The following is a 57018-nucleotide window of genomic DNA, read 5'->3' as shown; positions in this document are numbered from 1 at the left end:
GGATTTAGATATATAATTTATGACTATGATTGAACTAAATGAAGAATTCTTAGAAACAATTATACCTTCCAAGTTGGTCAAGACGGACTAGAAGTGCTGAAGGAGACACTTATTGTCAGTGTACTAAGATTTGGGTCCTTAGGACCCCAGACTTATGCACAAGCAGTGGTAACCTTCGCGACGGCAAGGCTTGCCAGGGGCAACTAAAGATAAACTCAAGACCAGATAAAAAGATATGAAGAAGGCCTCTAATCCAGAGATTAAGAGTTCAGAAGATCAAGCTTGGGATCTTGCTGGGGAGTTGGCGACGGCCCGGCAAGCCCTGAGCCTGGCAAGCTCCGAGCCCGACAAGAATTCCACTACCTTGCCACCGCTCCACCTCATCGATCAAGTTGTCACTTGTCGTATAGGTGTCGAGCGGGCAGGTAGTTAGGTGAGTCATGTCTGGGCATGTGTCAGCTCACCGGGAAGATACAACTTTAATGACACTCGTCCCACGATCGCTTCACACGGCTAGGTTCAATATTAAAATGCTTGAAACATGCCATCTAAATCATCATCAGTGTGGAAAGGGGGTCATCTTTTTCATGTAAAATACAATACTGAACTGAAGTGAGTGTGATGACCTGGGGGATTGAAGTGCCATGACCATCACGGCAGATAGTACTGTACTAGTTAAGACTTAAGACACAAGGATGATTACATCAAGATACGATCCCCATCTCTTGATTTCTGAATGCTGCCTCATTCCAAAATCTAACTACAAGGGAAACATCATTTCAGTCTCACTCTTTCCCCCTCTGGAAATTAGGTGTGAGAGTCTTGCCTGCTGTCTGAAACCTAGTGTTATCCAGCTTTAGAAATTCTTGCCCACATGTTCTGCTCCTATATATTGGTAGTAACTAGATGACACCCCGCGCATTGCGGCGGGAATTTGTAGAAAGCGACTATAATGTGAAAATCTTAAGGGGAAGTGATCTCTAAATCTAAAAGGTAATATAGTTATAGAAAAATATGTAGGTTGAGAATCACAAACACTAAGACCTCAAATGCATGTTTTATTAATTTCTACTCACAATGGCCAAAGTATTAGCGAGTAGAAACTACCAACAGCCTAAGCATAACAATATCATGCATGAACTACATAAATTAGATGCTACAGTTCTTTCATAGCAGCCGCGTTTGTTGACCAACTATGAGGATGCAAGGTAATATCACAGTGATGCTTCACGGGTATGCATGGTAATGCAAGATTGTTCAGTAATGTGAGTAACTTCTGCAATAATATTTTACTGGTCATCATTAGAACTAATGTGGTGATTTAAGAGATCTATCAAGATTCAAGAGAGGCAAAAGTATTTACATTAATCCTGTCACAATTTCTAAAGGGGTATAAAAGTGCTGAGACAGATTTTGGCCTTGAACTGATGGTGTCACTCAAACTGAAGATTACAGTTTTGAAGAAAAAATTAAAACATATATAATCCATATTACAGAAATGCAGGTGCACAAATGACTGAAGCTGCATGCTTCAGTGCAGAAACGTCTGGCAAACAGCATTGGATGGCAGAAAAAAAACAATACTGTATGAGTGTATAAAAACCGATCATATAAAAAGGGTTAGTGTATAGTTACACCATTGCAAATAAGGTGCGCCAATCTAGCACTGCTACCTCTGCCTGCAAGTCAAATAGGAAGATATAAAGATAATCCCCGTGTAAATCGTGTTAGTATTTGAATAACCCAAACTGAATTATGGCATGCTTTCCATTGCATACAAATACATGAGCAAATGAGCAAAAAGGTAAGAAAAGCTGAACCTCTTTCATTGAACAATAGGTGTTCCCGTGGAGGCCGAAGCGCGCTGCAGAAGTGCTCGACGACCACATACTGGTCCGTGAGCACCACCACCAGCGAGCCTTTCTTGGGGAGGGCACCTCCCGCGAGCTGGAAGATCTCGACCAGGGTCAGCGACTTGTCGAAGGAGTAGGTCTCATCAGAGACCTGACCGCCCACAAGGATGTTGGTCGTTGCGTTCGTGGCGCCCAAACAATCAAGTATTATGGCAGCAGTGCGCGGGTCTCCGATGGTGATGGACCCATGGCCGGCGCCGGCGGCGTAAGATGGAGAGAGAGAGAGAGAGGTAGAGATGATATTGGGAAGATGAGAAGAACCGGTCGATATTTTGTTAGGAATCGGTGGAGATTTATTCCTGAGATGAAGGAACCGCCCGAGTATTAGTCAAAGCAGTTTCCCTTTTTGACATCCCGTGTTAATAGCTAGCAAGATATATTTGCGATTCTACATTAATGTCTATCCGTGGAACCGCTGCATGGACGTAATTGATTGTGTTTGCATGCAGTCTAGTCAGGACGTTTTCTTTTGCTAATTATCTTGCACGCGAGATCTACCGAAGATTATGCTCGCGTTTTTTTAACACAGTACAGACGCAAGCGCTCATATACACGTGCATACACTTACCCCTATGAACGCACACACGCACATCCTACCCCTATGAGCTAGAAATCCTGAAATGAATCCAGGAATAAATGCGAGCACCAGGACTTGAACCCTGGTGGGCTGGGGATACCACAGTCCCTCTAACCATTCAACCTCAGGTTGGTTCGTGATTATGCTCGCGTTAGTGAATATGGATAGGCTGCATGTCTCACGTACAACGGGATGGGTGGAGAACTGATGACATGGTAGGATGATGTGGATAGCCTGCATGTTAAGAGAAATCATGTAGTGGGGTGCTCCTATTTAGATATAGTAGATGTGCTTATAACAATAAATTTGATTCCTGATAGATTGTGATAGATAAGGATTCTTATCCAGCCACCTTTTCCTTCTCTTTTATTAGAATAAATTCACAATGTTGCTCTCCATAGGCTGGTCCTAAGAAATAAACTAAAATGGTCCCTAGTGTCATAATAGTCTGTGTGCAGAGGCCTTGGTGTGTAAGTAATACTTTCTCGAGTCTGGACAGTCTCATGCATCATCCTTAACATGCATTTGCTACTTCTTTCAAGTAGAAGGTGGGCATACTCATGCATAATGCATTTGGTGTTGGTATTGGTCAATAAAATTGCTCTTCTGAACTAAAGTGTATGCAATTGGTGTTGGTCAATATATCAAGTAGCTGTCTGAACAAAATTTCCAACTTATAATGCAGATACGTCGGCTTCTACAAGGGTGTGGAGAGTGCAGGAGCAGCCGTGGCATGGCAGGTCGACACCCACAAGACGTCCCTGCTGTCGCAGCTGATCGTCAACTGGGGGCTGTGCACCGTCAGCTACCCGCTGCTGGCCGTCCTGGTGCTCCTGGCCGTGAAGGATGAGGACTACTCCGTGTCCAACGTCGACGACGTCGGCAAGGAGAAAGAGACCAAGATGGCCGCGCCGTCAAGCTTCCACTTAGGAGAGAAAATGTTTCAGTTATTCATCGGCGTGTTCGCCTGCCGCAATTTGGACTGGAGTAGGCGCATCTGGCTGCAATTTTCAGGCAGTCTTTTCTGAAGTAGGCATCAGAGAGATAAAACATATCTTCCGTCGAAAAGAAAAATAAATGCAACATCTCTCGAGCACAATGGTTTAGACCGCAGTGTAGGCGTGAGTGTTCGCTTCTCGGTCATCATGAGTGGGGTAGCGTAAGTGGTTTTTTCTTTTCTTTCAAAAGTCAAACTTTACAAATTTTGACCAAGTTTTATAGCAAAAAACATCTACATCCAGAATATCAAATACATATCATTAGATACATAAGGAGATGTATTTTCATATTATTTATACTTGATGTTATAGATATAAATAATTTTCTCCATAAACTTGGTGGAAATTTACAAAGTTTAACTTAAAATTTATATGCACTACATTATGGACAGAGAGCACGTCTCTGCATCTACAGCCAGACAGCCCTATGGTGATTTTGGTACTTTACGTGTGTTGTGTTTATTTACAATCACAAGTAATTATGGCTAAAAGTAAAAAAAAGTAGACTATCTGTACACAGATCATTGCACTGAGGAATTTTATGAAACCATACGGTCTATAGTCGTACACGTACTTAGTACTGTTTGGAAGAACTAAAATAGTATTAGTTTTAGTCGGGAGCAGATGCTTCGGGCTGCCGAGCTGTTGTGCATATTACTACCTCTGTCCTGGTTTATTGGTCCCCATTGTATTTCATGCCAAATTTTAACCATAAATTAACTAACAAAATATTTATGCATGTCACCAAAAATTATATCATTGAAAACTACGTTCAAATACGAATCAAACGATATATTTTTTGTTGACATGCATTAACATTTCATTACTTAAATCTTTGGTCAAAGTTTGTCACAGATTACAAAAGGGACCAATAAACCAGGATGGAGGTAGTACCTGATAGACGTGGATGTTGGGTGGTTCGCAATTGAATTAATGTGACTGCCCGTGCTCTCTTAAACTGATAGTAAATGAGCACCTAACTTATTCGGAGATTGATTTAGACCGCCCAAATGAATTTTTGGAACTCGATCCATTCTATATATGGAAGCCATACAGAACGGGTTGAGGAAGCATGTACCGGGAGGAGTACTTTAAGTGCTCGTGAGAAGATATGTTGATTTTTTACTTTACAAGAAAGGTACTAAAAAGAGCTTAAAATGTTCAGTTTGTTTTGTTGACATGCCATGAAAAAAGAAGACTTTTCGCAAAACTTTAAATGTGTAAATAATAGTTGCTCATCTAAATGACATACCATACAAAATAAATGTACGTACATCCGATTTTGCCTGTGGTGGTTGAAGGTTTGGCAGTTGGCAGTTCTTAAATTGAAACTAAATGTACGCCTAACTTACTCTGTAGACGGATTTCGACTGCGCAAATGTTTTTTCTAAAGACTCGGTCCTTCTATATATATAGGCCACACGGAACGAGTTCAGGAAGCATGTGCTTGCAGTTGCAGGAGTTGAAGTTCTTGTTCAGGTATGCTTGATGTGTTAACTCTTATATTATTTGTGTGATTGTGAATTCTTTGAAGTTTGTTAGTTGCATTAGATATCCAAACTATTAGTGTTGCACTAGCAAAGTACCCATACACATGCCCAGGCAACATCTTTTTTTTGCGAGGACAACATCTATAATTATTATTAACCTATTCAAAATAATAATTTGGTTAATGATCAATCAAACTTTTATCGTAAGAAGTCTTCAACTACAGTTATATTTATTTCAGGCCCGTAAGGTGGCATGTTTATTTTGACCAAAAACAAATAAAGGTGCTACCTACTTATTTCAGTCAGAGCCCACATGTATCACATCCCTTAATTTAAATAATCTACCTATGGCCCCGCTGCAGCACATAAGCTTCATGCTCGCAAGCAAGCCAGGAAGAAATTACTTACTCCGATCAAAAATATAAGTCTTCTAGGATATTGACATGGTTCTCACCATGGTGCTTTGATTTCCAGTATCTCTACAAACATGTTGCCTCACAAAAAAATAATTATACACAAAAATATTGCTAGGATTAATCTAGTAATATCATTGTCTTATTTTAGACGTTATAGTTATTTTTCTTGAGAAAGCAAACCGCTCATACGAAGCAGTGATGATATAGTTATTAATTTATAGACTGCAATATACATTTTGGATTAGAGATAGTATGGGACATTATTTGTGATAACATACCTAATGCAAATTCTTGTTGTCGTTTTTTATATCCATGAATCTCCTATCCTCGAATTGTTTTCTCCATCTCCCTTATAGCATAATGAAAAATACGACCGATTCAAAATGTTTTACCACAAAGTACTTGAATACTACTACCAAAACCATCATGCCTTGCTACTTAACCATTTCTCCATTATGCTCTTTTACATGAACCTAGGTTATTTATATACAAAAAATACATAATCCATATAAAATACAATATAGAATTGAATTGGTATGAGATACTTTGCCTAGATAGATCATTTATTGCTAAGATAAACCTAAATGCTCAACTCTACCAAAGTGAGGGCTGAATAAACACAGTTTGTGTCGCAGAAATACAAATTTTACTCACCAATCAATTCCACGCATTCCTTTGAAAATATCATTTTGGATGCCCCATGGTTCCAAGCCTGCTAGTAGTAATATACATTCATAAAGATTGTACAAGCAAATTTCACTATAACAAAGAAATTACATAAGCTTAGCACTTAGTACTATGAAACAATGATCCATATATAAAAGCACAGTCTGAACAATGCAAAAATGGCACGAGTAAAAAATGATATGAGAGAACAAATATATTGTGTTCTTATAAAGTCTAATTAGCTCCAAGTGACGTAACAGAGTACTAAATGCAATGTACAATCATGTGTATTAATTAGAAGGACATTGAAGACATAAACAATATATTTTGTGTGGTAGAAATATATTACCTGAGGTTTAATGGACTGATGTAAGGAAAAGGTTCCCGTGTGAGTACATCATTGCCCTCTCGCCTTTGCTCCATGGAGGTCCTCCTTGCATTAGGCTGCTAGGAAGATTACCTAAGCGTTAGGTTGGTAAATTCTTTCAACTTCAATGTTAATAAGTTGCTTCTTAGATCTATTGGTCCTGATTTATTGATTAATAATATCAATGGTGAGATGTTTCTGATTTTTGTGAGATTTTCTAGCCTATTTTTTTCTATTTTTGATAATAGAAGATTAGTGCTGTAACTACATCTTGCCCTATCTACACCACACTATTGCTTAGCCTCGTAGGAATTAGTATTTTGGTTCTCATGCGTACATAAATTTATCCTTTATATTTTCAAGAATTTTCCTCTTTCTCTTTGTTGTAGAGGTGAGTTTGGAAGATTTCCATGCATTAGTAGTGTACGTGTACATGCAGTACGTACTAGAAGTGCATGCACATAAGAGATGTGTTCTCGTAACGTTCGTGCTGTGATAGGTTAATTGTGACCGAGTGGTGCATGGTTTGGCTTAGTGATGTACGAGCACTAGCCAAGTTTGAGCTAGTTTCGATATGTTGGTTTTTGTATATAGCTTACCACATACGCCATGTGGTAGTTTGAGCTAGTTGGTTACGGAAGTAGGAGTTAGGTACTAGTCTGTCGAAGGGCCATTGGCCGAAATTTTATAGAGAAAAGGCAGTACAAAGGGTTAACAGTCTAGGCGTTCTAGAGCTGAAAACCTATGGAGCAAAGGCTCCGAGGAGTTAGTATACTAGTCTGATTCGGTTAGGTTGGTCAATTTTGAGTCCAAGTCGGTTTTAGCTAGCTAGCCCAGGTCAATGCATATATGCATAGCACGCTGTGCAAGTTTGTAATAGGAAATTGAGAGAGAGAAAATAGAGGGTACCATAGATGCCCTTGGCTAAGAGTTTTCATGGTATTTTTTGATGTGTCGATGGGTGGGAAAATTCAGCACACTTTGCACTCTAGTCTCAGATCTACTGCCCCTCCCCGCCTCCGCCCCCAGCAATTCGTCGCTCATCCATAGGCACCCTGTATATTATTTGCAAAAATGCATCCGGTACCTTTTCCCCGCTAAGACAGATCCTTGGTACTAATGGGCCCACATGTCAATGCTTAGCCGTCGTGCCTGTGTGGCCTAACACCATCATGAGTTACGAAGTTGGCCAACAATGCATCCTAGTGAGATAACTCATGTTCCGACAATGATAACGGAAGTAATTGTTGCAGAATCTCCCGACGGGTACCTGCGGGTTGTCTTTAGTATGTTTTCTATTAGTACATGGATTGGACCCCTAAATCTAGTGAATTGAACTACTATGTTATAGCAATATAATCTAGTTAGTCAATATTTTAATTAGCAATATTCGCCTGCCGGTAACGAATGAATACAATCACATATGTTCTTACTATGAGTGAATGTATTATTCCAGGTTTCCCATATTTAAGTCACGCAGTTTATACATAATATATTATTCAACTTTTCCTATACTTTAATGTTGATGGAAATTGCCAGGCTACGATAAGCTTTTGCACTTCCAATGATTCTGGAGTTTTTATTTTATTTCACAATGTTGAAACCCTATTGCATTAACTGAACAAAGAAAATTTGTCATTTTCGCAAATTCGGGATATTTGTGGGTTAGACATAGGCTGGAGCAGATATAGCAGTGGCCGATATCATTCACGAAATAGGCATTTGCGTAAACCAGACCTTTTCTCTATCATCACAAACCTGTTAGTTATGCATTTTACTTATTTATTATTGTGGTAATTATCATCAAGTGAAAATAGAAGTGAAAAGGAAAATGCTTAGGCAGTATGGTAAATTTAGTGCATTAGCCTTGTTTCCTGTGAGTAGATTTAGGTCCAAGGACATTTCGGTTTACCAAGATACGTCCTTTATGGAGATTAATGTGTCATATTCATAAGATTACATATCGATACAACATGCATAGTAGATATGACACTTTAGAAACTTTTAATTTCCTAACATATTTGCATTTAAGTTTTAATTAGCTTGCTTGCCTTGGTCATATTTAATTTGTAGTTTAAGAAAGCGATCTTAGCTTGTTTGGTTGGGGACGTGGAATGTACAATTCTGTTCATCACTTATGTTCAAGTCCTTGGAGGCATGGTTTTTGTTTCCTACTTAGGGTCAACCTTATAATTTTCCTTCAAACCATATTTTTGGGTTAATGGTACATACATGAAGTTATCTAGCAGTCACAAATAATTTAACTCCATACTTATGATTTTCATGTTTTCGCAGTACCAACATAATTACAAACCATAGCAGCATGGACTTGACAATTGGCACTATGTTGTTGGTCCTAGCTATTATTCTCATCACCGCAATAGTCATCAAGATTGCAAATGCAAGAGTCACCTTTGATCCAGTTTGTGCACGACCACCTCCACCTGTGGTGAATAGCATTGCTCTTCTAAAACTCTTACCTACCCTGTGTACAAAGGGCCCCGAAGTTACAATGACCTATCTGTATAACAAGTTTGGCAGTGTTTTCACAGTTAGTATTCTTTGGAAAAGGATAAGCTTCTTGGTCGGGCCAGAGGTGTCTGGTCCCTTTTTTCAAGGTTCCGAGTCAGAGGTTTCCCAAGGTAATTTCAATGAGTTCACTGTGCCCATGTTTGGCCAAGAGAATGGATTTGCCGTAGATTGCTCCACTCGAATGGATGAGATTCGCTTCTACATTGATGCTCTAAAGCCATCACAGCTGAGGAGCCATGTTGACCCCATGCTTCGTGAAGTGGAGGTAAGAATATCAGTCATCGTGCCTACTCACATAATTAGATTTCTGAACAGAACTTGCAATTGATTCAAGAAGTATACAAAGCTTGATACTTTTGTTCATTTCAAAATAGATGAAATTTTTTTACTTTTCAAATTCTCAAGACAACAACTTTGACTCTAATCTTTTGTTTTCATTCCAGTTTCTTGTTTTTTAGTCCAGTGTGCTATGCATTATTTAATTTAATCAATGAAGTTAGATTGTTTGCTCAAAAGATCACTAAATAACCTACTTGATACTTCATGTTACTCCCTAAATAGACAATGTTTCTTACTTTGCAAAGTCTCGAGAGAGAAAGAGGACCCTTAAGGTTATTGTAAAATTGTAAGTATAATTTGTTAAAATAAGTATCTAGTGGGCGAAGTCCTATCTAACAATTTTCTATTTTTTCTGCAAGTTCTGAATTGTTTATTAATGAAAAAGTAGTTAAGTTTAACCACATGCAATTTTTCTATTATGCAATTAATGTATTCTGGAATGAGATTATATATACTTCTTAAATTAATACAACTATGATAAAATCCACACTGTTTAAAGTAGTCTGTACGTGCCATAGATAAAATTAGTCTGATATCCATGCTCAGGTAGTTCTCCTTTGTAAAATGGTACAATAAACAAGTAAACAAATGTAAATAACACTATTTGTTCATTTTTTTTCTTTAGAAGTCTGTATAGTTTGTCACTTAATCTGGTTACTATGCAGAACGGTATCAAAATAAGATGGGAAACATTATCAGAAAATCATTTTTTGTAACCAAACTACTATGAAAACAGGGTCAGTATATTATTAATAACTAGGTACATCAGTCCTTCTTAAATGTAACAATTGGGCTTCCATGGTATTTGGTAGGGTAAGGTTTAGAATTTTGATACCAATATTATTTTGGACCTCTAATAAATATGAAAAAAATTATCCATTTCATATTTATTTCATTTATATTATGAATTCAGATATTTTTTTTAAAAAATATAGTCCATACTGTTGGGGTAAGTAGGATTCGGGCACCCACGAAATTACCAAAATTTTGGAAATATTGTTTAAAATTTTAAACCTCTATACAATGTACTACATGGACAATTTTTCTGTTTGAAATTATTGTACTAGAAAGATAAATATTCATTTGAAAAATGAATTATTAATTTGCATCATATTAGTGTAACATATATTTCGTTAGCTCAGACATGTTGCACAATACAAATATTATATCAATGTTTCCTAAAAGTTATAATATTTCGAGATGCTATATATGTGCACAAATTTTCCGTGCTTGTGAATTTGCTACATAGGGTTAACACAACTAATAGACGTTGTGATAATGTATTATATTCAACAGGACTACTTTGGAAAATGGGGAGATGTGGGGGTAGTCGATCTAAAATATGAGTTCAACCATATACTCATGTTGATCGCAAGTCGATGCTTGCTCGGAAAAGAGGTTCGAGAGAAGATATTTGGCGAGTTTTACACACTGTTTACTGAAATTGAAGAAGGAGTGAACTTGGTCAGTTTCATGCTCCCATATATCCCTATTCCAGTAAACAGGCGACGCGATCGAGCTCGCATTAAGCTTACGGAGATCGTTACAGAGATTTTGAGGTCACGAAAGATATGCAACCGCATCGAGGAGGATGTGCTCCAGAAGTTGATGGATTCCAGGTATAAAGACGGCCGCTGTACAACAGAAGCGGCTGTTGCGGGAATGATAATCGCGTTGATATTTGCTGGAAAACATACAAGCGCTGTCGTATCCACCTGGACTGGAGCTTGCCTATTGACCCATGAAAAGTTCTTAGATGCTGCTTTCAATGAGCAAAAGGAAATAATGAGGACATATGGGGACAAGATAGACTATAATGTCTTGCTAGAGATGGAGACACTACATAGTTGCATCAAAGAGGCTGGACGCATGAATCCAATATCGTTTGGGTTGGTTCGCCAAGCACAAAAGAACATCATAGTGAGGACAAAAGAGGGCGTTGAATACGACATTCCGAAAGGTGACACCTTAGTAAATCTTGTAATGCTAACCCACAAATTGCCACACATTTACAAGGACCCCAAGGTATATGACCCCGATCGGTTTCGTTCCGGAAGAGATGAGGACAAAGTTGGTGGTAAATTCTCTTATGGAACTTTCGGTGGTGGAAGGCATGTTTGCGCTGGGGAGGCCTATGCTTTTATGCAAATCAAAATTATATGGAGCCATTTGCTGAGAAATTTTGAACTCAAATTGACTTCTCCTTTTCCCAAGACAGATTGGAGCAAGTATGCATTAGAGCCTAAAGGGAAAGTGATGGTAAGTTATAAGCGATACCGTGTGCCTGGAATCTAGGATATGTCATCGGCCTAGCAACATGTATTTTCATGGATCTGTAGCTTTGTGTGAGTGTGGTGATACATGTTGGCTAGTTGTCTATGGTTTTATGAGTATCATAAGGCCAGGTTATGTATAATTTCATGTTTGATTACTTCCACTTAATTGTCAAAACATTTGGCTAGTCGGCCATATTCTATAAGACTATAACAATTATTGGTGTATGTTTCTACTTATCTACAACTACATTTAGTTTATTGTTCTATTTATGCAAGGATGTGTTGCGATGACCTAACTAGTGCACTTCAGAGTAATAATAGACTTAGTAGGTGTAGATAAGCTAGACACCTTTAGGCAAGAAATTTAGTATCACTACATACTCACTAGAGATCGTTTTACAATGGGAAAAGTCGGTCCATCCCACCGCCAAAGTTGCATATTTGAGTTCTTCCACTCAAACTTGCGTATTTTGGTATGTGCCACTAACACTTGCAAAGAAATTAGGTCCATGACACTCCGCGCCGTCTCCGTCGGTTGTCGTTAGTTTGCTGTCAACTTTTGTCGTTTGCATACACTGGGATCCATCGTTTGGCCATGTCAACCTTAGGGAAGAGGAGACTTAGTTGACCCTTTCGGATAATATGGGCCTCACAATTGAGGGCAAACTTTTATCATTTGCACTCCGGTGTGTGCCGACTCGGTTGATTCTTTGAGTGTTCCCGTTGATGCGGGAGGCCGTCTTTTAGGTCATAATATCTATTTTTGCTACTTCACTGCTGACTCGGTTGACTCTTTGACCGTTCCTGCCAATGTGGGGGCCTGCCATTGAAACCATAATTTCCACCTTGCTACTCCGATGTGGGCCCACAAACAATAACAAGGAGACTCTTTTTACCATTCCTGCATGTTGAAAATTGATGGTCTAGACACACATGGTAGTGTAGCACCTTCTTGTAAGTATCCCAATAGTAATCGTCCCAACGAAGAGCAGAGGAGAGTATCTATGACTAGCATTTTGGTCGCACACAAGTTGTTACTAGTCTTGTATGGGGTAACTATTTGATTATCTTGAGAAGATATTAGTGTTCCTTGAGACAAATAAACTGGAAAGGATTGATTGTAGCGGCAAGAATAGTAACAACTTAGAGGATTTAGATATATAATTTATGACTATGATTGAACTAAATGAAGAATTCTTAGAAACAATTATACCTTCCAAGTTGGTCAAGACGGACTAGAAGTGCTGAAGGAGACACTTATTGTCAGTGTACTAAGATTTGGGTCCTTAGGACCCCAGACTTATGCACAAGCAGTGGTAACCTTCGCGACGGCAAGGCTTGCCAGGGGCAACTAAAGATAAACTCAAGACCAGATAAAAAGATATGAAGAAGGCCTCTAATCCAGAGATTAAGAGTTCAGAAGATCAAGCTTGGGATCTTGCTGGGGAGTTGGCGACGGCCCGGCAAGCCCTGAGCCTGGCAAGCTCCGAGCCCGACAAGAATTCCACTACCTTGCCACCGCTCCACCTCATCGATCAAGTTGTCACTTGTCGTATAGGTGTCGAGCGGGCAGGTAGTTAGGTGAGTCATGTCTGGGCATGTGTCAGCTCACCGGGAAGATACAACTTTAATGACACTCGTCCCACGATCGCTTCACACGGCTAGGTTCAATATTAAAATGCTTGAAACATGCCATCTAAATCATCATCAGTGTGGAAAGGGGGTCATCTTTTTCATGTAAAATACAATACTGAACTGAAGTGAGTGTGATGACCTGGGGGATTGAAGTGCCATGACCATCACGGCAGATAGTACTGTACTAGTTAAGACTTAAGACACAAGGATGATTACATCAAGATACGATCCCCATCTCTTGATTTCTGAATGCTGCCTCATTCCAAAATCTAACTACAAGGGAAACATCATTTCAGTCTCACTCTTTCCCCCTCTGGAAATTAGGTGTGAGAGTCTTGCCTGCTGTCTGAAACCTAGTGTTATCCAGCTTTAGAAATTCTTGCCCACATGTTCTGCTCCTATATATTGGTAGTAACTAGATGACACCCCGCGCATTGCGGCGGGAATTTGTAGAAAGCGACTATAATGTGAAAATCTTAAGGGGAAGTGATCTCTAAATCTAAAAGGTAATATAGTTATAGAAAAATATGTAGGTTGAGAATCACAAACACTAAGACCTCAAATGCATGTTTTATTAATTTCTACTCACAATGGCCAAAGTATTAGCGAGTAGAAACTACCAACAGCCTAAGCATAACAATATCATGCATGAACTACATAAATTAGATGCTACAGTTCTTTCATAGCAGCCGCGTTTGTTGACCAACTATGAGGATGCAAGGTAATATCACAGTGATGCTTCACGGGTATGCATGGTAATGCAAGATTGTTCAGTAATGTGAGTAACTTCTGCAATAATATTTTACTGGTCATCATTAGAACTAATGTGGTGATTTAAGAGATCTATCAAGATTCAAGAGAGGCAAAAGTATTTACATTAATCCTGTCACAATTTCTAAAGGGGTATAAAAGTGCTGAGACAGATTTTGGCCTTGAACTGATGGTGTCACTCAAACTGAAGATTACAGTTTTGAAGAAAAAATTAAAACATATATAATCCATATTACAGAAATGCAGGTGCACAAATGACTGAAGCTGCATGCTTCAGTGCAGAAACGTCTGGCAAACAGCATTGGATGGCAGAAAAAAAACAATACTGTATGAGTGTATAAAAACCGATCATATAAAAAGGGTTAGTGTATAGTTACACCATTGCAAATAAGGTGCGCCAATCTAGCACTGCTACCTCTGCCTGCAAGTCAAATAGGAAGATATAAAGATAATCCCCGTGTAAATCGTGTTAGTATTTGAATAACCCAAACTGAATTATGGCATGCTTTCCATTGCATACAAATACATGAGCAAATGAGCAAAAAGGTAAGAAAAGCTGAACCTCTTTCATTGAACAATAGGTGTTCCCGTGGAGGCCGAAGCGCGCTGCAGAAGTGCTCGACGACCACATACTGGTCCGTGAGCACCACCACCAGCGAGCCTTTCTTGGGGAGGGCACCTCCCGCGAGCTGGAAGATCTCGACCAGGGTCAGCGACTTGTCGAAGGAGTAGGTCTCATCAGAGACCTGACCGCCCACAAGGATGTTGGTCGTTGCGTTCGTGGCGCCCAAACAATCAAGTATTATGGCAGCAGTGCGCGGGTCTCCGATGGTGATGGACCCATGGCCGGCGCCGGCGGCGTAAGATGGAGAGAGAGAGAGAGAGGTAGAGATGATATTGGGAAGATGAGAAGAACCGGTCGATATTTTGTTAGGAATCGGTGGAGATTTATTCCTGAGATGAAGGAACCGCCCGAGTATTAGTCAAAGCAGTTTCCCTTTTTGACATCCCGTGTTAATAGCTAGCAAGATATATTTGCGATTCTACATTAATGTCTATCCGTGGAACCGCTGCATGGACGTAATTGATTGTGTTTGCATGCAGTCTAGTCAGGACGTTTTCTTTTGCTAATTATCTTGCACGCGAGATCTACCGAAGATTATGCTCGCGTTTTTTTAACACAGTACAGACGCAAGCGCTCATATACACGTGCATACACTTACCCCTATGAACGCACACACGCACATCCTACCCCTATGAGCTAGAAATCCTGAAATGAATCCAGGAATAAATGCGAGCACCAGGACTTGAACCCTGGTGGGCTGGGGATACCACAGTCCCTCTAACCATTCAACCTCAGGTTGGTTCGTGATTATGCTCGCGTTAGTGAATATGGATAGGCTGCATGTCTCACGTACAACGGGATGGGTGGAGAACTGATGACATGGTAGGATGATGTGGATAGCCTGCATGTTAAGAGAAATCATGTAGTGGGGTGCTCCTATTTAGATATAGTAGATGTGCTTATAACAATAAATTTGATTCCTGATAGATTGTGATAGATAAGGATTCTTATCCAGCCACCTTTTCCTTCTCTTTTATTAGAATAAATTCACAATGTTGCTCTCCATAGGCTGGTCCTAAGAAATAAACTAAAATGGTCCCTAGTGTCATAATAGTCTGTGTGCAGAGGCCTTGGTGTGTAAGTAATACTTTCTCGAGTCTGGACAGTCTCATGCATCATCCTTAACATGCATTTGCTACTTCTTTCAAGTAGAAGGTGGGCATACTCATGCATAATGCATTTGGTGTTGGTATTGGTCAATAAAATTGCTCTTCTGAACTAAAGTGTATGCAATTGGTGTTGGTCAATATATCAAGTAGCTGTCTGAACAAAATTTCCAACTTATAATGCAGATACGTCGGCTTCTACAAGGGTGTGGAGAGTGCAGGAGCAGCCGTGGCATGGCAGGTCGACACCCACAAGACGTCCCTGCTGTCGCAGCTGATCGTCAACTGGGGGCTGTGCACCGTCAGCTACCCGCTGCTGGCCGTCCTGGTGCTCCTGGCCGTGAAGGATGAGGACTACTCCGTGTCCAACGTCGACGACGTCGGCAAGGAGAAAGAGACCAAGATGGCCGCGCCGTCAAGCTTCCACTTAGGAGAGAAAATGTTTCAGTCATTCATCGGCGTGTTCGCCTGCCGCAATTTGGACTGGAGTAGGCGCATCTGGCTGCAATTTTCAGGCAGTCTTTTCTGAAGTAGGCATCAGAGAGATAAAACATATCTTCCGTCGAAAAGAAAAATAAATGCAAACGATGTGTGATGCTTTCCATTTTTTATAACGACTCTTTGGCTAGCTAATAATACTCTGAACACAAGCAATCTTCTATGCTTGAAATATGTTTGAAAAAAATGAATACAGGCAATCTTCTATACCAGAAATATGTTTGAAAATTTTGGTATGTTAGCTAATAAAAATAAAAAAGATTGCCGAGCATATTTGTCATATGCTTGCATAGCTAGACGGTGGCATTTTTAATCATTAATCCTTGAGTTTTTAGGCTATATGTGCATTCCGCACATGGTACCACCACGACACGAGGCAGCTCATGGCTCTCGTGCGCTGGGTGTGCTTCCATTTGGGCACGCCTACTCAGCTCACTGCCCACTTAAGAGGTGGAATGCAGACGCTGGGGTAGCCGAGGTGGGACTAAAACAGAGGAAACTCTGGCCATTCTGCTGCTCTGTTCGTGACTGAGGACTGAAGGCCGTGGGTAGTGAGCAGCTGCTGTTGGGCTGGGCCGCATGGAAAGCACTGCAGTGATTGTGGTCACCTCACTGATGGTGTGATTTACTCTGCCCGGAACACTGCCGCTGCACTTCACCAAGAGCATCTCCAGCATCGATTTCAGCTATTCATCAGCGTGTTCGCCTGCCGCGACATCTCGCAAGTAGAGCGGCTTAGGCCGTGGTGTTCAATCTTTGTGCTATGTCTACTTGTTACTCCAGTGTGTGCGTAGTTCATGGCGGCGGTGGTATTCAGTGGGCAGTATCATCTGATATCTTTTTCTCTGTTTCTTCTTCTCTTGAGTTCAGTTTAGTTGCAGTACAGTTTCATTTCTTTTTCAAACCGCTGTGCCAATCCGGAAATGGGAACCAGTCACGGCTTCATCGTCAATTTGCGACGCGCGCTTCTCTCCTGTGCGATTTCCGGCTAGTATTTCAGCTGATGGAAACGGAATTCTGAACTGCAGATAGCTAATTCCGCGTCTTCTGAATTTTCAGGCAGTCTGAAGTAGGCATATCTGATAGGAAACAAAACACGCATTCAGTTTCAGCATATACATTTGGAATTCCATGGCGTGCCGGAAAATTTATTTTATCATGCTAGAGACAGTCTTCCAACGAAAAAGATTGTGACAACTATTTGGCTAGCTAATATACTCTGAATACAAGCAACCTTGCATGTTGTCCGGCCTTGAAGTGAACTTACAATCATGCACATGCGCATATCATCATCAAAGGATTGGTGCCATGTAGAGTTAAATTGGAAAAGTATCAAACGTTTGTAACAGATAAATAAACAGAGGAAAAAGAAAAATATTGCCCAGCATATTTGTCATATGCCTGCTCTGCCAGACGGTGGCCTCAATCATTAATCCTTGAGTTTGTATGCTGAGTGTGCATGCCGCACACGGAACCACCACAGCACGAGTCACCTCACGGCGCTCGTGTGCTTGGTGTGCCTCCATTTTGGCACGCCTAATGAGCTGACTGCTCACTTAAGAGGTGGTTCTCAGTCCACTGAGTAGCCGAGGTGGGACTAAACAACAAGCAAACTCTGGCCATTCGTGAGGAGGCTCTGGCCATTCGCGAGGAGGGGCTGAGGTCTAAGAGTAAATGGCACTGGCGGTCCGAGAACTTGCGCTGCGGGTGCACTTAAGTCACGGTACTTGTAAACTGGAAAAACCCGTCATAGAACTTGCATTGCGAGTGCAGATAGGTCACATATGCCATCTGAACCGGCCAGCTGTCCTATTTTCGAGAAAAACCCATCTTAGAACTTGTGTTGCGGGTGCAGATAGGTCACATTTCAAAATTTGCATTCCTGGACATTTTTTTAAAGTCACGAATGACAAATATTTTTAATAAATATTTTTTTATTTATCGTCCGAGAACATTTTTTAAAGTCGCGAATCACAAACATTTTTTTAAGTGTTCCACTTAAAACAAATGTTCGCAAATCACAAATATTTTTCAAATTTATCATTCGCCAACATTTTTTAAAGTCATGAACAAATATTTTTCAAATTAATCGTTCATGAACATTTTCAAATTTATTGATCGCAAACATTTTCAAAATTTTCATTCGTGGACATTTATTAAAAGTCACGAATCACAAATATTTTTAATAAATATTTTTTAATTTAACGTTCGCGAACTTTTTTTAAAGTCGCAAATCACAAACATTTTTTTTAATGTTCACAATTTAAAAAAAATGTTCGTGAATCACAAATATTTTTTCAATTTATCGTTCTCAAAAAAATTTTTAAGTCGTGGACAAATAGTTTTCAAATTAATCATTCACCACATTTTCAAATTTATCGTTCGCAAGCATTTTCAATTTTTTTTTCGTGGACATTTTTTAAAAGTTACGAATCATAAATATTTGTTCATTTATCGTTCGCGAACTTTTTTTAAAGTCGTGAATCACAATTTTTTTAATGTTCGCAACTTTAAAACAATGTTCACGAATCAAAAATATTTTTCAAATTTATCGTTCGCAACCATTTTTTTAATGCCGTGAATAAATAGTTTTCAAATTAATCCTTCACGAACATTTTTAAATTTATCATTCAAAAACATTTTCAAATTTTTCGTTCCTGGACATTTTTTTAAAGTCACTAATCACAAATATTTTTAATAAATATTTTTAAATTATCGTTCGCGAACATTTTTTTAAAGTCGCGGATCACGAATATATTTTTTGAAACGTTCGGGAACATTTTTTGAAAGTCGTGAACAAATATTTTTCAAATTTATCTCTTCACGAACATTTTTTTAAAGTCACGAATCACATATATTTTTAAAGTCGTGAACAAATTTATCGCGCTTGACCGTTAGAGGGAGAAAACCGGGCAGCTGGCCGGTTCAGATGACCTGTGTGATCTATCTGCACCCGTAATGCAAGTTCTATGACGGGTTTTTCCGGTTTGCAAGTACCGTGACTTAGGTGCACCCGCAGCGCAAGTTCTCGGACCGCCGGTGCCATTTACTCGAGGTCTAAAGGCTGTGGGCTGTGAGCAGCTGCTGCTGGGCTGGGCCGTATGGAGGAATGGTAAGCTGGGTCCGCGAGAAATTCAGTTTTCACAGCTTTTTTATTCGGATTCATACCGGAGTAAGCACTGCAGTAATTTTGATTGCCTCGCTAGCTGCTCCACATCAAGAGAGCGGTAATAGTGATGCGAAATGTAATTTAGTACTCTCTCCTGAACACTGCTGCTGCACTTCACTGTGCTGCGTTCAACAGTGGTGGATTACGACTATCTAGCTTATCCAACGAGTTTTTCTTTTACTATTTTGGTAGAGTAGTTGGCTATTTTGTTTTTTGTTTAACTAACTTATTTCTAGCTTTTAAAGTTTTGGAAGAAAAAAACATGAGCCTTGACTGGAGAAAGAAATTTGCACAAGTACGTACATAAAATGAAATTCACCAGCATGGACAAAACATTGCTTTATTGCGAAAATTATTATAAGCTTATTATAGCATCCAGGTAGCTACAGTGGAAAATGGGAGTACAAAGGTCACCCTGAAAACTGGCCCAAAATTGCAAACACAAATTCATGGGTACCCCAAATTCATGCCTACTGTCACGAAACAATTTTACATGTTGACACAATGCCACCGCCAACCTTTCTCTTGTACTATATGCTCAATGAACACAACCAGGCACTATCTTATCTTTTGGTTGTTACAGGATTTGGGTTGCACTTCTACGCGAGCTCGAGAACAAGTGCGGATGCTCCGCCTCCACCGTTGCAGACGCCAGCGACCCCGATTTTGCCACCCTTCTCCCTGAGGACCTGTGGAGCAGCAGCATGGTTAATTGGTTCATTTACATTACCAACTATGAGAAACGTGCATTGGCGATGTGATGTTGCAAAATGGTGACAATTGAGAAAAATCTGATGGAAGTGAGAGCCGCGTCGGGGCCGCAGCTGTCACCATGTGATGTTGCAAAATGTTGCAAAAAGGTGGCATCCGCAGGTGTCACCGCGTCGGGGCCGAAGCCGGTAGGGATTTCTCCCGCATTCCAAACCCCACCGCCCAACCGGGCAGAACCGACCCGCCAAACCGTCGCCCACCACCATGCACCAACGCAGTAGCACCGCCACCCACGCCGCCTCACTACGAACACCACCACGAGGCCAAGAGGACCGGAGAGAAGCGCACCACGACGGGAGCAGCAACACCGACGCCGAGCGGGAGGGAACCACATGTTGGAAATATGCCCTAGAGGCAATAATAAAATGGTTATTATTATATTTCCTTGTTCATGATAATTGTCTATTGTTCATGCTATAATTGTGTTATCCGGAAACCGTAATACATGTGTGAATACATAGACCACAACATGTCCCTAGTGAGCCTCTAGTTGACTAGCTCGTTGATCAATAGATAGTCATGGTTTCCTGACTATGGACATTGGATGTCATTGATAACGGGATCACATCATTAGGAGAATGATGTGATGGACAAGACCCAATCCTAAGCATAGCACAAAGATCGTGTAGTTCGTTTGCTAGAGCTTTTCCAATGTCAAGTATCATTTCCTTAGACCATGAGATCGTGTAACTCCCGGATGCCGTAGGAGTGCTTTGGGTGTGTAGGAGTGCTTTGGGTGTACCAAACGTCACAACGTAACTGGGTGACTATAAAGGTACACTACAGGTATCTCTGAAAGTGTCTGTTGGGTTGACACGGATCGAGACTGGGATTTGTCACTCCGTATGACGGACAGGTATCTCTAGGCCCACTCGGTAATGCATCATCATAATGAGCTCAATGTGACCAAGTGTTTGGTCACGGGATCATGCATTACGGTACGAGTAAAGTGACTTGCCGGTAACGAGATTGAACGAGGTATTGGGATACCGACGATCGAATCTCGGGCAAGTAACGTACCGATTGACAAAGGGAATTGTATACGGGATTGATTGAATCCTCGACATCGTGGTTCATCCGATGAAATCATCATGGAACATGTGGGAGCCAACATGGGTATCCAGATCCCGCTGTTGGTTATTGACCGGAGAGTCGTCTCGGTCATGTCTGCATGTCTCCCGAACCCGTAGGGTCTACACACTTAAGGTTCGGTGACGCTAGGGTTGTAGAGATATTAGTATGCGGTAACCCGAAAGTTGTTTGGAGTCCCGGATGAGATCCCGGACGTCACGAGGAGTTCCGAAATGGTCCAGAGGTAAAGAATTGTATATAGGAAGTCCAGTTTCGGCTGCCGGGAAAGTTTCGGGGGTCACCGGTATTGTACCGGGACCACCGGAAGGGTCCCGGGGGTCCACCTGGTGGGGCCACCTATCCCGGAGGGCCCCATGGGCTGAAGTGGGAGGGGAACCAGCCCCTGGTGGGCTGGTGCGCCCCCCCTTAGGCCTCCCCTGCGCCTAGGGTTGGAAACCCTAGGGGTGGGGGCGCCCCCCCCCACTTGGCTTGGGGGGGGGGGGGAGCCACCCCCTTGGCCGCCGCCCCCCTTGGAGATCAGATCTCCTAGGGCCGGCGCCCCCCCAGGGCCCCTATATATAGTGGAGGGGAGGGAGGGCAGCCGCACCACAGCCCCTGGCGCCTCCCTCTCCCTCCCGTGACACATCTCCCTCCTCCCGTAGCGCTTGGCGAAGCCCTGTCGGAATCCCGCTACTTCCACCACCACGCCGTCGTGCTGCTGGATCAAGAAGGAGGAGACGTCGCTGCTCCGTATGTGTGTTGAACGCGGAGGTGCCGTCCGTTCGGCGCTCGGTCATCGGTGATTTGGATCACGACGAGTACGACTCCATCAACCCCGTTCACTTGAACGCTTCCGCTCGCGATCTACAAGGGTATGTAGATGCACTCCTCTCTCTCTCGTTGCTAGATGACTCCATAGATTGATCTTGGTGATGCGTAGAAAATTTTAAATTTCTGCTACGATCCCCAACAGTGGCATCATGAGCTAGGTCTATGCGTAGTTTCTATGCATGAGTAGAACACGAAGCAGTTGTGGGCGTCGATATTGTCAATTTACTTGCCGTTACTAGTCTTATCTCGATTCGGCGGCATCGTGGGATGAAGCGGCCCGGACCGACCTTACACGTACGCTTACGTGAGACAGGTTCCACCGACTGGCATGCACTAGTTGCATAAGGTGGCTAGCGGGTGTCTGTCTCTCCCACTTTAGTCGGATCGGATTCGATGAAAAGGGTCCTTATGAAGGGTAAATAGAAATTGGCATATCACGTTGTGGTTTTACGTAGGTAAGAAACGTTCTTGCTGGAAACCTATAGAAGCCACGTAAAAACATGCAACAACAATTAGAGGACGTCTAACTTGTTTTTGCAGCATATGCCTTGTGATGTGATATGGCCAAAAGGATGTGATGAATGATATATGTGATGTATGAGATTGATCATGTTCTTGTAATAGGAATCACGACTTGCATGTCGATGAGTATGACAACCGGCAGGAGCCATAGGAGTTGTCTTTATTTTTTGTATGACCTGCGTGTCATTGAATAACGCCATGTGAATTACTTTACTTTATTGCTAAACACGTTAGCCATAGAAGTAGAAGTAATCGTTGGCGTGACAACTTCATGAAGACACGATGATGGAGATCATGGTGTCATGCCGGTGACGAAGATGGTCATGGTGCCCCGAAGATGGAGATCAAAGGAGCAATATGATACTGGCCATATCATGTCACTATTTGATTGCATGTGATGTTTATCATGTTTTGCTTCTTATTTGCTTAGTACGACGGTAGTAAGTAAGATGATCCCTTATAATAATTTCAAGAAAGTGTTCCCCCTAACTGTGCACCGTTGCGAAGGTTCGTTGTTTCGAAGCACCACGTGATGATCGGGTGTGATAGATTCTAACGTTCGAATACAACGGGTGTAAGCCAGATTTACACACGCAATACACTTAGGTTGACTTGACGAGCCTAGCATGTACAGACATGGCCTCGGAACACGGAAGACCGAAAGGTCGAGCATGAGTCGTATAGAAGATACGATCAACATGAAGATGTTCACCGATGTTGACTAGTCCGTCTCACGTGATGATCGGACACAGCCTAGTTGACTCGGATCATGTTTCACTTAGATGACTAGAGGGATGTCTATCTGAGTGGGAGTTCATTGAATAATTTGATTAGATGAACTTAATTATCATGAACTTAGTCTAAAATCTTTACAATATGTCTTGTAGATCAAATGGCCCACGTTGCCCTCAACTTCAACGCGTTCCTAGAGAAAACCAAGCTGAAAGATGATGGCAGCAACTATACGGACTGGGTCCGGAACCTGAGGATCATCCTCATAGCTGCCAAGAAAGATTATGTCCTAAAAGCACCGCTAGGTGATGCACCCATCCCAGAGAACCAAGACATTATGAACGCTTGACAGTCACGTGCTGATGATTACTCCCTCGTTCAGTGCGGCATGCTTTACAGCTTAGAACCGGGGCTCCAAAAGCGTTTTGAGCAACACGGAGCATATGAGATGTTCGAAGAGCTGAAAATGGTTTTTCAAGCTCATGCCCGGGTCGAGAGATATGAAGTCTCCGACAAGTTCTTCAGTTGTAAGATGGAGGAAAACAGTTCTGTCAGTGAGCACATACTCAAAATGTCTGGGTTGCACAACCGCTTGACTCAGCTGGGAGTTAATCTCCCGGATGACGCGGTCATTGACAGAATCCTTCAGTCGCTTCCACCGAGCTACAAGAGCTTTGTGATGAACTTCAATATGCAGGGAATGGAAAAGACCATTCCTGAGGTATATTCAATGCTGAAATCAGCGGAGGTAGAGATCAAAAAGGAACATCAAGTGTTGATGGTGAATAAAACCACTAAGTTCAAGAAAGGCAAGGGTAAGAAGAACTTCAAGAAGGACGGCAAGGGAGTTGCCGCGCCCGGTAAGCCAGTTGCCGGGAAGAAGCCAAAGAATGGACCCAAGCCTGAGACTGAGTGCTTTTATTGCAAGGGAAGTGGTCACTGGAAGCGGAACTGCCCCAAATACTTAGCGGACAAGAAGACCGGCAACACCAAAGGTATATGTGATATACATGTAATTGATGTGTACCTTACCAGTACTCGTAGTAGCTCCTGGGTATTTGATACCGGTGCGGTTGCTCATATTTGTAACTCAAAACAGGAGCTGCGGAATAAGCGGAGACTGGCGAAGGACGAGGTGACGATGCGCGTCGGGAATGGTTCCAAGGTCGATGTGATCGCCGTCGGCACGCTACCTCTACATTTACCTACGGGATTAGTTTTAAACCTCAATAATTGTTATTTAGTGCCAGCTTTGAGCATGAACATTGTATCAGGATCTCGTTTAATTTGAGATGGCTACTCATTTAAATCCAAAAATAATGGTTGTTCTATTTATATGAGAGATATGTTTTATGGTCATGCCCCGCAGGTCAATGGTTTATTCTTAATGAATCTCGAACGTGATGTTACACATATTCATAGTGTGAATACCAAAAGATGTAAAGTTGATAACGATAGTCCCACATACTTGTGGCACTGCCGCCTTGGTCACATTGGTGTCAAGCGCATGAAGAAGCTCCATGCTGATGGACTTTTAGAGTCTCTCGATTATGAATCATTTGACACATGCGAACCATGCCTCATGGGCAAAATGACCAAGACTCCGTTCTCCGGAACAATGGAGCGAGCAACCAACTTATTGGAAATCATACATACTGATGTGTGCGGTCCAATGAGTGTTGAGGCTCGCGGTGGCTATCGTTATGTTCTCACTCTCACTGATGACTTGAGTAGATATGGGTATGTCTACCTAATGAAACACAAGTCTGAGACCTTTGAAAAGTTCAAGGAATTTCAGAATGAGGTGGAGAATCAACGTGACCGAAAGATAAAGTTCTTACGATCAGATCGTGGGGGAGAATATTTAAGTCACGAATTTGGTACGCACTTAAGGAAATGTGGAATCGTTTCACAACTCACGCCGCCTGGAACACCTCAGCGTAACGGTGTGTCCGAACGTCGTAATCGCACTCTATTGGATATGGTGCGATCTATGATGTCTCTTACCGATCTACCGCTCTCATTTTGGGGTTATGCTTTAGAGATTGCCGCATTCACTTTAAATAGGGCACCGTCTAAATCCGTTGAGACGACACCGTATGAATTATGGTTTGGGAAGAAACCTAAGCTGTTGTTTCTAAAAGTTTGGGGATGCGATGCTTATGTCAAGAAACTTCAACCTGAAAAGCTCGAACCCAAGTCGGAGAAATGCGTCTTCATAGGATACCCTAAGGAAACCATTGGGTATACCTTCTACCTCAGATCCGAAGGCAAGATCTTTGTTGCCAAGAACGGGTCCTTTCTGGAGAAAGAGATTCTCTCGAAAGAAGTAAGTGGGAGGAAAGTGGAACTTGATGAAGTACTACCTCTTGAACCGGAAAGTAGCGCAGCTCAGGAAAATGTTCCTGTGGTGCATGCACCGACTAGAGAGGAAGTTAATGATGATGATGATCAAGGTACTTCGGATCAAGCTCCTACTGAACTTCGTAGGTCCACAAGGACACGTTCCGCGCCAGAGTGGTACGGCAACCCTGTCTTGGAAATCATGTTGTTAGACAACGGTGAACCTTCGAACTATGAAGAAGCAATGGCGGGCCCAGATTCCGACAAATGGCTAGTAGCCATGAAATCTGAGATAGGATCCATGTATGAAAACGAAGTATGGACTTTGACAGACTTGTCCGATGATCGGCGAGCCATAGAAAATAAATGGATCTTTAAGAAGAAGACAGACGCGGATGGTAATGTTACCATCTATAAAGCTCGACTTGTCGCTAAGGGTTATCGACAAGTTCAAGGGGTTGACTACGATGAGACTTTCTCACCCATAGCGAAGCTGAAGTCCGTCCGAATCATGTTAGCAATTGCCGCATTCTATGATTATGAGATATGGCAAATGGACGTCAAAACGGCATTCCTTAACGGCTTTCTTAAGGAAGAATTGTATATGATGCAGCCGGAAGGTTTTGTCGATCCTAAGAATGCTAACAAGGTATGCAAGCTCCAGCGCTCCATCTATGGGCTGGTGCAAGCATCTCGGAGTTGGAACATTCGATTTGATGAGATGATCAAAGCGTTTGGGTTTACACAGACTTATGGAGAAGCCTGTGTTTACAAGAAAGTGAGTGGGAGCTCTGTAGCATTTCTCATATTATATGTGGATGACATACTGTTGATGGGAAATGATATAGAATTCTTGGAAAGTATAAAGGCCTATTTGAATAAGTGTTTTTCAATGAAGGACCTTGGAGAAGCTGCTTATATATTAGGCATCAAGATCTATAGAGATAGATCAAGACGCCTCATTGGTCTTTCACAAAGTATGTACCTTGACAAGATATTGAAGAAGTTCAATATGGATCAGTCCAAGAAGGAGTTCTTGCCTGTATTGCAAGGTGTGCAATTGAGCACGGCTCAATGCCCGACCACGGCAGAAGATAGAGAAAAGATGAGTGTCGTCCCCTATGCCTCGGCCATAGGGTCGATTATGTATGCCATGCTGTGTACCAGACCTGATGTAAACCTTGCCGTAAGTTTGGTAGGAAGGTACCAAAGTAATCCCGGCATGGAACACTGGACAGCGGTCAAGAATATCCTGAAGTACCTGAAGAGGACTAAGGATATGTTTCTCGTTTATGGAGGTGACGAAGAGCTCGTCGTAAAGGGTTACGTCGATGCTAGCTTCGACACAGATCTGGATGACTCTAAGTCACAAACCGGATACGTGTATATTTTGAATGGTGGGGCAGTAAGCTGGTGCAGTTGCAAGCAAAGCGTCGTGGCGGGATCTACATGTGAAGCGGAGTACATGGCGGCCTCAGAGGCAGCACAAGAAGCAATCTGGATGAAGGAGTTCATTACCGACCTAGGGGTGATTCCCAATGCGTCGGGCCTGATGACTCTCTTCTGTGACAACACTGGAGCTATTGCCCTTGCTAAGGAGCCCAGGTTTCGCAGGAAGACCAGGCATATCAAGCGTCGCTTCAACTCCATTCATGAAAGTGTTCAAAATGGAGACATAGATATTTGTAAAGTACATACGGACCTGAATGTAGCAGATCCGTTGACTAAACCTCTCCCTAGAGCAAAACATGATCAACACCAGAACTCTATGGGTGTTCGATTCATCACAATGTAACTAGATTATTGACTCTAGTGCAAGTGGGAGACTGTTGGAAATATGCCCTAGAGGCAATAATAAAATGGTTATTATTATATTTCCTTGTTCATGATAATTGTCTACTGTTCATGCTATAATTGTGTTATCCGGAAATCGTAATACATGTATGAATACATAGACCACAACATGTCCCTAGTTAGCCTCTAGTTGACTAGCTCGTTGATCAACAGATAGTCATGGTTTCCTGACTATGGACATTGGATGTCATTGATAACGGGATCACATCATAGGAGAATGATGTGATGGACAAGACCCAATCCTAAGCATAGCACAAAGATCGTGTAATTCGTTTGCTAGAGCTTTTCCAATGTCAAGCATCATTTCCTTAGACCATGAGATCGTGTAACTCCCGGATGCCGTAGGAGTGCTTTGGGTGTACCAAACGTCACAACGTAACTGGGTGACTATAAAGGTACACTACAGGTATCTCTGAAAGTGTCTGTTGGGTTGACACGGATCGAGACTGGGATTTGTCACTCTGTATGACGGAGAGGTATCTCTGGGCCCACTCGGTAATGCATCATCATAATGAGCTCAATGTGACCAAGTGTTTGGTCACGGGATCATGCATTACGGTACGAGTAAAGTGACTTGCCGGTAACGAGATTGAACGAGGTATTGGGATACCGATGATCGAATCTCGGGCAAGTAACGTACCGATTGACAAAGGGAATTGTATACGGGATTGATTGAATCCTCGACATCGTGGTTCATCTGATGAAATCATCGTGGAACATGTGGGAGCCAACATGGGTATCCAGATCCCGCTGTTGGTTATTGACCGGAGAGTCGTCTCGGTCATGTCTGCATGTCTCCCGAACCCGTAGGGTCTACACACTTAAGGTTCGGTGACGCTAGGGTTGTAGAGATATTAGTATGCGGTAACCCGAAAGTTGTTCGGAGTCCCGGATAAGATCCCGGACGTCACGAGGAGTTCCGGAATGGTCCGGTGGTAAAGAATTGTATATAGGAAGTCCAGTTTCGGCTACCGGGAAAGTTTCGGGGGTCACCGGTATTGTACCGGGACCACCGGAAGGGTCCCGGGGGTCCACCGGGTGGGGCCACCTATCCCGGAGGGCCCCATGGGCTGAAGTGGGAGGGGAACCAGCCCCTGGTGGGCTGGTGCGCCCCCCCTTGGGCCTCCCCTGCGCCTAGGGTTGGAAACCCTATGGGTGGGGGCGCCCCCCCACTTGGCTTGGGGGGGGGGGGGGGGGGAAGCCACCCCCTTGGCCGCCGCCCCCCTTGGAGATCAGATCTCCTAGGGCCGGCGCCCCCCAGGGCCCCTATATATAGTGGAGGGGAGGGAGGGCAGCCGCACCACAGCCCCTGGCGCCTCCCTCTCCCTCCCGTGACACATCTCCCTCCGCCCGTAGCGCTTGGCGAAGCCCTGTCGGAATCCCGCTACTTCCACCACCACGCCGTCGTGCTGCTGGATCTCCATCAACCTCTCCTTCCCCCTTGCTGGATCAAGAAGGAGGAGACGTCGCTGCTCCGTACGTGTGTTGAACAGCGGAGGTGCCGTCCGTTCGGCGCTCGGTCATCGGTGATTTGGATCACGACGAGTACGACTCCATCAACCCCGTTCACTTGAACGCTTCCGCTCGCGATCTACAAGGGTATGTAGATGCACTCCTCTCTCTCGTTGCTAGATGACTCCATAGATTGATCTTGGTGATGCGTTAAAAAATTTAAATTTCTGCTACGATCCCCTACACCACCTCCACCGCCGTCGTGCGGGAGGCCCGTGCCTCCGGCACCGTCGCGGTAGCCGTCCGGACGCGGCAGGGGGGCATGCATGCCGGGCCACCCCTGGCCCAGCCAGGCCCGAAGCGGGCCCGTTAAGCCCCGCCGGCCATGATGCAGCAGGCCGGCGTCGACGCCGCCAGCACCCAGCCGCTCGTCGCATCTCCCCCGTCTCCCAGAAGCCACGCAGGAGACCATCCCCGCCGCCGGCCCGCCCAGGCCCAGATGGGGCCCGAAGGGCCCAGATCTGGGCCGAGCGGACGACGCCAGATCCCGCCGCCCAGCTGCTCGCCGGCACGCGCCACGGAACCCCGCCGCCACGGCAGACCGCCGCCGCCTGAGTGCACCCCCCGAAGCAGCTCCGGCCGCGCCGGAGAGCGACCGGGACGGGAAGGGCAAGGAGGCCGCCGCCACCAGCAGTCCCGGGGCTAAGCCGGCCGCGGGTGCTGGCGACGGCGGTGGGAAGGGAGGAGGGAGGGGGGCCTGGAGGGAGGAGGCCGGTCGCCCACGGGGCGGGGGGGGGGGGGGGGGGGGGGGGGCGACGCGGTCGCGAGAGAGGAAGAGATGATCTCGTTGTAATGCAATTAGTACAAGGTAATAAAGAAAGGATCAATATCATACCGCAAAGGCTTCGTTAATTTCATAAAAATCAACAGATGAAGACTCTAAGATAGCATTTGAGAGAGCCTTCGGTATGGCAAGTGCTGGGGTAGTGGTAAATAGTTCGGGAGCCTGCATAAAGAGAACTGGAGGTTAGGAATGTCATTCCGATTTATAAATTTTGATAGCGAATAGGTAATAAATTCGCCTATTCCGTCCAGAACCTAGATCCTTATGTACACTTGCCTAGAAGTTTAATCTACTCCAAACTAAGATAAGAACTGGTACTTTAGCTTACTTGAGCTGCATCGGCAAATCCTTTGATCCTTGCAAGAACCTGCAGTCCAAGTTCTTGAGCCTTCTGCCCACTCACCAATACTAATGCAGGAGCACCATCACTGCTCCATTATCTTCTCTTCCTTTTTTTTGGGCGTGACTGCTACTTCCACTCCAGCACCTATCATTGGATGTATCGGTTGGTTGCTTTGTATACAAAGCGGGGGAAACCCTTTTTCGGTAAAATCGCTGCTCCATGTAAAACAAACAGATAAGCACCATATATTCAGTTCATAGACGAACACACCAGGAAATTCTGGGCAAGTACACTGGATACTGGCAGTCGATGAACAAAGAGAACAAGTAAATTGTACGATGAAAAGAGGGCCTGAGGCTCAGCTTGTCTTCACCAACAATGAGTTATATACATAAGAACCTCAACATTTTTAATTTGAATGGATATTTACAACAGTCCTGCTAGAAATACTGAGCAACATACTAACATTTACCATTAACTGGATTGTAAAAACATACCAAGAAGACGAGCCCCGGACATCCACCATGACGCGGTTGCGGCACCCGGACTGATGCGCCATACGAGGCGCCGGAGAATGCGACTCCGCCTCGCCGATGTCCACCGCCGCGAGGGCTGCCGTCGTCTCCCGCGCCCGGTGGCTTGCATGGCAGGCACGCCGTGCCATGGCCTCGTCGGACGAGGCCCATGGTGAGTCTGCATGCTCCGCGCGCCAACGTACGGGTTGCGCGTCCGCCAGGGCGTTCGGATGCCAGACGGACCGCACGGCCTCCGGCGAGGCAGCTACGACCGGCCTAGCGCCGGATCCATGCGCCATTTGGACGGACGCAATGGATTTCCGATGGAAGGAGTTCGTGCCTTGCACGGGCCTCCTCCTGGGAGCGGCAGAGCGCTAGCCGGACGACCATCTCCTCCTCGGGGCCGCGTGGGATGAGCTCGGAGTCGACAGATCTGGAGGTGAAGGACTTGGATCCGCTGGCCGCCATGCCGGAGACGAGGTTGGGTGGCGGAGGGGAGCGGAAGGGAGGTGAATAAGTGGTTAGGGTTTAGTCCGGCGAGCGGATGCGGAGGAATTTATGTAGGGTCGGGTGGGCCAGCATGGGCCGAGGCCAACGTGCCGGGTGTGCCCAGCGCCCCCATATCCGCCCCATATTTGGGCTCGATATGGGGGTGCCGGTCAGCCCGGGCGTTTGAGGGCCGTCTGGGTTAAAAAAACGTGACCGGACAGCCCGCCCGGGCGTATAAAGCGGGTTTGAGAGGTCCGGCTGTAGATGCTCTAATACTGCCTTCTTTCTCTTCTGAAGATGATTCAAATTTTGCAAATTCAATAGACGAGCCTTACAAATTAGACACCATAAGTCCATAATATGTTGAACGAATGTGAGTTCTACATCGACGGAATAAAATTTGTGTGTAGTTGTAACCCAAGGAAAGGGGTCATGGGATAGCTATCCCACAACTAGAAAATGATACATAGTCGACGTTAAAAATGAGTGAAAAAATTTAGACCGCTAGGGATGAAAAATTACGTCAGGTGTGCGCCCCTTGATTGGGTGGATCTCGTTAAAGCTTTTGGTTAAAAGTGATGTGCATCATCATTGATTTATTTTTTAATTTACTTGCATGCAATAATATCCATGTTTAAGACAACGATTTTAAACTTTCTAATTTGGTACATCCCTTTTTTGTTCCTTTCTATGAATATACCCATGAGAGTTTTTTGGTATGTGTATACATGAGATACGGATATGTGAAACTTGATAGTATCCAATATATATAGTGTTACTATTCATCACCCAGGGTGTAGAATAAATTATTCTTCACCCGAGGTAATCTTACGATCATTTCATAATTAAATTACGTTTGGAATTCAAATAGTTACATTCTTATTGATTCACTATGTAAAATTTGACTAAAAAATAAAAATATAGGGCATAAGACAAGAAAATTTGCAGTTTATGTGTATTTTACACTATGTTTTTACGTTTGTAATTTTACATAACATAAAATATTTTTTATGACGATTATATATTTTTCTTACGGTCTCTTTTTACGTCAGAAATAAGACAAAACTTACGAAACTTAAAATTACGATGCATTAATGGTAAAATAGAGGGGGGTGAAGAATAACTATTCCTCACCCAGGGTGACGAATAGTCTACCCTAAAAATATGTAGGATACCACGTCATTTATATGTACACATAAATTTCACATCTAGATATGTACGTACAGAAAAATATCTTGAGTATGAACTTATATATATATATATATATATATATATATATATATATATATATATATATATAAGTTCATACTCAAGATATTTTTCTGTACGTACATATCTATATATATATATATATATATATAAGTTCATACTCAAGATATTTTTCTGTACGTACATATCTAGATGTGAAATTTATGTGTACATATAAATGACGTGGTATCCTACATATTTTTAGGGTATATACTCATACATTTACTTTACATCTCGCATATCCAGAAATATTTCCGCTAGTTGTTCGGTATTATACCTAAAGAAAATATCTATAAAAGACTAAAAACCGTAACCAATTCTTTGCTTGGGAGACATGACGGGATTTGGAAGGGGCACTGTAGCGTGGCGTCGCCGTAGCATCACAGAGCATGTAGCAGAGAATATTTCCAATTCCCAACTGTCAGCTGCTAAACCATACTCTGCTGTAGCCAGCACTTATGGGCATGAATCCCCACCAGGGCACCACCTCTAAATGTTCTTCTTCTCTGCACACCCCATTCATCCGGAGAACGATACACACTGTTGGAGAGGCGGCTGGCCGTCTGTACTGCTGACGGAGAAGCGCCACCCTCCTCATTAATTGCTTCACATGAGTACATGACAAGACTACTACCTAACCAAATTGGAAATCTTATTTACACTCCCCATATATAGGAAACGTTTGCCAGCTTGGTGCTAGTGTCCACTGCTTCACTTTGCCAGCTTGGTTTTCGTTTGCCGCAATAGCTAGCTGCTCCAAACCGATCGATCTAGTCTCGTTAGTCAGCCATGTGGAGGCTCACGACCAGTGAGGGTGGCGGACCATGGCTGAGGTCGAACAACGGCTTCCTCGGCCGGCAGGTGTGGGAGTACGACCCCGACGCCGGCACAGCGGAGGAGCGTGCCGAGGTTGAGAGGGTGCGAGCAGACTTCCGAAAGCACCGCTTCGAGAGGAAGGAGTCACAGGACCTCCTCCTACGCATGAAGGTACGTAGGACGTCCTCTTTCCCTTGACATGGCGAGCCGATCGAGTGCATCTGATTTGCTTTACTCCTATCAACACCACACAAGTGGTAAGCAATCTAAACAATTCAAGAAAAAAAAAACATCACACATTTAATTTGTTGGCCAAACAAGGGAAAACTGGACAACACAAATTTGCTCCAACACCCCCGCGTCGCTCTCTCCAGGGCGACACGGGCGGCTTCCGGAGAGCTATTCCCGCCGATCCTCCCAGAGCTTCTCGCCGCCGATGGCGATGGAGGAGGTCGCCGACGGTGGCCAGGCTTTTTCTACTTGAGTCGTGACGGTTGGAGGGTTGCCTTCTGGCGTGAAGGTGCGCCCTGCCGCTGCGGGCCGCCATCGTCTGGGTGGCGCGGCTCGACGGTGTTGGAGATGGCGTTGCCAGTACGTGCATGTCCTTGATGAACGCACGCACGTCTGCTCCTCCTCACGTCTCGTTCTCCCTCGATTTTACACGGGGAGTCGAATCGACCACTGTTCGGGTGCTCCACTGTAGGCGACCTCCGGCCAGTCAACGATTGCGCTTCCCCGTCATAGCTGAATCATATTCCCTGCGTGTTGGTTTAATTCTAGCACTCTAAGAGCATTTCAAACCGATCCCCTGTATCTCTTCTTAGTGAAGTAAATTTGGCTTTTTACTCCACTAAGTTTGAACTAGCCGATTCCCTATACGGCTTAGTGGAGTAAATTTTTTAATCCATCCCTAAAAATCTGACTATTTTTACTTCATCCCTACGCGGCCAAGTAAAATCGGCGCCTCTTCTCCCCGCCTCCTCTTCTCCCCCCGTACCGCCGCCGGCGCGCCCCCCGCCCTCCCCTGCCCCTCCAATGGCCAGATGTTGTGGCCGCCGGTCCCCGCCGACGATCCGCAGCGCGGATCCGTGCCGCCACGCGCGCGGGTCGTCCTCCGCGGGGTCTTCTTCGAGCCGCCGTCGCTGGTCGCCCGATCCGCACGCCGCCGCATCCCTACGCCGGTTCGAGGATTTCCCCGTCCTCCCTCTACCCCGGCCGCCGATGAGGACCTACGTCGGGGTCCTGCAGCGGCACTGGGGGACGTGGGTGGCCGAAATCACGGAGACCCACACCCGGTGGTGGCTCGGGACCTTCCACACGGCCGATCTCGCGGCCATGGAGTATGACCGCTGGCAGGTCCGCTACCACGATGCGGCGGCTCGGCTCAACTTTCCCTTTGGCACGGCTCCGGTCCATCTCGTCCCGCCGGAGCTAGGGGTGGTGAGCACGGCTATGGCGTGGGAGGACCGCGAGGCCGCCGACGAGGCCTACATGGAAGAGCTCTGTCGGGAGCACCTGAAGCTCGTGGAGGCGGAGCGGATGATCTTTGCCAACGCCGGCGGCGAGGTTATCGTTATCTCCAACGATGAGGTCAAAGGCGGCGAGGACGGTGGCGCGGAGGGCGGCGAGGACGAGGAGATCGACGTCGACGAGTGGAGGAGTGTCTTCCCCGACGACAGCACCGGCCCAGACCCCGCACGCGGCACACCGTACCTGGCGAGGAAGGATTGACTCGACCTACGCTTCGATCGAAAGTAGTTTATTAGTTGCTTAGTTTAGTTTAAATTTATGTTTTATATTCAGTTGTGCAAAACTATCTATATTTATGTCTGAATGCATGCTACTTTCGGTTCAAATTGCTTCAAATTTAATCAAATTAAAATTTACCCCGTTAAATCTAGGAGATCGGCTAGAAACGGCAAAAAAGTAGTGAAGTATTATATACTCCATTAAGAGTTTTACTCTGTTAATTTATAGGGGATCGCCTGGAGATGCTCTAGTATCTACCGAACGTCGGATTTGAGCGAGTCCCGAGTAGCTAGAAGAGCATGCCAAAAAACATCAGCAGTTGCGTGCCATGGGCCCACAGTCTGGGTGGCGCGGCTCGACGGCGTTGGAGATACCGTTTCGAGTACGTGCATATCCTCAATGAACGCATGTGCGTCTGCTTCTCCTCACATCTGGTTCTCGGATACCGTGTCCACTTATGGATATGCACGACATATCGATATGCAGGAGGACCGGCCACTAGAGAAGAGCAAAGGATTGGGAAGGACGTTTCTGGCGGTTGTGAGGGAGACTCTAGGCGGTGGCAGGGCGAGCCCATGGGTGGCCAGGAAGGTGCGCGGAGCAGCGAGCGACTCTAGCTGTTGGCGGCGGCGACGCGCTCATGCGGTGACCAAGATCCAGTCCTCCGCCCTAGTCCTCGTGCATGCGGTCATGCGAATAGAGAGGGAGAGAGTTGCTGCTCCTAGGGTTAGCGGTGGGCTTCTGCTAGGCTCAGGCAGCTCTTCCGTAATCCATCGGCTTTTTTATATTTTTGTTTAAATTAAAAAAAAAAGGATACCTGAGGGATATCACAGGTGTATCGTGCATATCGATAAGTGGACACACCAAGTCTGGATGCATAGGTACTCCCGAGCAGCTTGCTAACCAGCAAACCAATGGGAGATAAGTGGACACGGTGTCGGAGAAGCAGACGTGCATGCATTCATCGAGGACATGCACGTTCTGGTAACGCTATATCCAACACTGTCGAGCCGCGCCACCCAGACCATGGCGGCCCGCGGCGCGCACCTTCACGCCACAAGGCAACCCGCAAATGTTGCGACCCCGTGTAAAAAATAAACTTTGTATGTACTTTTGAAAATTCTCCATGTATTTAAAAAATGAGTTTACATATTAAAAAATTATTCATGTAATTAAATATATGCTCACTTTTTCTAAAGTATACATATATTCAAAGAAAATGATCTATATTTTTAAAAATTATTCACAAATTTGAAAGTGCACATCTGATTTGATGAATTGTCCATGCATTTAAAAATATGTAATTAAAACATGTTCACCTATTTTTGAAACATTTGTGTAATTTTGAAAGTATTCACACATTTCTGAACAAAATGGTAAAAAAAATGTAAGTACGAAGATTAAATGTACTTCTAGAAAAGTCTCATTTATCTTCGAAAATGTGTACGTATTAAAAATTATTCATATCATTAAAAAGGTGTTCACATATTTTCACAAATGTCCATGTATTTAAGAAAATGTTTATTTTTTAAATGTGTCCATGGATAATTAAATATATATTTCGTTTTAAATATCTCCGTGCATTTGAAAAGTATGTAATGAGAAAAGCATTCACCTAATTTAGAAATATGTTGATGTAGTTTTTAAGTGTCTTCCTAAAAATATTTATATATAATTTAATAGAAAATTGGAAGAAATGACAAACAAAAATGTAAAAAATAAAAGAATGGCTACAAAAGGTAAAAGATAAAGAAAAAGGTAGAAAAGAATGAAAACCACAAAAATAGAAAATAAAAGCGGAAACTAAAACAGAAAAGGTAAATGACTAAATGGTAAAGTAAATACATGAAAAAAGGTAAAAGTATCACAATAATGTACCTTGGCCCATGTAATGTGCCCCTTAGGTAATTTGTCTGCTCTATGCCGCTATTAGTAGGGAAAGTGCTTGGCCCATTCGATGGGGAAAAAGGAAAGAGGAAAGGAAGAAGAACAGGCTCAGCCTATGGTGAGGGAGAAAGTTTAGGCCTGGGAATTTTGGCTTGGATGAATTGGAAATATTTTCAAATGAACAAATTTCATGTTTAGATAAAGCAAACATAAGGAGAACTCAAATGCAATACCATCAATGGTTAGAAAATCAATTAGGATACTCTTGAAATTATTTCCTGCTCTCATATGACATAATTAATAAACACCCCATAACTCAACATGTTACAATACAACTGCACCGAGTTACTTAAATATGGAATTAAAAAATAGAGGCCCTCTTGGAGATACACGTAGTCCAAATGTGAATTATACCCAGTAAATAGCTAGAATTCATTTTATTTCTAAACAATAGCAAAGACCTAGAAAAAATGCTAAATTTTATACGAACAATGTAATATACACCATGTAAAAAATGTTTGACGCATTTTAGATTAAAAAACTTAATAGCCCCATTTAAATTTCATATTTTTGTATCACATTTCATTTTATAGGAATTGAAAAATAAAGAAGATGCATGTAAAGGTAGTTACTTTCCTAAGCAAACATTTGATTTTTTCTGTGTAGGAGCTAAAAGTTACAAAAGTACTTCGATATGACTCGTTTTGCATTCCAGGCCTCATTTGAGATACATGTAGTTTCAATTTTAATTATATCCAAGAAGTGTCTAGAAAAATATTTACTACCTAAATAATACCAAATCATTTCAGGAAATGGCTAATTTTAACATGAACATTATAATGTAGAAAAAATGTGGAGCATCCTCGATAAATGTTTTTGGAAGGTACTGCAGAAGGTACATTAACTTGGTATTTCTTAAAAACATATAATACAAATTATTATATAACAATATGGAACATGAAGGTTTTTTTTGCATAATAGTGTCGACCATGTGTATAAGGGGCGGTTGAACCGATCGACTAATGTAAGGTGTCTAAATATTAAGTGCAAATGATGAAGAAAATTGGTGTTAACACACATGATTGGACTATGGATCATACGGTGGAAGGAGAATGTCGTGTTGTTTATTCCAGTATATCAAACTGTGTTATTCAAAGTTAAACTAAATACATGAAAATAAATCAAATTCACCGAGATCAATGGCTATAGGTTCTGATGACAAAAGGACCTTTGAAAAATAGAGTGAAATAAATAGATAGGAATACACACCTCTGAGTAGAAAAATGATTTGTTCTAATGAGACACATTATTATTTGATGTGAAACGAAGACATGTAATCGATAGTTTTGTCAAATAAATGTAGCGAATAAAATACATACAATATGATACTCATGAAGTCACATATAGACCTCACATAGGGTTCAGATTGGTCGTCCAATGAGATTTCATACATAAGCAAGTTAGTCTACATTAACAAATAGTACGTATAACGAAGCTTTGTACATGCGCCTACACAATAGATTAAGGGTAAAGGATAATGTCATGTCATTTAGCCTGTATATAAAAGTATGTTTTCAAAATGGTAGTAAGGGCATAAAAATACTAGATACTATATTTTTCTTAAATATACTGAACTGAATGGACAATGTATAGAAACTATATCAAAGATGAATCTTTACCAGTTATTAGTGAAACTTGAAACCATATATGTCATACATTTTAAAGCTAACAAAACAATTAAGGCTTAATGTATTTGGGAAAGGTCAAATGGAGTGATATGATTAATCATTGTAAGATTTTAACACAAAATTGATTTTTATGTGAATATTGCATTACACATTGAAGTACACATTGAAAATACACGATTATTTCAAGTAGCGTTTGACTTTTATTGCCTTTAAAGTGTATATTAATTATTTACCATCAACTAAACGTTTCAATCTTAATTTAGTTTTCCTAAATCAAAAGGACAAAAGATTGTTGACGTAAACTATAATCAATTTTTAAAATCTAATATGAATTTTCTCTCTCATAATTTATATAGCACATCATAGCAAAATTTAAGTGATTCTATAGGACTTATTTGATTCGCATTATGGAGGGGAGAAAACAACAGTAGTTATAATACTAAGTGGCTAAATCCCCCCTTTTTTTTGCGGATAAATACCCATTGTTATTGATAACCATATGAATTACACCACTATTACACTTCCGCACTTATTCTAATTCTACCTCACCTGATGTCAGGCCTATGCCTTCGTGTTTATTTTATGCTCCATTTTTGTTAGATATTTCACTAGAGGTGGTTAATTCAGTTTGTGGGGGAGCTTTCATTGTGTTTTAGTTTGCTAATTTTTTGATTTCCATTGTCAATCCATGCATCACTAACTGACACTATTAGATAGAAAAAAAACAGAATACAACTATGGAGAATATGTGTTACTGCGTTGTATAAAATAAACCGACTAAGATGTTTTCTGCGCATGTGCATGCTCCACTCTGCTAGTTTTTCAAATTTTATCTTAAATTTGAATAGAAATCTCTTCACCAATGTGTAGGTTATTTTGTACAAATTTAGTGTTTTTATTCGTAGATGTATGGTAGCAATCTTGTGTCAAATAATCCATATATTCAATCTATATATCGATCAAAGTTACATCATGAAAACGTTCATGTCGTATGTTTCTATATGGAGGTTGGTGCTATTTTTGTAGGGTACATCATTTAATATGTATTGTTTGGTCCTGATGGTGTATATCCTTCCTTGTAGTATGCAAAACTCAACGCACCTTCAACGCATATTCCAACCCTTAAGCTTGAAAATACTATAGAAGTCACTGAGGAAATTATATCTGCTTCTTTGACGCGAGCATTAAATCAATATTCAACTCTACAAGCACATGATGGACATTGGCCTGGTGATTACAGTGGAATTTTGTTCATTATGCCCATCTTTGTAAGTATTTTACTAAGATTATTGTGGTGCAATTTTTTCTATATATGATTACTTTTTTCTTACATACCAACAATACTATAGGTTGTGAAATCCTAGATTTTGGGAGATAACTATGTCCATTACATGTAATTGCAATACATATTTTACATTATCCAGTAATGTACATTTTATATAGCAATACAACCACATAGGTGGTGTACTATCATATGCCCTATCCCATAAGAAAAAATCAATAATTATCATACATAATATACGGAAATTATTCAAATTGGTAATTGGGTGCAGAGTTTAACTGAAAGATTGATTGAATTGTTTCAGATGTACTAGATGAAGTTATGCCGATTCGAGGTTATTCGTGGTGATCAACCACTTCATTTTAGAACTTCTTTCCTAGTAACTAATATGATTTAGGAAACTATAAGTGTAATATTGTTACCCCTGCCTTGGCGTAAATATTAGATGTAAGAGTCATTAAAAGGTTCACCTTTTTTATAAGAAAACAAATTTCCAAATTTAAAATGTGTTCGAAAGAAATTATGCAAGTAGATGTCTTTTCTTTATGTGTATGTAAGTTCTCGTGAAAAGAATGATCGTTCCTAGGGTCTGTGTAAATATAACAAGTTTAGTGGTTACAAATTGCTTTTCTAATGGATGAAATTGGATTAATTTTTCCCCAAAATTTTAGCTTGAACATTTACAACAATATAGAAGACTTGAACATTTCTTATCTAGACGTGTTATTACACTATGTCTCAGGATCATAGAAGTATATAGCCATAATTTACTGCAAGGTATGCCAGAACACTGCCAAATCAAAATGTGTGACACACATTATGACAACACTCGAATGACTACCAATTAAATGTGTGAACTAATTTTGGATTTAGGGAAGCTTCTAATTATTTATTTGAATTTATTCTTCATCGAAGTAATTTTGCTCGTCTTGATGATGATCCTCGTACATTTGGATGTTCTTTTATGTTGCAGATATTCTCTTTATATGTTACAGGATCACTTAACATTGTACTATCTTTTGAACACAAGCATGAGATATGTCGCTACATTTACAATCAACAGGTAGGGAATTAAATCTAGCATATGATTTCAAAACAAAAAAATTGCGAATTTGTTGTGTATTATAAAAATAAAAAGAATATCAATCAATATAATATTTGCAGAATGAGGATGGAGGGTGGGGAAAGCAAGTTCTTGGGCCAAGTACCATGTTTGGAACATGCATGAATTATGTATCCTTAATGCTTCTTGGTGAGAAGCTAAATGGGGATCTCGACGCATTAGCCAAAGGTCGTTCTTGGATTATATCTCATGGAAGTGCAACTGCCATACCACAATGGGGGAAAATATGGCTCTCGGTATATTAAATAACATAGGATTTTGATGATGCCCCTTATTCCTAATTACTGAGATAATATTAGTTCTGATCTATACTAAGATTAACACAAGCAACTCGTGTATAACATCACAGATAATAGGAGTCTACGATTGGTCAGGAAATAATCCAATTATTCCTGAATTATGGTTGGTTCCGGATTTTCTTCCGATTCACCCAGGTACTTGTTCAATATGCTATATAGTACACAAAAAGATAAGAAGCAAATTATATAAATGTGGGATATACGTACATTATTTAGTTGTGCAAGAAATAGACTAATGGTTTATGTGAGGGACCACACTGAATTACTTACAGAAAAAAGAAATATTGCAATCGTAGCACCTGGAAAGGTTTTGCTGAAGAAGACAAGCACATAAGAAGAGCAAGCTTTAATTTAGGAGATGATTTCATGTATATTTCAAGGGGTGCTCTCCAATGCATGGATCGCCATATATGTCTGCCGCCAATGATAAACTATAGAAAATAATCTTTTGTCTTTCTATTAGTTGATATTTATCTTTCATAGGCCACTCAATAAAAATAATACTTCATATCTAGGTCGATTTTGGTGCTATACCCGATTGGTGTACATGTCAATGGCATACCTTTATGGAATAAAATTTGTTGGTCCCCTTACTCCAACAATATTAGCATTGCGGGAAGACCTCCATAGTGTGCCGTACACGAATATTGACTGGGACAAGGCACGTGATTCTTGTGCTAAGGTTTGTTAATTTCTTACTATGTATCCTACTGCTAATTATTACTAATTCAAGACGTAACCTTGTTCGGATTTGTCTGATATCAAGTTTAAAAATGACTACAAACTATCAAGTACATCCATGTCACATTGACTGGGTAATTCTATAAAGATGAAATATCTAGATAGGAAAGCTAGTTTAGTTCGAACATGTTTTTTGTTACAGGAGGACCTGCATTACCCACGCTCACAAGCGCAAAATCTTATATTTGGTTGCCTAAACAAGTTTGTGGAGCCAATTTTGAATTGTTGGCCGGCCAACAAGCTAAGAGAGAGAGCTTTGAGTAACCTCATGAAGCATATCCATTACGAGGATGAAACAACTAAATATGTTGGCATTTGCCCTATTACCAAGGTGAAATAATTAAAATTTAAGTTGCACATTTCTTTTACTAACAATCTACATTATTTTTATCAAAAAAATTAACATAATTTAATTATTCTTAGGCATTAAATATGATATGTTGCTGGGTAGAAAACCCAAATTCGGACGCGTTCAAACAACATCTTCCAAGGTTTTATGATTATTTGTGGCTTGCAGAAGATGGGATGAAGGCACAGGTATAGATTTATTTGTGTGTCAAAGTTTTAGACATTAATGTAATTGATGAATAGATTTGTTTGTCTCAAATAATGTGGTACCATTAGTCTCACGAGGAATTTCTTTTGATCCCTAACTAAGTTGCATGCAATAGGCATGATTTAAACATGCCCAAGTTTCATAGTAGTGAAATTGTAGTTGCATCTATACTAGGACGCACATTCTCTTTAGGTGCACCTTATAAGACATGAAAAAGAACCAGCATTCTTCCTATCTTAATTTTAGTTATTCCCAATGTGAAAAATATGGATATGTGTATTTAATTTATATTGAATGCTATAACAAGTATTTAAAATTAATAAAAGGAATTAATTAGAACGCCAGCTATGGAAAATTCAAATGATGATGTATTGTATATTACAGGTATACGATGGTTGTCATAGTTGGGAAATAGCATTCATAATTCAAGCCTATTGCTCCACAAATCTTATTGGCAAGTTTGGGCCAACTATAAAAAAGGCTCATGAGTTCATGAAAAACTCACAGGTTTTTTGTTCTCCATAATATGCCTGAATTGATCCTAGAGCAATTGTAACATGTTTTCTTATAATTGAAGGTCCTTAGCAACCATCCAAATTATGAACGTTACTATCGTCATAGATCAAAAGGTTCATGGACCCTTTCAAGTGTTGACAACGGTTGGTCTGTGTCTGATTGTACTGCAGAAGCTGTTAAGGTTAATATAAGTATTTGTGTTCTTTAATTAATTTGATACGTAAGAATATTTATTTATGGTATATATATAATTGGTTATCTAGTACAATTTGTAATGAAATGGTCATTTTTGTGTGGAAGAGGTTAACTTGTCACAATTCCTTCAGGCATTGCTACTGTTATCAAAGATATCACCCGACCTTGTTGGAGATCCAATAAAACAAGAACGATTGTATGATGCCATCGATTGCATCCTATCTTTCATGGTATGACCCTCTTAAATAAACCAATTATAACTAACTTTAATATATATATATTCTTGGATAAACATTACATATACATGACCTACAAAAGGTCCACACACCTAATTAACTAGTTTTATCTAAACAATAATAGTGTGTCTATTGTGCATACGCTAGAAAAGTATTGGTGTACGATATATAGTTACTGATGAAATTGAGAGGATGAATATAATGCACATATAATAGTGCAAGAAATTTTAGAGAATTTAATATGTAAGAATTAAATCATTTGTTCCATTAAACATCTCACTAATAGCAAGTTCTATTTTTTCGTGCTCAAGAATAAGGATGGCACCTTTTCTACGTATGAATCTAAGCGGACCTTCTCTTGGTTAGAGGTATGTAACACTCATTTCTACTTCATAAACTGAACTAATAGAGATGAATTATCAATTTTTTTTGAACATGTCCATTGCCATAGGAATTTGGAAATATAGAAGGTACACATTGTAGGGATTATTTGCAATACTATGTAGTTGTTTGGTCGTATGGTATTACTAATTGCTAATGTATTTTTCTTATAAAATTTGCAAAATAGTGATTAAGAACCTTTTGTGAATTTTTGTCCCCTTTCATTCTCAAGAACATGTTACTCTCCCAACCATTATATTTCTACCACCCCTCTCTACTCTGATTGGTTTTCTTTTTCACAAGCTAGGTTCTCAACCCTTCTGAGAGTTTTCGGAATATTGTTGTCGACTATCCGTAAGAGATGCAAACACTCTTTAATTCATAATTATCATATATTCTTCATTATTATATCCATTAAGTGAACTAAATTGTGACATATAAAAAATTTGGTAGATCTGTTGAATGTACATCATCGGTGCTTGATGCTTTGATTATATTCCAAGAGGTACATCCACTATATCGTAGAAACGAGGTAGAAAAATGCATTCGAGATGCTGCTAAATTTATTGAAAACAATCAAAAGAATGATGGTTCATGGTAAGTAACATTATGCAATTTATGTGTGTAAATTATTTTACTTCTGATTCAGAATGTGGGACTATAGTCTTGTTATTATCTTGTAGGTATGGCACATGGGCAATCTGTTTCACTTATGGAACCATGTTTGCGGTAAGAGGATTAGTTGCTGCTGGAAGAACCTATGATAATAGTTATCCCATCAGGAAAGCATGCACCTTTTTGTTATCAAAGCAACAAAGCACCGGTGGATGGGGTGAAAGCTATCTTTCTAGTCATAATGAGGTAACATATCTAGTTACCTTAATTCATCCATGAATTCCTTCAAATGGTAGTTAGATGTCTTATAGTATACAATATAATGTGGTGCCATTTCAGAGTTTAGTTGTGTGATAAAATCATACTAAGTATTAGAGAACATTATAAAAACAATAGAAGATGATCTACTGGATGGACTAAAAATGGTTATACTTTCAACATATATAACTTGAATTGTTAAGTATGTCCAACAAAAAGGACGCCCAATTGGACAAACCTCACTAAATACAATGGAAGTCTTGTGAAAGCACCAAGAGAGCAGAAACTAGAGTTTATTTGACAAATCTAGCTATCAACATCCATTTTTTCATGAAAGACCTAAAATTATGCATGATATTAGTAAAAGTACAAATTTATCTCTTAGAGAAAAGATAAATTGACCATGGGCAGTGGATAAATCTTATATTAGGTTAGGTTACTTTTATTTATTTATTTGTACCACACAATAACAACTACTCCCTCTGTCCCATAATATAAGAGCGTTTTGACACTACGTCAAAACGCTCTTATATTATGTCAAAACGCTCTTATATTATGGGACAAAGGGAGTACATAATACTCATGTGACATGGATCTCACCTACCCGCCCCCATGTTTAGGTCCTTCCCGTCCGAGCCTTGATTCTTAAGAATAACATGTGTATCCTAATCATGTTAGCACTACTAACTTGCTAAAACAAAAAGGAACCAAATAGGTACTACCGAAAGGAGTATCTAAATAATTATAGGAACAAATGTTGAGCCTCAAATATAGCATGGGCCTTCCATTTATTTTTACACAATCCATAAAATGAAAATTAAATCAACATCTAAAATCTCAGGGTTAACTCTTGTCAGCTAGAAGCATGGGTTAAAGTTTATCCATATATATTTATGAGTATATATGTTTTCTAATAAATTTTGTTACAGGATTATGTTGATAGCCATAAACCTAATGTTGTGAACACTTCGTTTGCGATGTTGGCTTTAATTTATGCTGGGCAGGTTAGTTTTCGTTTCTTGAAGGTGGTGTTCATATGGTCTTTTAATTAAAAGGCTCTCATAACATTTCACCCTTCTGGGATATTTGCATTATCTAAAAAAAATTCTTTATATTGTCTTTGTAACTAGGTTGAACGAGATCCAGTACCACTATTTCAGGCAGCAAGACAATTAATCAACATGCAACTAGAAACAGGCGAATTCCCCCAACAGGTTACTGTGTCCCTATAATTTTTCAAATGAACAATTAATAGTCTTAAGATGATTCTTTTATGATTGCAACAAATACATCCCCAAAAGTAATAGCTAATAAAAGTTAATCTAGGCCTTTCTAGAACTGAATGTAGAAACAACAACAATGTGAAACAAACTATATGAAAGTGCCGAGATGTGCAATGACATTGGCACACATGCAGAGTCTTATATTACCCTTAGTTAATCCACTGCTATGTTGAACTAATTAATAATCATTGAGAATTGTAACTTAAACTGCATTTACCTTCATGCTTGTTCTTTCACTATGATACAGGAACACGTCGGATGCTTTAACTCCTCCTTGTACTTTAACTATGCCAACTATCGCAACTTATACCCGATTATGGCTCTTGGGGAGCTCCATCGTCGATTGCTAGCAATCAAACATTAACAATATATAGAAGATTACGCGAGGAGGGGGAGGTTTGTTGTAAGAAATAAAACTGTTGCTCCCAAGAGCAATTGTTGTGCTTTGTGTTTGATGATTAGTGTGAACTTTCCAACAATTCATCATGTAACTCTTTGGAATTATTATTATGTGTACTTTGAGCCACACACTTTATTTACTAGCTATGAAGGGAGCGAGTTATCACACCCTTTTTCTTTGTCAATGATACATTAAAGTACACATATGCACGTAATGTCATACAAGATTACTTCCGAGCACATGCAATGACCATATCCTCATGCAAACACGATTCACAATGATGGGCACTTGGTCATATGGACCATGCCACCTGTCACATGTCTCAGGTTGTTGTCGACTCCCGGAGATGCTCATAGGAGGAGGGTGTGCATGCGTGCGTTCACAACGGTGAGTGTATGTTCGTGTATGTGAGCGACTTCGATTGTTCTGTGTTCAAACAAAAGATCATTGTCGACGCACAAAATTCATGTAATGCGTATAAGAGGGTATATTGGGTGAAGCCATAGATGCTATGGTGACACAAGGGACAAACCCAGGTTCATGCCCCCCCCCCCCCCCCCCCCCCAAGGTGGAGGTGTCCACCTCTTCGCCTCCTCCTCCCGCGTCGCCCCGCATGCGACCGGGAGGACACCCTAGCCGCCACAGTCAGGGTCCTCCTTCCTTCTCCTCCTCCCCCTCACCACCGCTAGAGAGCGCAGCTAGGTGAAGGTTGGCCGGCACCGGTGGCGGCGGGGAGGACTCGCCCCCTCACGCGTCGGGCTCGGAGCGGGCCGAGGTGGATGGGCTGGGGTGTCGCGCTTTGACGCCGGTTGCGGCAGTGCAGTGGCGCACATGAGCGGTGTGCTGTGGCGGCAACGTGTAGGGGGTGCACGCTAGAGGGCAGGATGCAACCGCGGCTAAACGAGGCCGTGGGTGGCTTGGACTGTGGGCAACCTCCTTTGTCGTTGCCATCTTGGATGGTGGAGGGGGCGACGCAGTGGTGCTAGTGCGACCCGCTCCCTTCGTTGTCCATGGGTCCTTGTTTGTTGACTGGTGGCGAGTGTGTGGCTGGCCAGTGGTGCCTGGGTGCTCTTGGGAGGGAGGCAGGGGTGCTTCCCGGCCTTGCCATCGTGTGCGAGGGTGGGCCTGCTCCTCGGTGTGCAGCATGGATGTGGCCGCTAACGGTATCGATGTCCTCGATGATGGGAGTATCACTGTCTATGGACCACTTGTCGTTCTCCAAGGTTAGGAGGACCCAAACTTTTTTGGGCGCTTTTGCCCTCTTTCCCTGGGTTCGTCATCCTATCCATAAAGATCATGTGGTAAAAGGGATCATCCCAGCCATAACTGATTGCAACTATTTAGAAGATGAACAGGGGGGCCGGCTGTGCATGCGAGGCGAACCTGTTCTGTGAAGGGGAAAAAACTCCTCTGGCCCCCGAGTCGTCTCCCCCACCTCTCCTCTCCCTCGTCGCCACCGGAGGTGGCCGCCGGCTCGCCGCTCGGCCGCCGGTGAAGGTGGCGGCGAGGATCTGGCCGCCCCGTTCTTCCTCGGGGGGCTTTGGATTCGTGGCGGCGGCCTCGGCTGGTGGATCGACGCCGGGTCTGCGGTGACCGGTGCTCGTTGGTGCTGGCCGTTCTTCCTCGGCCGCGGGGGCGGCGAGGCGGCGGCAGGTGGCGGCTGTGGTGCGGGCGTCTCGGCGGCGCCCGATCCAGATCTGAAGGCCTCCGTCTACTTCAACCAGGGCTGCCTCGAATGGTCCTGCTTTGGGCGGCCTTTGTCGCCGGAGTTGTACCTCTTTGGCTGCTGGAGGTGGGAGGTGGCTCCGGAGAAATCCGAGGCCAGCAGTGCTGGCCACGACGGCGGCGACGCCCGAGGGCGCCGTACCCTTCTTGTAGGCTCCGTCCAGGTTGCCTCCTTCCCCTCCTCCTTCCACCCAGCTCGTATGCCGGGCGAAAGCCCAAATCCTTGCCGGATCGAGCGACAGCGGCGCTCCGGGCGTCGTCACCCTCTTGGGGGTGTCGTTCGTGGTGAGCTTGGGGTGGATGTGATGCTTTGGTTGCTTGGCGGCGGTTGGTGGCGTGGTCGGAGTTCGTCTGGTGGCGGTGCGTTGGCGCTCTGCCGCCTATGTGCTCTGCCTCGGAGTCCTTCTTCCATGGTGCTTGGTCTTCAGCAGCCCTGCCGGACTTGGCGGAGCGGTGCTTCATCTCACACATTGATGGCGGCGGTTATCGGCGGCATGGTGCTGTGGAGGCTCGGCGTCCGATGTGCGGGATGGACTCGCGCAGGAAGAGGTAGCTGTCTGGCGTCATGGTGACGTCGATGGCTAAGTGGCCAGACAAGGTAGATGCCTCAATATGATCTGAAGACGGACCTGTGGAAGATGGCGGCGACGACACACGAGTGCGTCTGACTGGATTGTGCCCCAGACCCGGTATGTGGCTCGGTTGGGGCTTCCGGCTTTTGATGTTAGGCTTAGGTGAGTGGTCTGAGTGGCCCAGCTAGCACCCCTTCATCGTATGGATAGGAGTAGCGGCATATGTTGCCAAGATGGTGGATTCAGGCATATTGTTGTAATACTTTGTAAGGTCCTCGAGAATAATCAATAAAGTGGCCGTATGCATCTCCCAGATGCAGAGGCCGGGGGTCATCCTCCTTTTCTAAAAAAAAAATCCCAACCATAACTTAGCCGGGACATGGATTAAAAAACGATACCACTTTCGCCGAAATCCAATGTATTGAGATCATTGGCAAGCTTCGACGTAAGGTTATAGCCAAAATAGACACCTTGGTTGGTAAAGACGAGAGTGGACATGGTCACAAGAGTATCGGGTGAAGTCATGGACGAAACCATTCAGGCCGTACAGTGCGACTCTCAATGATTCTACTGTCGATCTTACAATCAACATGAAGAACAAAAAAAGAGGGGCGATGCATAAAGGTATCTCATTGGAGATAACCCTAAGCCCTGCTCGTGAGAATGATGATTTGAATGGATTGCATCTTCAGCATGGGTCTTTGAGCCCGTCCGTGCGACATTTAGGACACTAAAACTGAACCACTTTCGAGCCTTCTCATGTCATGTGTGTTTCTTGTCATTGATTTTTGTTTCTGGCCGTCCTTGGCTGTTAGATCTAATGTGCACTCTCGGTTGGGCCACGTCTACACATTCACGAGATCTGTATCTCGCTAATAGCTTCATTCCTTCTCGCAGAAGGTTTCGCAGTGACCATACAGAACTGGGCCGGCTCGTGTTTAGTGATAGGTCGTCTGCTGTCGTTCGCTGGTTGTGTGTTCGTTCGACGTGGTTTTCTTTGTTCTTCAGTTCTCTTTCGGCTTTTGTGTTTTTATCCGGTTTTTTTCTGTTTCTTCATCGATTTTCTTTATTTTCTATTTTATCTTCGGTTTCTTTGTTTCTTCGTCGTTTTTCTTTAGTTTTTTAGTTTTCTTTCAACGGATCTCTTTCCTTCTTTATCGGTTTCTACAGGTTTTTTCTTTTATTTTTTTTCCTTTTCCTTATGGTTTTTTGTTTTTTCTTCGTTTTCACTGATTTTTTCTTTTCTTTTGTACTTTCTTCATTTCTTGTGCTTTCTTTGTTTCTTTCTGGTTTTTATGTTTTTCTTTGTTTACTTATCGGTTTCGCTATTTTTTCATTCTGTTGCATTGTTTTCTTCGATTTTTTATTTCTTTGTTTTTTTTGGATTTTATTGGGTTTTATTTGTTTCTTTCTCGGTTTTTACTGTTTTTCCCCACTGGATCCCCTGCTATCCTCAATCTCAGGCACGTATTCCGCCCACGAGGTCGCCCTCCATTCTTGGTCGACGAGTTGCAGGTCGGTGACCATCAGCACAACAGGAAGCCTCTCCATCAGCTGCACAGGAAAGCTCGCGGTCGACGAGCCATGGCCAGGGAGGACAGAGCACCAGGCATGTTGTGCTTCTTGTTTCTGAATGTTACACTCTACGCAGTGTCTTTCCGGTGAATTTAGCTGGCTCTGCTCAATGTGTGTATAATGGATTTAGCAAGTTCAATGTGTGCGATGGATTTAGCTCAATGTGTGCGGACGGCGTGCTAGCGGGCAAATTGTTTGATGAATTGCATGAACCATATGTCAATTTTGAGGATACAGTTTTAAGAAATCTTGCTAGATGAGCAAATGTTTAATCCCTTTAAAAAATAAGAAAATGTGATAAGGGGAAGGTTTTGGACTTTTAGGATAAGAGATTTTCTAGAGATACCCTAAATGTCGGTAAAACACAAAATAATCCATTTTTAATATCCATAAAAAAAGGGACGGCGTGATGAAAGTAAAAAATGTTAATTTCATGGATAAAGTTCTAAGGACATTTCTAACTGATCCCCTGTCCAGCGTTAGAGGAGTAAAAAGTCGGTTTTACTCTTAACGTGCACCAAACCGATCCCCAGTCCGCCCTAGAGAAGGAAAAAATATCCGCAGGAACCTCTCCTTTCCCTAAATATCCTCGGCCGCTACGGCTACGAGTAAAAGCCGTGCCTCTCCCTCGCGTCGCTCCCTACCACAGCATATTCGCCGCGCGCCCCGCTGACCCCGCTACTACCTCATTGCCTTTCTTGGCCCTGCCACCCTTCTGCCCGACGTCGAGCCCGTCCGGCCTCCCTCTCCGTCGCCGAAACCAAGGTGAAATGCCGCTGCCGTCATCATAGCCGATTCGTCGGATTGCTTCAAAACTTCTTCATTGTCTGTCGGCCGTCACATCTCACCTTGCTTGCACACCGCTGCAAGTCATTCGCACGCATCGCCGCTCGCCGGTTTGGTCTAAACAACACTGGTCGGCCGGTGCACCACCACCGCACTGCAAGTGTTCGATGAATTACCTAAGTGAGTTTTTTTGTTAGTTTCTTTTCGAACCGAGCGGTTTGGGTTGAACATAGTCGTTGGAATTGTAGATGAAGAGGTTGAGGGAGATGGTCATTGAGGACTCATCGTCATCCAAAGAGGAAGAAGATGACGATGACTTTGACACCATTTTTAGGCATGGTTTTCAGTGATGATGTTCGCTGGCCTAGGAGAGGATTGTTGGGGAACGTAGTAATTTCAAAAAAATTCCTACGCACACGCAAGATCATGGTGACGCATAGCAACGAGAGACGAGAGTGTTGTCTATGTACCCTCGTAGATCGTAAGCGGAAGCGTTATGACAACGCGGTTGATATAGTCGTACGTCTTCACGATCGACCGATCCTAGCACCGAAGGTACGGCACCTCCGCGATCTGCACACGTTCGGCTCGGTGACGTCCCACGAACTCACGATCCAGCAGAGTGTCGGGAAAGAGCTTCGTCAGCACGACGGTGTGATGACGGTGATGATGAAGCTACCGGCGCAGGGCTTCGCCTAAGCACTGCGGCGATATGACCGAGGTGGATTATGGTGAAGGGGGGCACCACACACGGCTAAGAGATCAATGATCAACTTGTGTGTCTATGGGGTGCCCCCTCCCCCGTATATAAAGGAGTGGAGGAGGGGGAGGGGGCCGGCCTCCTAGGTGCGCCCCAAGGGGAGTCCTACTCCCACCGGGAGTAGGATTCCCCCCTTCCCTAGTTGGACTAGGAGAGAAGGAAGGGGAAGGAAGGAGGAAGGAAAGGGGGGCCGGCCCCCCTCCCAATTCGGATTGGGCTTGGGGGGGGCGCTCCCCCTCCTTTGCTCCCTTCTCCTCTCTCCCACTATGGCCCAATAAGGCCCATATACCTCCCGGGGGGTTCCGGTAACCTCCCGGTACTCCGGTATATTCCCGATCTCACCCGGAACCATTCTGATGTTCAAATATAGTCGTCCAATATATCGATCTTTATGTCTCGACCATTCTGAGACTCCTCATCATGTCCGTGATCATATTCGGGACTCCGAACTACCTTCGGTACATCAAAACACATAAACTCATAATACGATCGTCACCGAACGTTAAGCGTGCGGAACCTGGATGCTCATATTGGCTCCTACATATTCTACGAAGATCTTTATCGGTCAAACCGCATAACAACATACGTTGTTCCCTTTGTCATCGGTATGTTACTTGCCCTAGATTCGATCATCGGTATCTCAATACCTAGTTCAATCTCGTTACCGGCAAGTCTCTTTACTTGTTCCGTAATGCATCATCCCGCAACTAACTTGTCGGTGTACAGAAGTAGGGGCTCTCCTTTTGACCCCTCTACTTGTGCACGGGCAGTCAGAGCCGCGCCTGCGACCACACTTAGCAGAGCAAAGGGAGGAACCAGAGGCACAAAGACAAGCAGAGCAGCGCCAAGACCAAAGACACAAAGAGCAAGACGGCGAAGCGGACTCCCCCGGCAAGACCCTTGCTGGAGCGGCCTCCGCAGCCCTGGCAAGAGCCTTGCCGGGGCGACTTGCCCAACACCAGCAGAGCGCGCCGCCCTTGAGCCCGAGGGTTCCAACACCATCAACCACGTTGGAACCAAGGCTCAGGAGGCACCTCCGTGGTGGCATGCAGATCTTTGTGAAGATCATAAGCACACAAGATCAGATGAGGACCAGAAGACGACGATCCTCGGCAAGATCCTGGCCGAGGAAATCCACGGGACCCCCGGCAAGACCCTTGCCGGGGACGATCGCGATGCCATGGCAAGACCCTTGCCGGGGCCCTGGCAAGACCCATGCCGAGGACACTCGCGGGGCCACAGCCAGGCCCACGTCTGCTGAGACTCCACCGCCGTTCCCATGCAGCTGCCAGCCCAACCAGCTGGGCAGGCACCTGCGTGGTAACGTGCGGCTTCCAGACCAACTCAGCAAGCACCTGCGTGGTGGCATGCAGATCTTCATGAAGATCCTTCCACCACGCCATCTCAGCAGCCAGCCAGCCTACGTGGCACTGCATGCCTCGTTGGCCTGGACGCGTGTCGGAGCAAGACGGAGCGGCGACGGACGGGACGGGCCTCGTTGCCGTCCCCAATAAAGCAACAGGACACCTAAGGAGGGCATTTAATGTGTCTTGTCCCGTAATGACAGGTGATAAGCTTATAGACTGTACACCTTTCCACCTCCTGTGTGCCACTGTGGCGACCCCTTTTGACTATAAAAGGAGGCCCGAGGCATCCAGGAGAAGGATTCGGATCTTTTGGACTACGCACACACCACAGCTAGTTCAAGAACTCAAGAACACTCAAATATACACCAAAGCAGGACTAGGGTATTATACATCCTTGCAGCCTGAACCTGGGTAAACAATCTTTGTGCTGGCTACCAGACCTGCTCTTTGCACAACTCCACGCCCGCCAACCGTAGAAGGGATCCCAGTGATCCCATAGGTGTCGTTTCCCCCGACATCTTTGGCGCGCCAGGTAGGGGGCGCATTTGTGGAAATCTAGTCTGTTTGGAGCAGCGGCTTCATCATGGTCGTCACTCCAAGGAAGAAGATGACCAAACGGGCGGCGTCGCCTGCGGATGCGGTGAACGCCCATGCAACGATAGAAAAGCTAAGTCACGCGAAATCTTGGTTGTTTTCACTTATATAAGGCTGTTCTCCCCAAGAGATCTCGTTCTTTGTACGGGAAACCTGCACGCAATGGGACCCTTCCGCTGTTGGCAACGCCTTTGTTTCTATCTCGAGCCCGCTCGACAGTTCATGCCGCCGCGCTGGCGGCGGCAAGGTGGCCTACCCGTTCCCAGCTGCGCTCTTGTCCTGCCTCGAGTCCGCTCGACAGTTCAAGCGACCGCGTTGGCGGCGGCAAGGTGGCTCGCCCGGCAGCAAGCGCCCTTCCGGCAGGGTGCTAAGGATCCGTCCTTAAAGCACCACGGCATGGGTTTACGCACCGGCAGCCTTATCTCAACAAGCGTAGGGTACGAACATACGAAGAAAGATCTAACGGGAAGATAGCATGCATGATATTAAAGTACTGCAGAGTTATATTACATCAATTGTTGTTGCGGTTCTAACTAAAGATAAAAATTGTCTTGGTCATGAACCTGCCGCGGCGATGAGAAACGGGGTGCCTAATCCCGGCGCTGGCCCTCTACCCTCCGAACTCCGTCGACGCGGCTGATGATGGGCTCGATACACTCCTTGGGCGCCGCGAGGTCCACACCCTCCGACAAGCTCTCCAGCGCGGCGTCAAAGTCGAGGTTGGGGTTCCAGTACGCCACCTTGGTGAGGACCTTGGTCATGGCACCCCGGCAAAGCCTCCGGGCCTCATCGGCCAGCGAGGCCGCCCGGTTGGAGCGGAACTGCTCCAGGGCTCCAAGATCACCCTCGAAGAACAGGGTCAGTTTGGCATTGGGACTCGCATTCGGCTCTGGGGCGTACCTCATCACGTGCGGCACCCCCATGGTAGCCAGCTGCGTGGTTATCCTACCGGCGACATCGGCGAGGCGGCTGATCCAGAGGTTTTCGCCCTTCACGAAATCCGTGTGGTTGGCGGCCTCGTTCTTCCGCAGCTGCCTTTCCTTCTCCAGATCCTTGGTCAGGGTCTCCTCCCGGGCCCTGACCTCTGAAAGCGTCTCCTCAAGACCCTCCAGCTTCAGCTTTAGGTCTTTGATGAAGTCGTTGGCCTTGGAGAGCTGCTCAACCTTGCCGAGGACTGCGCCCTGCGCCTCCACCAGAGCACCGTTGAGCGTGTCCTTCTTCTTTGCCAACTTCAGGGCCTGATCCTTCAGCCCGTCCCGCTCCACCTCCAGCTCTTCCACCTTGCCAGCATGGACTAGTGCTTGGGCATTGAGTGCCTCCTTGTGCCTCTGCTCCAGCTCCTGGGTCAGCTGCACGACAAGCTTCTCCACCTCCTCATCCTTGCCGCGGAGTGTTGCGACGAGCTTCTCCTCACGAGCGGCAAGGTCCTCCTCCTGGGAGTTTAGCTCGGCCTGGTGCTGGTGCCGAGCGGCCTCGTCCTTGGCGGCCTACTCCTTCGCCAGCTCCTGGGCCTTCTCGATGTCGGCCTGCTTCATGACAAGCTCTAGCTTGCGCTCGGCCAGCACATCCTGGGCGGCCTTCAGTTCCTTGTGGGCCTTGCAGAACCAAGCCTACGACTCGGTGATGCGCTCCTTGAGGTCCGTTTCCGCCTTGTCCACCACCGCCATCCTGGACTTGGCCTTGTCCAGGCGGGCACGGTGAAGTGCCTGGAGATTCTGGAAGTTGGCACTCATGGCCTGGAGGAGCCGCTCTTCCTGGGTACCGCCGCCACCGGTGCTCGGTTCGTCAACAACCTCAAGCCCGGCGGCGGCGAGCACCTCGTCATCAAACACCTCCCCCTCGGTGGGCGCCCCGGTGCTCGCCGTCCCTGGGAGGTGGACGAATAGGTCGTCGCTCACCTTCAGGTACCTGCCCGAGCCAGAGGCAGCGGAGGAGGAAGGTTGGTCGTCGACCGCCCCCTCCTCGGCAGCGGCCTTGCCGGTCTCCTCAGCAGACCCCTTGGCGGCCTCTTCAGCGGTAGTCTTGGTGGCCTCCTCGGCGGCGATCTTGTCGGCCTCGGCCGCGGTGTCCCTGGCAACCTCCTCGATGACGGTGCCAACGTCCTCCGGGTCCGCCGGGGAAGGATCTGGACGCCGAGAAGGGGAGTGAGGCGAGGCCAAGACCAAGATTCCAAAAAGAAGAAGAACGAGCAGGGATAGAAGGCAAATAACTCACCCGCGCCAGGCTGGGAAGAAGTGGCCCCCTCCCCACCAACATTCGGTGCCGGGACGGAGCCGCCGGCGCCTGGGTTTGCCTCCTCCTCCTCCTTCGTGCGCATGGGCTCGATGCTTGGCGCCCTTGCCGGGGACGCCCCTCGGGGCGGCGTGGTTGATGGGGGTGGCGTGTTGGGGGTGGCCCTCAGTGGCTCCTCCTGTTGCCGTCCTCCTCCTGCAACCACGGCAAGGTCAGTGCCAAGAGATCATACCCCAACGCACGTCGATAGGGAGCGAGTGATGAACGCACGCCGGGGGCTGCTATCCGGGCTGCTCTCCACCACCAGCGGCGTGCCCGAGGTAACTGCCGGGGGCTGGCTGCCCGTCGAGGCCCTGGCCCTCTTCACCACCCTCTGGGCCAGCGTCTCGACATCCCTGCAAAAATAAAAACAAGTCAAGAAAAGCGGCGCGATCCGAGGGGACGGGGATGACAGAAGACAAGATACTCACTCATCCTCCGCCTCCTCTTCCGCTGCCTTCCTCTTCCTCCTCGGGCTCAGAGACCCAAGGTCGAAGACGACCTCCGTGTCGACATCCGCTTGAGGAGGGGAAGCGGGTGGAGTCCGAGGACGCTTGGACGAAGAAGAGGCAGTCGCCTTCCTCTTCGCCACCGCGACCTTCACCACCTTCTTCACTGCCGCGGCCCTCGTCAGGCGCACGGACTCCCCCTGGATCTCTTGCCGCTACTCGGTCCTACCTGGCCGGACCGGCTCGCCAGAGGTGGCCCGCCGCAGGACGCGCCTTCTCTTCAAGGCCGGAGGATCGTCAGCCTCGGCCTCCTCCTCGGTCGACTCGTCGACCACGTCTATAATGAGAGGGGCCCCGGTGTCGGCGCTGCTGGCCTCCCCAGCGGACTCCGCCCACCCGGCAAGCTCCTTCTCCTCTGCGGCAGCCTCGGCCTCGTCCTCCATGTGGCCGGTGCTGCCAGCCTCCTTGGCGAGCTCCGCCTCCGCCGCCCTGGCGGTGATG

General features: G+C 44.2%; 2 protein-coding genes across 2 annotated transcripts; both read left to right on the top strand.

Annotated features, from left to right (window-relative positions):
- The first annotated feature begins 2762 nt into the window (after positions 1 to 2762).
- LOC141041484 (obtusifoliol 14-alpha demethylase-like) lies at positions 2763 to 11806 on the top strand. The gene is made up of 3 exons (XM_073507717.1): positions 2763 to 4967; positions 8723 to 9224; positions 10595 to 11806. The coding sequence occupies exons 1-3, from the start codon at positions 4867 to 4869 to the stop codon at positions 11591 to 11593; spliced, it is 1602 nt and encodes a 533-aa protein (XP_073363818.1). The 5' UTR covers positions 2763 to 4866; the 3' UTR covers positions 11594 to 11806.
- Positions 11807 to 33088: 21282 nt separating this feature from the next.
- Positions 33089 to 46599, top strand: LOC109777463 (achilleol B synthase). The gene is made up of 18 exons (XM_020336096.4): positions 33089 to 33380; positions 39616 to 39801; positions 40789 to 40878; positions 40980 to 41174; positions 41288 to 41372; positions 41753 to 41919; positions 42121 to 42309; positions 42402 to 42515; positions 42919 to 43041; positions 43112 to 43231; positions 43377 to 43475; positions 43793 to 43849; positions 44170 to 44216; positions 44316 to 44459; positions 44546 to 44723; positions 45665 to 45739; positions 45866 to 45949; positions 46266 to 46599. The coding sequence occupies exons 1-18, from the start codon at positions 33183 to 33185 to the stop codon at positions 46380 to 46382; spliced, it is 2268 nt and encodes a 755-aa protein (XP_020191685.3). The 5' UTR covers positions 33089 to 33182; the 3' UTR covers positions 46383 to 46599.
- The last annotated feature ends 10419 nt before the right edge of the window (positions 46600 to 57018 follow it).

The sequence above is a fragment of the Aegilops tauschii genome, chromosome 2 (assembly GCF_002575655.3).
Source record: "Aegilops tauschii subsp. strangulata cultivar AL8/78 chromosome 2, Aet v6.0, whole genome shotgun sequence".
Lineage (NCBI taxonomy): Eukaryota > Viridiplantae > Streptophyta > Magnoliopsida > Poales > Poaceae > Aegilops > Aegilops tauschii.
The sequence above is the reverse complement of the archived record's forward strand: the minus strand, read 5'-3'. Positions and strand labels throughout refer to the sequence as shown.

Bases quoted from the DNA above. Each gene is read 5' to 3' on its own strand.
- LOC141041484 (XM_073507717.1), top strand. From the start codon at position 4,867: ATGTTTTTTCTAAAGACTCGGTCCTTCTATATATATAGGCCACACGGA. The intron at 4,968-8,722 runs GTATGCTTGATG...ATGTTTTCGCAG, and splicing joins GAGTTGAAGTTCTTGTTCAG to TACCAACATAATTACAAACC. The intron at 9,225-10,594 runs GTAAGAATATCA...TATATTCAACAG, and splicing joins CCATGCTTCGTGAAGTGGAG to GACTACTTTGGAAAATGGGG.
- LOC109777463 (XM_020336096.4), top strand. From the start codon at position 33,183: ATGTGGAGGCTCACGACCAGTGAGGGTGGCGGACCATGGCTGAGGTCG. The intron at 43,850-44,169 runs GTATGTAACACT...TTCACAAGCTAG, and splicing joins GGACCTTCTCTTGGTTAGAG to GTTCTCAACCCTTCTGAGAG. The intron at 44,460-44,545 runs GTAAGTAACATT...ATTATCTTGTAG, and splicing joins CAAAAGAATGATGGTTCATG to GTATGGCACATGGGCAATCT.